The 72,089-nt window shown below is 43.0% G+C and overlaps 1 long non-coding RNA gene across 1 annotated transcript; it reads left to right on the top strand.

The window, feature by feature from the left end:
* The first annotated feature begins 28,977 nt into the window (after positions 1 to 28,977).
* Positions 28,978 to 55,678, top strand: LOC128352469 (uncharacterized). Its single transcript, XR_008320433.1, has 3 exons — positions 28,978 to 29,032; positions 38,962 to 39,037; positions 55,631 to 55,678. It is a non-coding gene; the product is annotated as an uncharacterized LOC128352469 (long non-coding RNA).
* The last annotated feature ends 16,411 nt before the right edge of the window (positions 55,679 to 72,089 follow it).

Genomic DNA, 72,089 nt, shown 5'->3' on the forward strand with positions numbered 1-72,089 from the left:
TTCAGGATAAATTTGGCTGATATATGAACACACATCTCCATTCCAGAGGAGATGCAAACTAAAAGCCAGGTGTGAAAAACCTCTTTGGAGATTCCAGGGGTTGATTCCAGGGACCTACAAGTCACATCCCTTAAGGGGAATATCTTACAGCAGACAGTGCTCACAAGTAGTCACTTGTCCATATGCAAACCAAGGTGAAATCTGCTTAGCAAAGGCAGGGGTGTAGAGCAAGGTTACAGTGGGCACTGGGACAAAAAATAAAGCTGGGCCCCACAGAGAAGCATATGGGGGAGAGCGAACCATAAGTTGTCAGCCAGCCTGCAGGCCCTCCTCCCTCAGAAGCCCGGGGACATTTGTACTCCCATGTTCAATTGTAGCTATTCCTCTGAGCAAAGGGGACAATTGATGTTCACTTCTGCAAGAATGGCTCTCCACACCTTCAGAAGAAAGCACAGATCAGTGAAAAGATCATCCCCTGCTTTACTCTGGGACTTAGCAGTTGCACATGTGCTGTGTTAGTCTGGATGTTGGTCATAATGTTTATTTACCTATACAGAGAGATAGGCCTTCACATGGTCCAAAAGGTCAGGTTCAGAACCCAGTCTGCCCTCTCTCTGTCTGTCTCTCATTTCTCCCCTTTACCTGGGACCTGGGTCGGGGCAGGAGACAGGCTCTGTGACATCCTCTTCATGTAGGGAGCACTCAACTGCTTTGCAATCCAGTGTGGCTTCTGTTAAAAAGTCATTTTTTGTCCTCTAAATTTCCTTCTTAGGTCCTTGAGATCCCTCAGATGGTTTTTCATCAGATGGCTCTCATTTGGCTCTTCATCATTTTTTCATACACAGCAGCCATGTGTATTTTTTGTGGTAGTTGACCCCAATGTTTCCCACTCAATGCAAGTGACCATTATCCCAACATGGGTTCCTAGTCATGGGTCTCATGATGATGTTGGCCTACAGCTCTCATAAACCCCAACCATTATGGTTGAGGATGATGTAAATTGTAGCTGAATAATATACAGGGTCCCGTTTGGGAACCCCTGCCCTATTATATCTATTCCCTTCTACGGTAAGTATAAGACAGTTTGTTGAGTCAATATTTCACCTATAAAGAGTGCTTCAGAGTGGGAATATTAGGTCATATCCTCTTCTCTCACAAAGCCAGGGAGATGAGGATTGGTTCTTTCCTTTAACCCTCCTCAGGGGAAAATTTCTGGGAAAGTTGCCAAGTCTGTTGCTATGTGTGCTTAGTAGTGGCTGTTCAGAAGCCTGTCTCAGGTAAGACACACCCCAGCTTGTCATAACATATCTTATCCCGGTCCATGTGCCAAATCACTGGCTGTTTCTCAACCACAAGGTGACTTTTGTTCAGGTATCTCATGACAGCAGTGAAAGGTTATGTATCCAGAAAGGTCTGGTGAGATGTGGAATTGATTCATTCTGCTCCATCAACATTCTGGAGTAGATTGTGGAATCTGGAACAATTCTGTGGGATCCCAGCCATGCTTTACCCTTTTTTTATACAGTGATTCATCTTGCCATGCTGAGACAAGGATAGTATATCCTAACCTTAAATTGTTGCCCAGTTGACCATCTCCTTGCATAAAGCCATCCCATCCCAGTTGGCCATCCCCTTGCATGACCTGAGCCTGCATGTATATGCCCATAAGTTCTACTCTCAAGATCCATCCATGCTGAAAGAAGTGGCAGATCACATGAGTGGGAATATATGGCCACACACTCATGAGGTTCACATCACAATATGCTTTATGTATGGTGAAAGCTAGGCATAAGCGAAACTTAAGCACACTCCATCTTTCCTTAACCTGTGAAGATAGGACAGATCCATGTATAATACAGTTCTTATTCCCTAAAAACTCACAAGGCTAACATGAGCGTCACACAGCTAATACCATCTCCTCGACCCATCTACCACGCATGAGGAGCAATAACATGCACATCCAGCTCCACCTTCCAGTGTGCCTCTGCTTTACATAATTGTGTAGGGAGATGGACTGTACAAACCACCCATGGATTTAAAGGGGCTTAGACAAATTCATGGAAGACAGGTCTTTCAAAGGCTACTAGTCTGGTGGCTATAGGCCACCTCCAGCCTCAGAGGCAAGATGCCTCTAAATACTACAAGTCGCAGGGGAGCAAGAACAGCAGAATACCAGTTGCAGGGGAGCAAGAACAGGAGAAAGGGCATGCCCTCAGCTCTTGCCTGTGGGCTTCCCAAAGGCATCTGGTGGGCTACTGTGTGAAACAGGATGCTGAACCAGATAAGCCTTGGGTCTGATCCAGCAGGGCTGTTCTTATGTTCACACAAAATTTAAAAATTACATTAAAGTAGTTTTTAATCACGCAATGGGTCCCTTACCAGGGTCCCTGTCAGGGTATCAAACCATATTGAATGTGTGTACTTGAGTTTGGAGACCAGGGATGGATTGGGACTTCTGTTGGTGTACCTACCGATTGCCCCGCTGACCAGTGGAATCCCTTACTGAGCTCACGGACTTGGTCGCGGAACTCGCGTTGGAGTCTCCCAGACTCTTGGTGCTGGGAAACTTCAATGTTCATTTAGGGACCATTCTGTCCAGGGTAGCTCAGGAGTTCATAGCAGCCATGACAACTATGGGCCTATCCCAAGTGGTCTCTGGACCAATGCATATTGCAGGTCACACACTTGATTTGGTATTTTACTCTGATTAGGGTGGTGTTCTATGGGTGGGGACTCCTGTGATTTCCCCATTGTCATGGACGGACCACCATCTGGTTAAGGTTGGACTTACAATCACTTCCCACCTCCGCAGGGGTGAGGGGCCCATTAGAATGGTCCGCCTGAAGAGGTTATTGGATCCTGAAGAGGTTAATGTTGGCTTTGCCGGTGATCCTGTTGATGTCCTGGTTGAGAATTAGAACAACTTGCTCACCAGGGCAGTAGACACAATTGCTCCCAAGTGTCCCCTCCAACCCGCTTCAAATTTGGCCCCTTGGTATACGGAAGATCTATGAGGGCTGAAGCGGCAAGGTGAGTGACTGGAGCACAAGTGGAGGAAGACTCGACTGGAATCTGACAGATTGTGACATAAAGCACATTTAAAGATCTATGCTCAGGGAATACGTGCGGCAAAGAGGTGGTTCTTTTCTGCCCATATTGCCTCTGCAAATTCACATTCAGCGGAGTTGTTCAGGGTTGTGAGGGGATTAGTATCTGCCCACACTCCCTTGAACCAGAATTTGGAGTCATCAGTTACCCGCTGAGATGTTTAAAGAGTTTTTTGCAGATAAAATTTCTCGGATTCGGGCCAACCTAGATGGAGACTCCACAATTAATTCAATGTCTGAGCTGGAGGTGCCCAACGACTCCTCTTATGTGATTTGACTGGATCAGTTTCAGTTTGTGGCTCCTGAGGATGTGGTCAAGCTGCTTGGATCGGTGAGGCCTGCCACTTGTTCTCTTGACCCTTGTCCAACATGGCTTGTTCAATCTAGCAGGGAAGTTGTTGTAAACAGCCTGGTGGAAATCATAAATGCTTCTCTGAGGGAGGGCATGATGCCTCCTTGTCTTAAGGAGGCAATAATTAGACCTTTTCTAAAGAAGCCTGCATTAGATCCCTCAGAGTTGAGCAATTATAGGCCTGTTTCCAACCTCCCATGGCCGGGCAAGGTAGTGGCCTCTGAGAGGTGGTGGCCTCTCAGCTCCAGGTGGTCTTGGAGGAAACTGATTCTCTAGACCCATTTCAAACTGGTTTCTGGGCGGGCTATGGGGTGGAGACTGCCTTGATCGGCCTGATGGATGATCTCCAATTGGCAATGGACAGAGGAAGTGTGACTCTGTTGGTCCTTTTGGATCTCTCAGCGGCTTTCAATACTATCAACCATAGTATCTTTCTGGAATGTCTGAGGGTGTTGGGGGTAGGAGGCACTGTTTTACAGTGGTTCCGCTCCTACCTCTTGGATAGATTCCAGATGGTGTCAATTGGAGACTGTTACTCTTTGAAATCTGAGCTTAAGTATGGTGTCCCTCAAGGCTCCGTACTTTCTCCAATGCTTTTTAACATCTACATGAAACCTCTGGGAGAGATCATCAGGGGATTTGGAGCTGGATGTTACCAGTACACTGATGACACCCAGATCTACTTCTCCATGTCAACCTCTTCAGGAGCTGGCATATCCTCCCTAAATGCCTGCCTGGAAGCAGTAATGGGCTTGATGAGGGAGAATAAACTGAAGCTGAATCCAGATAAGATGGAGGTACTTATTGTGCGGGGTCAGAACTCTAGAGACAATTTTGACCTGTTCTAGATAGGGGTCATGTCACACTTCCCCAAAAGGAACAGGTTCGCAGTCTGGAAGTACTTCTGGATTCACACCTCTCCCTGGTTTCTCAGGTTGAGGAGGTGGCCAGGAGTGCTTTCTATCAGCTTTGGCTGATACGCCAGCTGCGTCCGTTTCTCGAGATCAATGACCTCAAAACAGTGGTACATCTGTTGGTGACCTCCAGACTTGACTTTTGTAATGCGCTCTATGTGTGGTTGCCTTTGTACATAGTCCGGAAACTTCAGTTGGTTCAGAACATGGCAGCCAGGTTGGTCTCTGGGTCATCTCAGAGAGACCACGTTTCCAGGCAAAATACAAATTGCTAGTTATAACTTACAAAGCCCTAAATGGCTTAGGCCCTGGGTATCTAAGAGAGTGTCTTCTTCATTATGAGCCCCACCGCCCACTGAGGTCATCTGAGGAGGTCCGTCTCCAGTTACCACCAACTCATTTGGTGGCTACACAGAGATGGGCCTTCTCGGTTGCTGCCCCAAGATTGTGGAATGTGCTCCCTGCTGGGATACGATACTCCCCATCTCTGGAAATTTTCAAAAAAAACCACCTGAAAACCCATCTTTCACCCAAGCTTTCTCAGCTTCCTAAATTTTGGGGAGTTTAATAACTAGTTTATTTTAAAATTAAAAACCCAAATTTGGGATTTTAATCACTGTAATTGTTTAATTGTTGTTTTAAAATGTTTTTTAAATTGTTAATTGTTATGTTGTTGTTTTTAATTTGTTTTATCTCTTTACTGTTTTAGTTGTTTAGCTGTTTAGTAGTTAGTTGATTGTTTTAATTGTAAACCGGCCTGAGCCATTTTGGAAGGGCGGTATACAAATTAAATAAATAAATTTTAAAAAAACCTGGGGCTATTCAGAAGAACTGCCTCTATTCAATTATTTGGAGCAAAATGGCACCAGGAGCAGGAATGGGATGTGTTTCCCATGGGATGGGCAAGGCTGACATGCTATCATCCAAATTGGTCCTTATTCTTCATGCATTTGCCTAATTAGGTATTATTTACTCCATTCCTGGGTGGCCAATGCAACTAATGCACCCAGACAGAGCCATAATGGCACATTTACATAAGTAGACCATTGTTAATGTTTAATATTAATATGAATCCACCTTAAGGGTTTTCTTTTTTTGTAAACCTCAGTCATCACCCACTGATTAAAACAGATAACTAACATTTAATTGTTTTAATTAACCAAATAGTTTATTTTCAGTCTGGTAAAATGTTTTCTGGAATGTTTGGCATGAGAGGTCCAAGATAACTATTTTTTTTTAAACTGTCAGAGGGATCTTCTCAATAGTGCTGTGCTTAGAAGACTGGCTAGCTGAAAGTCCTTTTCCTTTCATGCTCTCAAGTTTTCATTGTATGTAGTTGTTTTCTGCTGAGAATTAGATCCCATGGACTCCTTGCCAAGACAGACCAGTTCAATACAAGCAGACTTTCATAGGCAGACACCACAAGGGAGACTCTGCCAGATCCAGGCTTTTCTCTTGCAACAGCATTTTGATGTTCTGCCAGGAAAGGTCACCTGAGTGAAGCTTCAGAGACCTGCAAAGGGAGATGAAATTTGTGGGCCAAATATTTTAAAAATGCACTCCCTGTGCCATTTTTATTATGAGCTCTCCATGAACAAAAATAGATACACATGTTTATTTCCAAACAGGCTGGCAACAGAAGCAACTGCAGTTGCTGAAGCAACCAGGTACTACAGTGAATGCTTAACAGGCATACTCAGAAGTTTCCTCCAAGAATGCTAGGGACAGAGCAAGGACTCCACCACTGGCATCTGTGCAAGAGCCAGGGCTTTGAGTGGGATGGAAACATTCCCAGAGCTGGCCCAAGACCTACTGTTTTTCAGAATGTTCCAGGCCTCTTCTTGAAATGCAAATACATCTCCAGTGCAAGAACAGAGATATATTTTGGCCATACAGAAGTTGCTGCTCTAGACCCTTCTACACATCCCAGTTGTCTCCAATCCAAACAGCATCATAGGGCTGTTCAGTGACTGTCTGAGAAATTAATCTCTCTTGCAGAATGTCATTCACCTTCTCTTGTTGGTTCTCAGTGTTGGGATATGCAACAGCTGCAGTCTAGCGTACTGTGTATAATTTGCATGTAATCTGCTATGAAGCCAGAGGGGGTACTGTAGCTTCCTCAGTACTGGTGGGCTAGCTAGGAGTTTCTATTTTCCTTCCTGCTCCTGTTCCTTTGTGCAAGTCAGTAAGTTCTGTACTGACCTCTAAGCATTCGTCTCACAAGTAAAGTTGTCTTAAACCTTCCACTGGTGTTTGTTCTGGAATACCACGCAGACAGCTCACATTTTGCAACACCCAGATGCTTCTCCTTGGGAGAAACTCTGAAATTAACATTAAACTTCACTTTGCATGACATTTTGGTGTCAGCTCTAATGAGGGAAAGGTTTATCTACCTCTTCTTCATTGAACTGGAAACTTACTGTCATTCTGCGGAGCACACTCTGGATACCAGGAGAGACTTCCCTGATCTACTTAGAGACCTTATCTATTTTCCAAGAAGTCATTCACACAATCAAAAACTGTTTTACCCAGGTTTGGGAGCTGTGTGTGCTACCCAGGTTTTCCTGCTGCCTTGCTTCCACACAATCACCAGGTTTTCCTCTTTCCTTGTTTCCAGAAAACCGAAATTGGGAGCACACACAGCCCCCAAACCTGGGTAGAACACAGTTTTTGATTGTGTGCATGACCTCACTATCTTCTATATCAGTTCCAGCAACAGACAAGGATAAGTGCTTGCACAGTTTTTTATTGATTGGTTGAGTTTTGCTTGGTGGGGTGGCAAGGCAGCTGGGGAAAGGTTAAGCTGTCTCCTCCTTGTTGGGATTTTCCCCCTCCCAACAATGGAGGGGGGGGGCTTTCTCTCCTGAGATTCCCAAGAGCTCACCTTCCTCCAACTTTCACAAGGGTTTACCTTCCTCATCTCACACTGCTTTAATAGCAAAAATAATCTCAGTGACCCTATTGCCATTGTAGTTGCTGGCTTGAAGGAGTAAGGTACTGGCTGGGAGGTTGTTTTGCTTGATGAAGGAGGTGATTGAAAAAAGGAAGGCATGTGCACACAAAAACATTGTGAAAGAAAGGGGGAGATCATAGTAGTGAATTGGGTATTGGGGTCATTAATTTGGTAGTGTGTTAGTTCTGAGATCACTGGGCTTCATTTTTGTTGAGAGGCCTTGATTGATTGATTGATTGAGTGAGTGAGTGAGTGAGTGAGTGAGTGAGTGCCATCAAGTCGGTGCCGACTCTTTGTGACCACATAGATAGATTATCTCAAAGATGATCTGTCTTCAACTTGGCCTTTAAGGTCTCTCAGTGGTGCATTCATTGCTGTCATAATCAAGCCCATCCACCTTGCTGCTGGTCGTCCTCTTCTTCTCTTTCCTTCAACTTTCCCCAGCATTATAGACTTCTCAAGGGAGCTGGGTCTTCGCATAATTTGTCTGAAGTATGATAGTTTCAGCCTGGTCATTTGTGCCTTGAGTGAAAATTCTGGATTGATTTGTTCTATGATCCATTTGTTTGTTTTCCTGGCTGTCCATGGTTTCCTCAAAAGTCTTCTCCAGCACCAAAGTTCAAGAGTGTAAATGCTTTTTCTATCTTGCTTCTTCAAAGTCCAGTTTTCACATCCATACAGTGTCACGGGAAAAACCATTGTCTGAACGATTCTAATCTTTGTAGGTGTGGACACGTCACGGCATCTAAATATCCTTTCCAAGGCCTTCATTGCAACCCTACTAAGTGCTTGTCTGCAGCATCTGGGAGTGTGCTTGTCTGCCTTGCCATAGACATATTAGAGGGTGCTCAGCAACCCCAGTGGTACATATGCTAATTGGTATAATATATGCATGCTTTGCTAAAAACAGGATGATTTGAGAATAAAATACAACTCATACACCCCCTTTTCCACACAGTTCAAATACCAGCCTTCCTCTGACAGGATCACAGAATCCCATGGGGCAAATGGGGCATTTTAATTTCAACATACCCTTCTCCAGTGTTTACTAGCCTCATAAGTTTCCTGACCTGGAGAGAACTTGCTTGCTGGCCCAAATCCCTCCTTGGGGCCACTGGGCCAGTCAGATTGAGTCACTGAGAAAATGAGGAGGCAGCTGCTGCAGAAACACACTTGGCTGGGGAAATGGGATGCACAGCAGCAGCATACAAATGAGCTCCTCCTGCCACCACACAGCAAATGTTACATATGAGTAATACCATTGTTTCCAATGGGAGTACTCTTATATTGGTGAGGATTTAATCAGGCCTGCCATATAATCTTAAAATTTTAGTTTTTGTTCTTGTTTCTATGATGAGTGGCTGCCATTCATGCTTTGGGCACTTTCTGAACTCACTTCTTTGTTCTAGTTTGATAACCTACAGTGGTTTATGAAATTAAAACGCAAACCTCTAAGTCAGTTTGCATGATGGTTTTATTCATTTATTTTATTCATGTAACATATTTTTATACGTCTCTGGGTGGTTTACAACAAGATTAAAAAAGTAAAACATTAATTAAAAACAAAAACAAAAATTTAAAAGCAAGAAATTTAAAACACAATTTAAAATTTTAAAACAATATTCTAAAAACAACGTTAAAACAATCAAAACAGTTGGTGCTTAGTCCTTAGCACAACATCCTGTTCTCTGTTGTGGAGCCCCTACCATTCATAGATAGACATTGTGGGTAACTAACACTTGGGACAGGACAATATCTATACAGGAGCCATAGTGACTATGTTGCTTTGCACCTAGAGGTGTTGGGGGCAATCTATTTATTAATCGAATCAGCCCTAAACACACCAATTTGATTCAGACTTGATGCAATTCAAATCGAATCTGAATCTATTTGAACTGTACTGTATGGGAGGAGGGGAAGGAGCACCTCTCCTTTCAGGCTTAAAAAAAAAAACCTAAACAAAGAGGCACCAGAGCACCCGCAAATTAACTGTATTGTGCAGAGCCTGCAGCGGGGGCGGAGGGGAAGGTGACAACCCGACGTGCCATCCCCATGAAGTCCACTGGCCACTGCTTTTGCAAACAAGAGGTGTGGAGGTGCCTTTGAACTGCTCCTGGTGGAATCAGTAACTGCAGAGCTGGCAGCAGTGAGGAGACGCCAAGTGTGGGGAGGCCACTGAAGGGAATAGCCTGGTGTTTTTTTCAGAAGAACATTGGTGTTTTTGCATAAACACACTGGTGTTCTCACTAAAAAAAACACTGGGCTATGCCTTTAATGGCCTCCCTGCATGTGCGCAGAGGCCATTTAAAGGCTTAGCCTGGTGTGAGTAGCTAGCCCAGCCAGCCGTGGGAAGGGATGACAGGTCAGGTCTCCACCTCTCCACCACTTCCAGCTCTGCAGTTACCTCTCCCGCCAGGACTGGTTCAAAGGTGACTATTTCTAAAAGCAGCAGTCACTAGGCCAAAAGGGGATGGCAGGTCGGGTCGCTGCCTCCCCCCCACCCTCCAACCCACACACATTGTGGTCTCTGCACAATAAAGGTAATTTCTGGGCACCCCAGAGCCTCTTCATTTTTTGTTTTCTGAAAGGAGAGGCTCTCCTTGCCCCCCCCCAATCCTCCCATACAGTACAAGTTGAATCCATTTGGATGGATTCAATTTGAATCAGGCTGATTTGATTTGACTTCGAATTGAATCACCCCTTTTAGGAGTGATTAGATTCTGAGTCGAATCACTTGAATTGATCAGATTTGAGTTGAATCGATTCAAATATGAATCAATTTGCACATTCCTAGTCCTTACCTCCAAGAAATCTTGCCTCCTATCTTTATTGATGTGGGGGCAAATAACTGGTTACCAATTAACTGGTTACTGTTTGTTAACCATGTTGGCAGTGGTTATCACACACAAAAAGAGGACAAATTTCAACACTCACCCAAAATTGGGATGAGTGTATAATGAAGGTTTGAGATATTGTTTAATGAAATTGTCAAATTGAGTGTGAATAAGAAAGGGTTGACAAGCAGTTCATTGGGGATTGGATTTATTTGGGATTTCCATATGGTACTAGAATGATACCATACAGGACAAAGTACAGCCAAATAAGTTACAGTGGTCAATTTGAGATTATGAAGACAGACTTTTAAAAAAAGTTATAAAGTTCATTGGATAGCCTTTATTTATAAGTGTTTTGTTTTGTATGTGGGTGTGTTTTGTTCTAATGCTAACATTACATTTTGAGTGTCTGAAGTTCTTCCATTTTAGTTTGGTCTAACACATATTAACATTGTAGCATCTCTCCATCTTGGTTCTTTCTGTTCTATTAATTGTGTGTTTGCGTGTGTGTGTGTGTGAGAGAGAATACTTGCTGAAATTATTTATACTATATTCTAGTCACTAACGTAACACTCTGTTTAATCCATATCTCTTTCTCTCAGTAATATTCTGCTATTGGTTTAGTCAACAAAACCCACTAAATCAAGAGTAAGACATTTGTTAAGAGCTCCCCATATGATATAATCATTATTACACAAAACTGTTCCCCAATGAGAGCCTGAAGAATGTGGGTTATGGTCTATCAGGAATAGGCTAGATAGCATTTCTTCTGTTAGGCCAGAGGCCCCAACTCTCACTGTTACAAGCCCTAAGCACTGTGTAAACAGGGGAAAATGTTCAAGCTGAAATCCCTGTACAATACAAGGATAAGAAATGCCATACCAATTCTTTTAGTTATATAAAAATAATAAAATGCAGAATTTGGTACTGTTCTAGAATGCCCTTCCAAGCGAAATGTGAGTTCTGGGAAGATCCAGTAAATTATGTAGAACAGAAATAAAACTTAATGTGGAAGGAATGCCCATGCCAGGATTAATGACTTCCAAATATATTTGCCATGTGTGTAATGTGGGAACAAAAATGCCACAACTTCAAATCAGTTCTGAATGGGGGGTGGGGGTGGGCGGTGAGGGGAATTAGTAATGATACAGGTTTATACTTTTCTTGATCCCTCTGAGTAACTTGGATTCATGTGCATGTTTCATGAGGAATTGAATCTCCGTTGCATCAGTAAAGACTATCACCACACTGCAGCCTTGTTCTGGGTGTGGTGGCTTTGCCTCACCCATGTTGGCAGAAGGCAAGATGCTGTAGCATTCCTAGAAGTAAAACTGCTGGGCTTAGGCTGGATGTCTGGTGTGGGACTAGGCTAGCTGAGCAGTTCAGGAAGCATCTCCCCAATGAAACCTCTGTCTTCATTTGTGTGGCTCTCTTGCATCCCACCCTGGCCACAGAATTGGCTTTGCTGCTTGTCCTTTGGGGGAAAGAGGAGGAATTTTGTTTGGTTCCTGACAGATTGGTCTGGAAGGGTTTTTCTACCTACACCATTCTTTCCCCTTTTTTTCGTAATTATAAGTAGTTAGGTACTTATAGAGTTGCCATGCCCCCCAGAATTCCAGGTTTCACCTGAATTTTAAGCATCTCACCCAGATTGCTTAGCCCACCCAGATTCACCCAGATTTCAGATTTCATTTCAAAAGAAAGAAAGAAAGAAAAGCTAAGCTCTAGCCCTTGTAGAAGCAGAGTTATGGAGCAAAACGTGCAGTCACTATTCTTCTCAAAAATTATTTAGGCACCCGGATTTGGAAAGCCATAATATGGCAACCCTAGGTACTTAGGACACAACTGGCAGGTTCAGTGGAGGCAGAGAGTAGGTGTGGGGTTGATTGTCTGGTGAGCACCTTTGGGCTGGTTTGAGAAAGCAAGATGGCGGGGGTGTTCAATTGGTCCTCAGAATATTCAATTGGTCCTCAGAGCCTTAGCAGTTCAAGGACTGTGATTGGAACTAATTCCTACTTTGGCGATCCACCAACCTCAAAGGCTTTATGGCTTGGGTCAAGGTGGAAAAGGGTGAAATCTTTGATGGAAGTATGACCCTTCTGGAGTTGGCGAAGAGGAACAGGATTCCACATTGGTCTGATCCTCTGCTTTGAGCCAGGGTGTGATCAGCCTTGCCCTTATATAGGTTTTGCAGAAAGAATGCTGCTGTCTGACCTTGGGCCTAACGTAGGCCCAAAGTAATGGGATCTGTCTGTCTGCGGGGAATTTTACCTGCTGCAGTCACATAAATTTTAATGTTTAACAAAGTTGTGGCCCTTTCTGTCATAATCCAGTTCAATGTCTTTATTGCCTCATGTTTTCTAGTATGGGGGCAAATACCCTTATATTAAGGCCATGTCAATTTGTCAGGCATTATAAGGAATTACAACTACTACCACTTTTTATATACTGCATTTTAACAAAAGTTCTCAAAGTGACTTACACAGGAAAATAAATAAATAAGATCGTTCCCTGTCCCCAAAGGGCTCACAGTCTAAAAAGAAACACTAGGTAGACACCAGCAAGAGCCATGGGAGGGATGTTATGCAGGAGCTGGATAATGAAGAAACTTACATGAAGGGTCTCAGTACAGTATTCAGTCCTAATATCCCTTCTCCCAAGTGGATGCAAAGTATATAGACTTCAATATCCACCAGTGAGAAAATGCCCTCTTCTCTGTTTTCCCAGCTATGCTAAATGCTTTATCATGTACTGAAAATTTTACTTCTGTAAATAAATTTTCAGAATGTCTTTTTCATTTATTTTCTAATCCTACTGTCTTCTTTGCCCCACATTTTACCCTATCAGCACTGTTTCCTCATCTGCTCTGTGGTGGGTCCCATATCATGTATCAAAACCAGGTGACATCTGATGGACATTGTGTGGTGGCAGTACTGTATGCAGCACCAGCCGTTATACTAGCATGACTTGGCAGGGAATGATTTAATTCTTTCCATCTGTGTATTCTCCTTCCCTTCATCCCTTTTGACTTAGAATGAAGTATTAGAGAGGGCAACTAAAGAAAAAGTGGCAACTCCCTTGATTTACAACCATGTCCACGACCCAGTTAAAGCAGAGTATTTGGATTAATGCAGATGTGTCCCTTCTGACTTCAATGGAACCAAATCAGCTTCAAAATCAAGATATTCTGGCTTGCTTTGCAAAATGAGCCATTACTTAGAAACGTGCACTGCTTCTTGATGCAATTCCCATTGTCTGATAATCTAGCCACAATACTTCAAGTGTGCGAGGATATATGGAAAGACTCCAAAATGTCATTAAGCCACCAAGCTGGTTTTAGTCAGTAACCAGCCATCTTCCCAGAAGAGGGGAAAGGGCTGGAAACCGCCACCATTAAGCTTTCATGTATCATTAGGCTTACGTTTATATTGCTTGAGTAAGTATGAAGAAAAATGTTGTGTTATTTTATTTTGCCATTCCACTACAGTCAGTGTTGGTAATAAATCTTCCAGTAGTTTGGATTTTTAAAATACTAATGTCCATAAGCTGTTTGCTTTGTTTTCACAAGCTATCTGATGCTTTGATATATTCCATTTTTTTGTTCTCAACTTCCTGATATGAATCGTATGGACAAAGTAAACAGAGTGCTCTGTTAGAGTTTCCCATTTTACAAATGAGCCATAAAATTGTCCATTAATCACCCTTGCCTCCCTAGGGGCTAGTCTGCATTGTTGAAGTTTCCTTTTCTATTTCTGATCCCTGCTTTTCTGAGAAGATTACAAAGAAAAATTCACAATGAAGTACAAACCAACAAATAGTTTTTAAAAGGGGAAAATAATAACAAAAAAAGCTTCCTTCAACCAAGCCTTTGGCTAAAATTGAGTTTTGATCTTTTTGCCTTTTGCTCACAAATTCTTTTTGCTCACAAATTCAGCTCTTTTACTTGCCTTAAGGTCTAGTGAAATCATTCCCTCTCCACTGCACATACTCCCATTCAGATGACATCTATTTAAACAAATACTACATGTGCATAAGAACAATGAAAAGGCCCTTCAGGTTCTCCTGAGGTACTTGTTCTCAGCCCTAGAATAGAAATAATGAATACTGAGAGAATTTAACTAGGAGACAGGTATTTTAAGTGCTTTGCCACTTGTTAATTCCTGAGGAAAGTGTCAGTTCTGACAGTACTTGAATTTTTCTGGAGGGCATATCTGAGAGGGAATGTGTCTACTGTAACCTATCACTCACTGCAGCCTGCTCTATGAACTCAGCTTGCAATTCCCCAATACATCCTATAGCCAAAAGCTACCTTTTAAAGACATGCATCTGTATTACCTATTATTTATTTGATTAGTAAGGTGTATAGACAAATACTTTCTGCGGTATGTTGTTAAGGAAGAGAAGCTCATGGCTGAGAAGACCTTCAGGAAGTGGGCTAACTGGATCAGTTTTTGACAAGGTATTTCAGGTTTAGGCCATCAGGAGTCTTGCTAGCCAGGCATCTAGAAAGGCTACTTTCTCAATGAAAGACAGAGAAGTGAAGAAAGGAAACATAGAGGGAGTGTTAAAAGGTTTTTTGTGAGCAGCACCACAGGGAGAGATTTGGGCAACACCCTTCAGTAATTGGCCTGAAGGAGCGTTTATGCCTCTGGAAAGTCTGCAGCAGTTTATATTATGGCAATTGCAGTCCTAGACTTTTGTAAGCAAATGTAAGCAATAAACCAGTTTTTCCCTTCTCTCTGGGCCCCTTGGCCTGTTTAAAGAGCCAGATGCTGAAGTAAAGCAAAGACAAGCCCGTGTTTGACAATAATCCATAGAATTAAATGTTTTACCTACAGGAAACATTCTGAATAGACATAATGTAGCAATGTTGCTGAAGCAAATAAACACTGGGCTCAGTGCTTGGATGGGTCAGTGCTCTGTCCACCATGAGCTCCACAAAAAGGCAGGTAGGATATAAGTATTATAAATAAATAACATTAAGGAAGTACTTAGATTGAACTCCTTAGAAATACAGTTTAAGGAAGCTGTGCTCCCTGCTTGTGATTTGCAAAGCTGTTGCCTACAGGGATACCATTTTACAGGGATGTCTGCTTTTCACTCCACAACAGATGCTGAACTTGCCACTGGGTTCATCATGCAGATTTTGTACAGTCTAAGTATGGTACAACCCCCTGTACAAGCTGGATCCATAACATAGTGACTTTCCCTGTTCATGATTACGTCAAAGCAGCTTTGTCCTGATGAACAGCCATTTTGCAGAACTAACATCTAGTGAGTTATCTGACTAATATGAGAGCCTGAAATTCTGCTTCCCCTTCCCCTCCAGAAACAACACTGAAAACCATGATATCTGACACAACCTCTCTCTTCCAGACCAGTTCCACAAATAACATATCTCAGTTAGCTAAAGTGGCTTCATTAAGTATGAAAAGATATCCTACTTTCCTCTAGCATTCCCTTCTCAACACTCACAGAATTTGGTACTGGGCACAGACTGCATCATATCCATTGGAATCTCCCCATCTTTTTATCCTCTCTAATAAAACGCTTGGTGTCCGTCCGTGGACGGACACCAAGCATGTGTCCGTGCCTCCCTCGGCTGTTCTGAGCATGTGCGGAGTGCATGCTCAGAACAGTCCGAGGGAAACATGACTGCCAGCACCTGGTGGCCATGTTGAGCGGCCAGAAGGTGCTGCCCCAAAAAAGCCAGGGAAGAGGCGGCGGGGGAGATTAGCCAAGGCGGCGGCAGAGCCGCCGCCTCGGCCAGAGGAGACAGAGACCGCAACGGGGAGACGGCCGCCGCCCGCTCTCCCGCCCTCCCAGCTGCCCAAATTCTCCTTCCCCGCTCCCCCCCCAAATGATTAAGGGCCAAAATGGCCCAGGAAAATGCCTCCGCGGCCGCCGCCATGGCCGCCAACCACCCTCCCAGCTGCCCGAGACCTTACCCGAAGCAGCCCGCAACAGTTGGGCAAACTGAAAGCAGTTTTTGCGCAGAAGAGAGGAGCTCCCAAACAGAGCTCCTCTCTGTGCTTAGGCAATGCCCAAACTGCTGCTATGGACGGAAAGGACGCAATAGGCGTCCTTTCCGTCCATAGCAGCAGTTTGTGCATTGGCTAAGCACAGAGAGGAGCTCTGTTCGGGAGCTCCTCTCTTCTGCGCAAAAACTGCTTTCAGTTCGCCCGACTGCTGCGGCCTGCTTCGGGTAAGGAGGTCTTGGGCAGCTGGGAGGGTGGGGGGGGGAGGCCAGAGGGAGTGGGGCGGGGGGGAAACTCTCCCCTACTAGCGCTTGTTATTACAACGGGCCAGAAAACACTAGTAATTAATAAATTTGTAGCTCTTATGGCTGTAAACACATTCTTGAAAGTGTTTCCAAAGCCAGAGAAGGCCATGTCACATTTCCAATGCTCAGGGGAATTACATTTGCTCAAAGGAATTACAGGGACTCCTGGTAACCCTGGATGTTGCCATTGCTTAGCACTGCTTCGCTGCCACTGCTTGATAAATTAGAGAAAGAGAGACTTGCAGAGGGGACTGTTGAGGGGCCTCACAATTGGGATTGTGAGGGTGGGGAAATCTCAGCCCCAGCCTGCTCCCATTGACATCATTAGGAGTATGACAGGTCTTGAACTTTAGAATTTTATTATTTTCTATACTGCTGCAAACTTGCGCCTCTGGGCGGTTTACAATTAAAATTTAAAACATAAAATCACTTAACAATTAAAATCTTTTAAAACATTAAAAAATTTAAATCTTCTAAAACCCAGTATTGACTAAAAAAAATGAAAACAATTCTTTTTCTTTTTCTTTTTAGAATCTAAATCTAATTAAAAGCCAGGGTGAATAAATGCATCTTCAGTGCCTTTTTAAAAGTTGCCAGAGATGGGGAGGTTCTTATCTCAACAGGGAGCGTATTCCAAAGTCCAGGGGCTGCAATGGAGAAGGCCTGTTCCCGAGTAGCCGCCAGGCATGTTGGCGGCACCTGGAGATGAACCTCTCCAGATGATCTTAGCAGGATCCTGGGGTCTCCTCATGTGTCGCCGTGGCGCAGAGCTGCACTGTGGCGGTACATGATCAGGAAACCCAGGTTAGCAGAGCACTTGCTCTGCTAACCTGGGCTAAGGGGAGGGCTACTTTGGCGGGCTAGCTGCCAGAGAACCACCAGACTCACCCGCAAGCCCACTGGTTCTCATGATGGGGAAAAACCAGGCTGGGCTTCTTTAGCCCGGTTTTTCCCCATCGTGAGAATAACCTCTCTGTGTTATATGGTAATTATTCAATAAAATTATTCATTTTATAATTACCATATATGGTAAATTTGAATCTGAGAAAGATCTTCTGCTTCTCTTGGGCATTATGTTGTTTTGGAATTATTGGTCTGATTATTGACTATTAGAAATCTGTACAGAACAATAGCAGTTAAAGTATAATATTTTAAATAATACCAAATAAAATTATTTAAACCTTTCTCCCAGCATACTTTGGTGTAAAAAGTACTGCTTTCAGCTAATCTAAATGGCAGGATTGTTCATGAAAAATTTGGTATATGTAGGTCATTGGGAAGTATGACTTAATTTTGTTCCAGCCAAACAACTTCAAAATATATAGCCAATGACTAGAACTTCAATTTATTTTAAAAATAAATAATTTTTCTTGTGTCCATTTGAAATAGAGCAGGGTGCAGGTCTCGCTCATCACTTAGGTGCATTTGGGGATACTCATGAAACAAATAGTTGAGCTGTTCAGCTGAAACATTAGAGAAAAGTTCAACTGTTTAACAGGGGAAAGTCATCTCAAGGTTGGCTTGAAAGCCAAACAGTTTTATCTCAGGAAAACCTCAGCTAAGTGGAGCTATAGTACACAGCCCTATGTGTAAGGCAAAACTATTCCTTCCACTGAGCCCGCTGTTGATCTATGATCTAATCTGGTCTCTTTAAATAAGCTTTAGTGTGTTTAACTAAGAACCCCTTTATCTGTTATTAATGTTTCTTTTTGTTATCACCACCAGTAACTTAAATGCCCTCATCATATTTTATGTATACCTCTATAAATCTCCTGGCCTTGACAAATATGTGAGGCTTCACAAGAATTTTTCAGTTACTGGTGATCTCAACATCACTTTTAACAGCATCAGCTTCTATGCGTCTAAAATCCTGAGATGCCTGGACTGGCATGAATCTGACTCATTCTCACCTAGTGAGTAATTCTGCCCATTCAAGGACAACAGAAGTGTGAGTTTCCTGAATTGTAGGTTTTATTCGTTCAGGCATGCCACATTATACTGACATGTTTTCTAGATTTATTCATTTGCTTCACTTCACGTGTCCTGTAGTCCTTGGCAGATTAAACACAAGCACTTAAAATGTGCTGGCATGCATATATATATTTTACCTCCTAATTTTACCTGATACTAACACTGATGCATTATGCTATGAAACATTTGGAACTAAAGATGTTCTCTCTCTCTCTCTCTCTCTCTCTCTCACACACACACACACACACACACACACACCATTAGCCTCCATCTAGTTGTCTGTCACCTCACAGCCAGCTGGGAGTAAAATTTTGACTGATTATCAATTTGCAAAAAACTGACCAATTATATAGCACGTTCAAATATCCAGAACACTTCACATGCATCATCTTGCAATCCTTACAACCTAAGGGGTGTTTATCAAAGTTCTCTCTTGCCAAAATTCACAATGGAATATATCATTCTGGACCCTTGTCAGTCCCCAGCAGGCTGGATTTTATAAGTTAGACATGTCTGGAGATGCTATGCATTTTGTATGTTTTGGCAAAAAACATTTAAATGCACACTTTGTGGCATATTATTACACTAGTTGGTTGGGTAGTAAATACATGAAAATACTTGTGGAAACATGTTTTAAATACATATTTAAATCTGGAGATCTTTAGCAGAAGACAATGCAACAGAATCAATGGAAATTGCACCAGGTTTGGATGGAACAGAATCAAAAGCCCTGTTCACATATTATTATTGACATTCATGCAATCTGTAATACAGCATACAAAGTGCACATGTGTACACAGGTACAGTTATTTTATTTTATTTATTGTTAAATTTATATATCGCCTTTCATTAAAAACAACCCCAAGGTGGTTCACACAGAAAAAATTAAACCTGGACCATAAAAATTACACAATTAAAATTATATGCTAAAATATTTTAAAAAATCTAATTAAATATTTTGTTAAATACATACATAAAAATAACCATACAATATACAAAGAAGCAGCAATGGAGACAATCACATAAAAACCTGAGTAAAAAGCCAAGGCTTCACATGCTTTCTAAAAGCCATGATGGAGATCAAGGAGCGAATAGCCACCGGGAGAGCATTCCAAAGTCTAGGGGCAGCAACAGAGAAGGCCCTGCCCCGCGTGCACAATGACTGAGCTTCCTTCATTGTAGGCACCTGGAGCAGAGCTCCCTCAGATGACCTCGACAAGTGGGCAGCAACCCTTGGGAACAGGTGATCCCTCAGGTATCCCAGGCCCAAACCATTAACGGCTTTGAAGGTCAAAACCAGCACCTTGAATTGGAACTGGAAACAAACTGGTAGCCAGTGCAGCTCTTTCAAAGGGGGAGTGATATGCCCCCACTGGGCAGCTCCAGACAAAACCCTGTCTGCCACATTTTGCATTAGCTGCAGTTTCTGGATATTCTCAAGGGCAGCCCCATGTAGAGCGTGTTACAGTAATCCAGCTGTGACGTGACTAAGGCATGGATAACTGTGGCCAGATCTGCCTTCTCGAGAAAGGGACACAGCTGGTGCACTAGCCAAAGCCGTGCAAAAGCACCCCTGGCCACCGCCTCCATCTGAGCCTCCAAAAACAGAGCCAGGTCCAGTAATAACCCCAAGCTGTGTACTTGCTCCTTCAAGGGGAGTGCAACCCCATCTAGAACCGGTAGAATCACCTCATCCTGATTGGCTCCCCTACTGAGCAACATTACCTCCTTCTTGTCCAGATTCAATCTCAGTTTATTATCCCACCTCCAGCCCCCGATTCAGGACATCCACCGCCTCCATAGGATCAGGTGACAAGGAGAGAGAGAGAGAGCTAAGTGTCATCTGCATATTGCTGACAGCTCAGTCCAAATCCCCGGATGAACTCTCCCAGCGCTTTCATGTAGATGTTAAACAGCATGGGGGACAATACCAAACCCTGTGGAACCCCACAGGCCAATGGCCATGTGGCCAAGCAGTAGTCCCTCAGTACCACCTTCTGGACCCGCCCCCAAGAAAGGACTGGAGCCACTTCAACACCATACCTCTGTTTCACATACTTGAGAGGCAGTCCAGAAGGATACCATGACTGAGAGGTCCAGCAGAACCAACAGGGACGTACTCCCCCTGTCTAGTTCCCGGCGTAGGTCATCCACTAGAGCGACCAAGGCAGTCTCAGTTCCATATCTGGGGTGGAAGCCAGATTGAAAAGGGTCCCAGATAATCCATATCATCCAAGACCCGCTGCAGCTGGGACGCCACCACACGCTCTATCACCTTACCCAAAAAGGGCAGGTTGGAGACAGGTCTATAGTTGTCCAGGTTTGAGGGATCAAGGGAGGGCTTTTTTTTAACATGGTCTTACCATTGCCTCCTTGAGGCACGATGGCATCCTGCCCTCCCTTAATGAGGCATTAATAATAACCTCCAATCATCTGCTTGTCCCCTCCCTGGCAGCTTTTATTAGCCATGAAGGGCAAGGATCAAGAGCACACGATGTCGCCTGCACACTGCCCAGGATCTTGTCCACATCCTCAGGCTGCACCAACTGAAAAGAATCCAACACAATAGGACCAGATGGTACCAGAGGCATGTCTGCCAGAACTGTCAAAACTCTGGAGTCCTGATCAGCACGGATGCGAGCGACTTTATCTGCAAAGTGACATGCAAACTGATCACAATGGGCTGTAGATGATTCCTCCCCCTTTACTGGGAGTATATGTGCAGCAATGTATTTGCTACACGAAACAGCTCCACTGGTTTGCACTGAGCAGATGCAATGGAGGTGGATAAAAAATGTTTCTTTGCCACCCCCGCCGCCACAGAGTAGTCCCTAAAATGGGCTCTAGTCCGTGTTCGGTCGGATTCGTCACAACTCTTCCTCCAGCGTCGTTCCAGCCGTCACCCAAGTTGTTTCATCACCCAACTCCCTGGGACCACAGGGTTGGGAGAAGAGCCTGAAAAAGGAACAGGCCTCAGCTGCCTGAACTGTTTTCCCTTGTAACACCTTGCCCAATTCCCACTGCCATATCTCCCTCTGCCTGCTGCTTGTGATACTGCTGCCCCCACACCAGTGCCACATTTCTTCCCCCCAGACACATCCCTCAGCCTAACCAACCACAGCTCCTCCGCTTGATGAAAACCAAATCCAAGACTCATGCAGTCTCTCATTCAGACTCTTGCTGGCTTCTTGATAGAAGAAAAGGAAGGTCTTCTAAGGCCCCAGGTAGCTCACCCCATGGCTGAGAGCCCTTGTGCTCATGCCAAGAGGCTCGTGCCCCTGGCTCAGCTTGTTCTATAGAGCAGCAGCCCCACAGCCCCAAAGATGTCACACTCCTGAGCCATAGCCCAAACAAATCAGCCTAATGTTCAGAATTGTTGAGATTTATCATCACTGCATTTAAGAAAGTGCAAAACCATGGATCATGGTTACAAGAAAGAGAGAAGCAACTAAGATTCCTGGGGATGTCAACAGATTGACAGGGGTATTCCCAAATCCCCACCCCCTCCTTTTATCTCCTGTAGTCCCATGTGGATGACCTGTCCCTGAAATGGCAAAAGTTGTGAACCACTGGCTTAGACATCATGTTCCACCAAATTACATTGTGGCCTAAATTACATTAGACTGCTCAACTTGGGCAACAAAACTTAGACACCACTATAACTCATAAAAATCAGAAGAAAAACAAAATAGCTCATCAAAAGAGCCCTGAACAAGTCAAGAGATTCTTTCTAAGCCTTTGGAAAGAAAAACCTGTGTAATTTCAGAACTTTCCTAACCAGCTTCTCAAAAAGCTTCTCCACACAATTTATACCATGGCTTGTAGCAAGAGCTTTGGAATTGCATTGAGCTCCCAAAGATATTTGGGTATTTCTGTCTCAAAATGCTGTCTTCCAAATTCCTTTGCAAGGTCAGTTTGCATTTCAATCACACTGAATACAACACATACTTAACTAAACCATTCATGCTCAACAGCTTTTTGCATATCTTATCTTCTACTAATCACTCAGTGCCTCAGCTGGAGTGGAGAGAGTCAGAGAAGTCAATTTGAATTTCAGTGCTTTTCCAAAGAACAAAGCATTCTGTCTGAAACACAGTCATTTCGATTTGGAAACAAAAATCTCTGTTTTTTAATTCTTGATTTTGTTTTGGTTACAAAACCTCTGAAATTGCCATTTTCAGGCACAAAATATTTTGTACCCGAATCGAAATGCACAAGCCTGCTGGTCTCTCCTTCCTTCCTCCAAGCCCCTGGCTCAGCCTGCTCTATATAGCAGCAGCACCACAGCCCCAGAGATATCACATGTTATATTGAATGCAGGTACAACAGTACACTTCCTATCTGTATCTTGCATTTCAAGAGATTTCTGTTTATGTTCACTTTTAAAATGAACACAGGTCCAGTCCTTCACACAAAAACATATACATGTGTACAGACAACTGAGCACAAATACAACATAGTGTCCAAATAGGGCCAAAGAGATCCATCAGTCTGCTCTTACAATTCTTCATCAATCTCAAAATGGCAGACTGAAGCTGAGAGTGACTCTAAGTCCACTTAGTGAGTTCATGGAGGGGAGTGAGATTCATGCTAATGAATTCCTGGCATAGGAGTCAACCCACACATTGCTGTGCAAAATTGGAATTCTGATATCAGAATTGCTTGGATTTTGGCAAAATTGGTAAAAATCAGAATAATTCTGATCTTATGTCAGGTTCTTGACATTATATTATATCTGAATTATCAAAATTCACACTGGAATGTCAGAAATAATATCAAAATCCAGGCAGAATTGTTAGAATTACAAAATTGCCTCCACAGCATGCTTGTGGAAAAAGCCATTTTCTGCCATCTGTCTGCCTGCCCATGCATTTCTTTATATATTTAGTCAATTTTAAATTTAATTTTATCTTACCGCTTTAAAAATCAAGTGGTTGCTTCTCAAATGATACATCACTTCCCTTGTGTTTCTTGAATGTGACATCACCTCTTGCCACGATTCTTAGATGTGAGTACAATTTCCAAGTTAAATTTAAAAATTAATTTAAATATCACTGGATGGCCCAGCTTATTAAAAATTCAATACACAGAGCCCTACCAAGTTCTGCCATGTGTGTGCCAAATTTCAGAGCTCTCCACCCAGCCATTTTTTGCCACTTTGGGGTATTTTTCAACCAATAATTGGTTATTTTTTTTTCTACTGCAATAAAGCTGCCAGAGTTATTCAATCTAATAACTAATCCTAGGGAAAGTGAAGATTTTGATGGTTTATTCAGATGTAACAAGTTCCACTTTCACTAGGTGTGAAGCACTCTATTGATAAAGACTGTCAGCTTTACTGCAGTAGGGAAAAATCATTACAAATTAGTGGATTGACTGAATTTCTTGAAATTTAATACACAGCTTCCTACCATCCTGTCCTACACATGTGCCCAATTTTTTGTGTGCCCAAATTCTTGTCCCAGCCATTCTGGAAATATAAAAGGAGGGGCAGAAAATGGGGTGGTGTTCCCCTTTTTCATGAAAACTAAGGGCAGATTCTTCCACAGGGGGGTTGGAATGATGGTCTAAGAGAGGAGGCTTCAGTTCCAGAGATTTTGGAAAATTTCTGCCATAAAACAATCAGGTTTTTACCATTGTTAGACATCCCCCACCAATAAAAAATATTAAAAATAAAAGGATTGAGCAATTCACTTCAAATTCAGTACACACAGCCCTGACTCCTGTCATCCTGTAATACATGTGTACACATTTTAAAATCCCTTGTCCCAGCCATTCCTAATTTTATTTTTATTTTCCATCTCCCCATTGGCATCTATGTTTTTAAAAAAATCTGATTTTTATTCTTCTTCCAATTATGTGCCAGGAAAGGATAGCAATAGCAATAGCAATAGCACTTATATTTATATACCGCTCTATAGCCAGAGCTCTCTAAGCGGTTTACAATGATTTAGCATATTGCCCCCAACATTCTGGGTACTCATTTTACCGACCTCGGAAGGATGGAAGGCTGAGTCAACCTTGAGCCCCTGGTCAGGATCAAACTTGTAACCTTCTGGTTACAGGGCGGCAGTTTTACCACTGCGCCACCAGGATGCAATGTCATTATGTTGCTTTGTTCCCCAGGGCAATATGAGCTAGCTGCCAATGGGGAAAATTTTTTAAAATGCCTATCCTACTGCCAGCAGAGTAGCCAGCAGTTTGTTTCAGACATCACACCGCTCAGAGTGAAGGGGGCTGCTCTTTCCTGCCATATCTCTTGCTTACTAACTTGCCAGCAATCATGTGAACCCACCATCAGTTAATCATGACCGGTATTCCCTATAACAGGGAATATCAGATGTTGTTGACTACAACTCCCATAATCCCCAGCCAGAGGCCATTGTAGCTGGGCATGCTGGGAATCGTAGGTAACAACATCCGGGAATCTGTTACTGGGAACACTGGTCATGACTCATTCCCATTGAAATTAATGGAACTGAAGTTTATCATGACTAACTTGTCTCATTGATTTCAGAGGTGTTTAGTCATGACTAACATGTTACCTGGCGTCTTTCCTTTCCCATTAGCCAAGCAGATCAGTAATTTGAAATGATTTTTTATAGAAACAACACTTTAGGTTAGCACAAGGAACAAAATTGCAACACAGATGCTGAGTACAAATATGAAAATGCAATCCCACACACAGCTTAACTGCACACAAATGATGAAAACTACATGTACAATACACAGGATAAATTCCTTCCATTTGACTAATTGCATGCATGGAAAAGGTCTTATATCAGCATGGTAGAGATTTTCATGTTTCCCTCATATAGCCCAAAACTCGATACATTGCTTTTTCTTAGAATGGCTGCTATTACAAAGCTTAATTATAAATTTTGTGCTGTATTTTATTAATAAATGGAATTAATCAGATGTTATTGCCAAACCCATATAATATACATAAAAATTAACATCCACTCTTTTCTCCCCCTCACATGATCTATTTGAAAATTGCATTTTATTGCAAGCCTTCTGGAACATTAAATGGGCAGATTAGCTTGCTGTTGGAAGCTGAAAGCATTCTGCTCACATCATGCTGTTCCAACAATCCCCAACTGAACATGATATTTAGCAAATGGAGGCAGCATAACAGGGCCTTTTTCTCTGTATTTTTCTCTACAAAAATACCTGTTTGCATTGGGATTGATTACTCTTTTGATTCACAACATTAAAAGATGCTTTTTATTCGATTTAAAATGTGTGTTTCATTATATTAAATACATTATAGGACAATATAAGTACTAATGCCTGTAAGCCTGTCCTCTGTCAGCTTGGTCAATAGACCACCCTTTACCTAAAACCTTTGCCCTTATGATGAATCCAGGGATTACAAAAGGACTTGCAACTAGCAATAAAAGTATTTTCCCTGTTCTGTTCCTTATCTTTGGCTGCATTCACACATAACATGGAACTGCAAGTCCAATGGACCCACGGTTCTGCTCCCTCCCCCACCCCCACTCTTCTGTCCACATTCAGACAAAATGGTCAGGAGACTTTCTGCAGTCAGGGGGATTGCAGAGAGGAGGAGGAACTGGCTGTGTGGACTTCTTTCTTGCATGAAGGACAGCCCACACAACCAATCACAGTGGGAGAGAGGGAGGAGCTTCCTCCCTCAACTCCGGTTTCAGTCAGCGCAGCCTGCAGTTCCACATTTGGATGCAGGTAGGTGGAAACCTTAGGTATGAGTGGCAAAACTCACTACAACCAGAGGTTTCAAACTGGAGTTTGGCAAGCAAAATCTTGGGTTGCTCTCCATACAGGACTGAAGTTTCACACATTCGGACATGCAGGTTTGGCAACCACTGGCCCCTTCAACTCTGGTTTCCCATTATGTGTGTTTGGGGCCATTCTGTTGGATCACTGTATCCTGTGTTCAACCCATTCTGAATTCTAGTTTAACTATGAAAATTCCTAAAGCTAATTCTGGGATTGGAACATGCAAGCATGCTCTCAGTCCCTTATGTTCACTTGCATATTTTGTCTCCATATTGCCATTGTTCTTAGATATGCTGTGTTTCCTTTCCTCCAGATAAGGGATGTGAAACCAAAATTCACACACACACCCCAAACACCAATTTACAGGCATCTGTTTGTTGTGCATCAGGTCCGAGCTTTGACATTTTTGGCCATAAACAGGCATAAAAAAATATTATCCTTCACATCCTTGGGTACAGGATCATAAAATAAGAGGGAGAAAGGACCCTATACTCCTCCTGCCAAATATTCTCCTTTCTTGACTGTTTAAAATGACACCCTAAGGAGGTAGAGACTTTGGAACCAAGTGCTTCACAAGTGACCCATTTCAGGACTCAACCTAGAAGCCACCCCCAAATCCTCAGCAGCAGAAGCTTCTACCCTAGAAATACAGACACTACAAGTGGGTTTCTCCAAGTCACGCCTTACCCTTTCCCTCTACTGTCAGTGACACTGACACTGCCCAAAGCCCCCTGTGATTCTGATGACATTGGAAACTTTGGTCTGAGAAAGCCAACTGGAACAGGACCTAACAGGATCCCAGCACCGGGGCTAGCCTGCCTATATTGCATTGATGACGCCCCCTCTCATGTCTGCTAAGACAGATCCACCCCACTAAGAACAGATGGGAATACCCATCCTGTTACACAGTGCCCACTGCCATCACCAGCTAAGGCTCCTGGGCCTCTCTGCACAATGGCATGTGAATCTGTTGGGTTAAGATGCCTGCCCCCACTCATGCACTAGTTGGATGGACCTTCACCCAGGCATGCAAGCAAAGAGGTTCTTCAGATGCCCATCTCACGACACCTCTCCAATGCTCCCATTCACCTCTTCAAGTACTGCACCAGACTCAGCACCTGAGTGTGTTGAACCTACCATGAGGTCTTCCCTCACTGGTGATGGCAGGCTTCTCTGATGGGACCCCAGCCCCACGACCACAGTTGTGGCAAGTGGTTTATTCATTGGGGCCATGACCACTCTCTCCTCATAACAGGAGATCCATTCACAGATAGTGGCTAGTGTTCCCTGAATCTGTTGATCTGAGTCTGGAGACCCAGATCCACTGCCTTCTGCTCTACTTGGAGCCCTACTCCATTGGCAGAGGAGGAGGGCTCCTTTACCCACAAAATCAATCTTCCCCTCTACAAAACCAATGCCAACTACCCATGCAAACTAAATATTTCCACTAGAAGCAAGAACAACAAGCTCTTCATATATTTAAGACTGCACCATAACTTCAATGGGAACTTCATCAACAAAATGGCCAACCCTATATATATACAACCTGTCTTCCTGTCTCCTGCCCTCTTTCATGAGATGGTATGTCTTTAGACAGACACACACCCCTAAACATATCTTTATTGTCTCACTCTAAAACTCCCCCTCCCAGCAATTGCTAAGGAGACAGCCCCATTTCCATTTATTCTGCATTTCATTTGTCTTGTCTGATATTTACATTCTCAGCACATGTTGAGATTTTTACCCTTAATCTTCCAGCTTCAAATATCATTCTTTTCTGGGTCTGTCTCCAAAGACAAATGTTACATAAATTAACTTTCTCTCTTTTTCCCAGTGCTCCTCAGTGCTTCATTTTCAAGCTTACTCTCTCAAGCCTTGATCTTTTTTGTATCTAAAGGATCTTAGAATTTTACTGTATCAACTCTTTGGTGTGTGTCAGGGACATGTCTGAAACTGGAAGTGAAGGACAGTTAGCCCAACATCAGATTTCTAGTTTTTAATCTCTTTTCTCCTCATTGTGATGTCTTTGAATCCAAGGCCAAAGAATAAAAGGAATATTGTATTATTATTCACCATATACAATATGTAGAATTGCACACTAAGGGATTATTATAAAATAAAAAATCGACATTTTAACTAACTATTCCTCATTAATATAAGATGTCCAGTTTGTCTTCTTCAGAGCACCTTTCTGACCTCCCTAACAGTGATATCCCCAGTTTTCAGAGCACTCTTGCCTATAGTTCTTCTTTGCCAGTAACTCCAGCTCCTTCTGCCTCAAATCTTGTGTGAGGCTTTCCCTTAGTCCCTCACTTCATTTCGCCTCATATGGGCCTCATTTTGTTCAGCTTATGGACACCATCCCTTTTTCCTTCAGGCTATTGCCATCACTACCCCATAGTTGCCAGTTTCCTGACTTCTTTCTCTGTCCAGTTTCTTTCAGCTATCTTAACTGTTCCCATGTGGCCCACTTCGTGTTCACCTTTTGAACTTTAAAAGGTGTATTTTACTCAGTCTTGCTTAGTGTTCTAGTCACAGTACCATGTCTCCTATACTGCTCTTTCCCTCAGTACTTTGCTTTCTCTGCTTATCCTTTCTTAGCTTCATGTCTCTTAGCCCACTACTCATTCTACCTCCTTCCTTTGATTACTTTACTTTTGGGGCCATATCCCTCAGGCTTCCCACCCCCTCCTAGTGTTTCTTCCCCTAAGCTTCATATTCTAGTGATTACAATCTGTTGAAGACCAGTTAGAATGTTCATGAACATTCCATCACATCACATCACATCATTCCATCATGAACATTTAGTCATCACATCACAAATGGTTGGTGTGGTGGCTCACAGACAGAGAGGCAGGTGACTAGCAGTGTTTTGTTTCTTGTTCTAATATTATAATATATATCTGTCATGCTGGGCGTAGCTAGGGGAGAGGGGGCCCGTGTTTGCCACTCTCCCCAGCAGCCCCCTGGAGTGAGGGAGATAATAAAGAAAATAAGGAAGGGTGGAACTGGGAGGCCTTCAGCAGCTGGGGGGCCCAGGTTTTTTGAACCCATCTGCTCAATTATAGCTACACCCCTGCGTGTCATGACTCCTACCAGAGCCAGAGGAGGAGGGGGGAATTCACTAGGTTTGAATCCTTGTCTGTAAGGGATTCACAGTAGGCTGCCACCATCTACTTTATTTTAATGTGGGACAAGCCACTATTTCCACATAAGATTCCTGGGGGAGGTTAAAGTGGCAAAACACTCCGCAAAAAAGGTTGAGCAGTCCTAGGTCTTCAAAGGCATGTGACTAAGGCAGACCCAAAATGAAGAGTAGCACATTTCACCAAAAAGGGTTTATTATTTCATTCAAATGAAATAGGTATTTATTATTTATTTTATTTATTTATTTGAGTTCTATACCACCCTTCCAAAAATGGCTCAGGGTGGTGTACATTAAAATAAAACTAAAATCAATTAAATGTTAAAACCAAAAACTGTAAAAATAACATAAAAACATTATTAAAACATTTAAAACAGTTTTTAAAAACCTGGAAAACCAGGCCAAACCGTTACATTTTAAAAACAGTTTTAAAACCCTGGAAGGCCAGGTCAAACAGATAGGTCTTAAGGACTCCCCTGAAGGTCAATAATGAACTCAGATTACAGATTTCTGCTGGGAGTGCATTCCACAGCCCAGGAGCAGCTACAGAGAAGGCCTGCCTCTGAGTCACCACCAGACGTGTTGGTGGCAACTGAAGATGGACCTCCTCAGATGATCTTAACGTGCAGTGGGGATCATGCAGAAGAAGGTACTATCTGAGATAACTCGGACCTAAGCCGTTCAGGGCTTTAAAGGTAATAATCAGCACTTTGTATTTTGCCTGGAAACATATTGGCAACCAGTGCAACTGTTTCAAAACAGGCATAATATGGTCTCTCCAGGTTGCCGGAGGCAGACAATAAGAACAATTGCCTTTTCACAGAGCAGATTATAAGAAAGTGTATTCACTAAATTAGGCAACTCGGATTCCAAACAATACAGAAAAGAAAAACAACTTTCCTCATGCATCTAACTGAACTGGTCCTTATTACTCACAGGCTGTGAGTTATTACTTCCCATGTACACAGCAGCTCAGCCTGCTGCTTCCTCAGACCCCTCCTGGGACAGACTAACCAACAAGCAAAAGCTTCTGCTGGTGGCTGAGCCAGAAATCGCTGCCCAGTCCTCTGGACTGGTGCCTTTGATTTGAACTGCCTGCCGGGGTTATTTTTCCTTTTTAGGAAAGGCCCAGCTTCCCAGCAGTTGCTCTAAATGAGGCCTTGTCCTCCCTCCAATCCTTAATATTACTACAATATCATAGTGTTTTTCCCCTAAGTCATAATTCATGTATATCGCAGGCAGTATTTTAAACTCAACGCTGAAAATTTCACCATACATTAGCCCACATTTCAGCTTCAAGGAGTTATGGCAGATGTACTCCATGGGACTGTTCTCACATTCAGCCTTGCCCAGGCTAGTGATGCCCAGCCTGGGTTAGGTTGTGTGTGAGAACCACCGGGATTGTTATTATTATTATTATTAGGCCCAATCCCAGTGGGCCAGTGCTGCCTAGCCCAGGTTTTTAGCCCAACTGCTAGCCAAGGTTAAGGGAGCAAGCACTCCTTTCACCCGGGCTACTTGCTCATGTGCGAGCTAGGCTGCTTCCAGCCTAGCCACACTTAGGGATGGGCACCTAGAGTGCCCATCTCTTGGGGGTATCCCCCAATGCATTGCACATATCGTGCGGTGTACTGTGGGCTCTCCTGAGGCTGGGACAACTAGTCCCGCCCTCTGTTTACCTGTGCAGCCAGGAGCAGCACAGAGATTCATCCACACTGCTCCTGGCAGTGCTGGTCATGTGCGTGCGCAGTTTGAACATGTTCAGAGCTGTGAACAGTTGTCTGGGGAAGTTAGGATGAACCCTGCCTTCCCCCATGACAGCCTGCGTGTGATCAAGTAAACAACCCCTATATACTGGTGGTGCTCATGCCTAGTTTTATAGGCTGATTATCAGAACGGAAATAGTATTAGACTTCTCTTCCTAAAATAAAAGCTAATCTTAGGGGGAGGTGAAGTGGATTTTCGACTTGGCTCTGTCAAGTCCCTGAATGCCTTATTATTGAAAACTTCTTCCTATATTACTTTTATGAGACACCAAAGTCCTATTTTTGTCATGTCTGAGGCTTAGATCCTCTTTAAGCTTTGCAAGATTAACAAACATTTCTGTCTTGACAAAGATACCTTCACTTGCTTCCAGAACTTTAGCAAATCCATATCTTCCTTAGCAATAGGCATGTATGTATTATTATATACTCTCATGTTTTGTTTCTCAAGGATTTTAAACATAGGCATAACATGCAGAACTTTAGGAAGGAAAGCTGGTCTTGTGGTAGCAAGCATGACTTGTCCCTTTAGCTAAGCAGGGTCCACCCTGCTTGCATATGAATGGGAGACTAGAAGTGTGAGCACTGTAAGATATTCCCCTTAGGGGATGAAGCCGCTCTGGGAAGAGCAGAAGGTTTCAATTCCCCCCCCCCCCCCCCGGCTTCTCCAAGATAGGGCTGAGAGAGATTCCTGCCTGCAACCTTGGAGAAGCCAGGCTGTGAAGGCAATACTGAGCTAGATAGACCAATGGTCTGAATCAGTGGGGCAATTCTCACGATCAACAAAAATAAGGCTAGCAGAGGCTAGCCCGATTTTTGTTGACCATAAGAACCACCGGGCTCACAGCCGAGCCCGGTGGTTCTTGAGCAGGTAACCCGCTCCAGAACCCCTGCTAAAAAGCAGGTTTGCGGAGCAAGCGCTCCAGCAAACCTGCTTTTTAGGATTGTGAGTAGCCGAGGCGAGCCGCGCCTTTGCGCCGCGCCTACTCATGAGTAGACTCCCGGCTCCGGGGGTCTCCCCAGTAAGCCCTGCGTCCTCGCGCAGGGCATACTGGGGCTTGTGGGGGCTGCACGGCCCCCACTCCCCCCACCCCTGCCGGCTCCGCCATGGAGCTGGCCATCGTGTGGGCAGCTGATCCGGCTGCCCAGGGCTCCCTTCCCGCTGACTGCCCAAAACCAGATCTCACTGATTGTGAGACCCGGTCCAGTATGTGGCAGCTTCCTATGTTCCTATTCCCATATTACATAAATTAATATGGAACTACTGTTACATTTACTCCCATAAATATAACATGGAACTACAGTTGTAGTGATGTGCACAGACATTTTAGTCTAAAACTCTTTAGAAATTTGAGTATGAAATGTTAATGCACAATCAGAAAAGTAGCATAGTTTCTTGCTGGTGTCAATCCACTTCAAGCAAGGTCAAGTAGTAAACATTAAAATGAGGAGAAAATTCAGCTTTAGTGTTGGACTTCTGATATTTAATGCTCATCATATGAAGGAGCAATATGTGTAATATGTGTCCTTTCACAGTGATGGTACATGCATGGTTGTCAGATAATCTGGCCATCACATGCACATTGTTGGCATGGTCAGTGGGTGTGAACTTTCTCTCCCTCTAGTACATTCCCTCGATGCATGGTAGGATGTGATATGCTTGCAAAGACTTAGGTAATTTAGTCTATCAAAATTTGGACTTATTGCACTTCCAATGATGTTGTTTGAAATCCAACTGAATTTAAATGGGGCCAGGAATTGAGTTTGGCATTAAGCAAGGTATTTTCTGATTTGGAATGGGGTGGGGGGAATACTTGGGCAGTTTGCTGACCCAAGTTCTGAATGGAGACAGTTTTGCCCATCACTCTCAGAAATTGTGCATCCTTGATGGCTTTCTGAAATGTGGCTTAGGCAAACAATTATACATTGGAAACTCCATTACTAATATACATACATATTCGTGCATAAGGATGTCTCTCAGAAAAATGTTGTGTGGTGCTGGCAATGCCAAAGGTAAAATGCAGCCAAAGGAATTTGATCAAAGGAATTTGGACATGACTCAATTCTATAGGCAAGAAAAATTACGGGGATTAAGAATTTCAGTCTGCTCATTGAAAAGCTTGCATGGTGGGATATCTCTTTTATGAAAGAAGAAAAAGCATTTTTTCAAGTCCTAGATATTTACTTAACCATGCAAAATCATAAATGGGATAAGGATCTAGACCGCCCACCCCACCCCCCACCACACCACAAGATGAATCCAAATTCCACAGGCAAAGAAGAAATACATTTATGAAGAGAATCGGTTTCCTTGATCCAAAAAAACCCACCCCAAACCAGGAGGTGTTAATTCAGAAGTGCATTTCACAACAGACTTGATGGAGTACTCAACCTTTGCCTATTTGAATTTTCAACAGAAAAAGAAATGAGTCTTTCATGAGAAACAATCTCAGACTACTTCACCCTCTCAGAATTCATAGTTATGCTTTATCTGCTCCTTCTTTGGCTCATTTACAGGCAGTGTTGGCACGTCGTGAATGCAAAATCATTTTAATAGGGGATCCCCTGGGAACAGGAGCAAAAGTTTTGAGCATTTACAATTTTACAATGAAGTATGGCCAGCTGTTAGGAAGCCTGCGCTCTACTGTGGCAGCATTCAACAATGAAACCATTGGTATGGATGTTTTCAGGTCAGCAATCTGTAAAGGAAGAAACTAGACAGCCAATGAATAAAGGACAGGATGAGTTCAAACATGGAAACAGCAGCGAGGCATAAAGTACCTGCCAAACCCACCCTAGGCAGAGCTGCCAAATGTTCCTCAGTTTAAAAGGCACACTGTGTTTTTTTAAAAAAAAGATTGTGCCATTATTTTAGAATATTACCGCACCGTAGGACATTCTATCTATGGGGTTTCTGTTCCCATTTTTGACCTAGCACAAAGCATGGGTAAAATAGCAGCAGAAACTTTAAGTCTACTGCAGATCACAACTGAAATGAAATGGCTACAGCTTACTCTCATTATTCACAGAAAAGTGAAGTTTACCATGACAAAAAATACAATTGTGCTTAACTCTCCATGGAGCAAGAGTGGGGTTTTTTTTTAACTTTAGGTTTCTGGAAAGTCAGAGGAAGAAGGCAAGAGGAGGAAGAGAAAGTGAGATGAATAGAAGTTGATTTGGTTTAGCCGGTAACCATCACACACTCTGGACTTGTCGTTTGAGAGCTATAGCTGGCTGCAGGAGAGGAAATCACCAAAACCCATCCCTTCCCCGCCTTGCACAAAGGAAAATTCTGGCACATCAGCAGATGACTAGTCTGGATATTGGCTGTTGTTATTCTTTGCCCTTACTATCCTGGTTTGCCTGCACTGCCACTGAATCCTATTGGCTGGGGCAACGCATTTGATTTTGTCAATGTCACAACACTAAGTCTGATGTCATGAGCAAAATCACTTGAGTTACTGCAGTGAATAAAATTCCCACAGCAGTGTCAGAAAATAAGGCCAGAGAGATGGTGAGCAAAGAAAATAGAAAATGGCTCCAAAAAGAAGCAGCAATCAGGGGGGAGAATACAAACCAGCCTCAATACAGTGTGAAGGCTCCACAAGGAACCTTGTAATTTTCCTACAACAAATATTCTTTTTTCAAAGGAAATATTAAATTAGAGACTATATGGTGCAACCCTATCTTTGAGGTATGTGAAAAATCAATAGTCAGGTTCAAGAGCAAGTGAAGACCAAATTAAAATGCCACATCAGAATGAAATGAGGACTAACCTGCAATGTTACCATGCCCTTGTAAAGGATACTTTTTCTGTGAAAGAGGGAAATTGCATGCCCTGTTATATTCATAAATCTATTTTTGGGCAGATAAGCACTTGTCATTCTGAGCCCATATACTGTGTGTCTTATAATGTCTCAGCAATAAAATTATTTAATGCCCCCCTACCAGTTCTCATCATACTGAATAGTCTATTACGGAAACTTTTTTGTTTAATTACTTAATTATCACACTTAGATAATGTAAATACTATACTTTGCTGCTCTAAAAAAAAAAATCTAATTTTGAATGTTGGCACCAGTGCTGAGTGCAAAGCAATTTGGAGTGAGGAAAATGCTGTCTTCTTCTGAATGGAGCCAGAAATCTCGATAATGTTCTGTTTTATGTGAGAGCGTGCAGTCTTGAGGGGCTGCCAAAGCATTCAGTCCTTGTTCTGATTTTACAGTCTTCTTACTGAGGCATTTTGAGATTCAAGGAAAATGCCAAGAAAAAGCACCCAACAGGTGGAGTGAAAAGTAATCTGCCTTAGAGAATTATTTGTTATTACCAATTTTGCAAATATGGGATACTGCACTTGACACACTTAAAAATTCAAACCAATTAGCTTGGTAATCAAAACTCCTTTCAATACCACATCCTAGTGCAGAAAAGTAGCTATTGCTTCCACACCAATGAAGACATGAGACAAGATCTTTGGAAGTAAAGGGGCCACAATTTGATGAGGTCATCTGAGGCGGCTCTGCTCTGGGGGCGGACAATGAAGGAAGCTTGGTGGTTGTGAATGTGGGGCAGGGCCTTCTCTGTTACTGCCCCCAGACTTTGGAATGCTCTCCCGGTGGCTATTCACTCCTCAGTCTCCATTATGGCTTTTAGAAAACATGTGAAGACTTGGCTTTTTACTCAGGCTTTTTTATGTGATTGTCTCCATTGCTGCTTCTTTGTATAGTGTATGCTATTTTTATGTATTATTTAAAAAAAAATTAGATCTGTTTTTATATTTTAATTGTGTAATTTTTATAGTCTTGTTTTAACTATTTCTATGTGAACCACCTTGTGATTATTTTAATGAAAGGTGTTATATAAATTTAACAATAAATAAATAATTTCAAGCAAATGGGGATGGGCACTCCACTCTCCTACAGTGCATTAGCTAGAGACTCATGATGCCACCAATGGTGTGAGTCCTGCTTTAATGTACTGGGTGACACACCTTGGTTAGACAGCATCACTGATGCCACCTTTGTTAACTGACCTAAAGTCAAGGTATCTGCTCATTATCACCCATCCCAAACCATGAAATATTTTGGATAGGAAGCATACGCAGACTGGAGGAAGCCGCTAGTCAGCACTCCCTGAGCCATGAAGCATCTAGGGACTGACAGTAAGTTACTCCTCACAAAGCCAAAAAAAACCATACCTTAAGGTGCTCACTAGCTGTATATGAAAAATGTTCCTATCCACACTGTACCTGTTGTTGTGACTGGGAAAAAACCTGACTGACTAAGAGAACATAGTATGTGAGGTAGGCAAAAAAGACTCAGTACTTGGCCAGTCAATATGGAGCCCCCAAAAATCCCTGCCTGGCCCCCAAGAGGATGGTCAGCAAGATCCCACACTATATCTCAGGGAGGGAGGGAGGGGGGTTACTCTCCAAACATGGACTTCTGGCTGAAGAAGGAGGGAGCCGCAATGACTGTCAGGCTTTGCCCCCTCTTTGCCAGTAGCCATTTAACACAGCCCCTGAATTGAGAAAACAAGCCATGCCCAAGATGAGCTGGGCAAGTGACTCAATTAAAAGATAAAAACCTTTGTTTTAAGATAAGCATTCAGGGGCTTATAATTTTCACTTGTGCTCTGAAAAGCAATTTTACTTCCATGCCAAGTAAAGAGTTTGTACGGTCTCGTATATTATGCTGGCTTTACACATTAGGCTCCATACTCCCACATTTTCAATTGGACTTTCAGTTTGATGTTGGGCTGGGGAGACATGTGTCCATGTGCTGTGATGTACACATTCAGTTGATTACTCTGATACAATGAGGACGTCAAAGTGAATGGCTGAGAAGATTAGGAAAATTACTCAAAGCAGTCCCACTGAAATCAAAAGGACAAGTTAGATAATGCTTTTGTTAATTAAAATAGTAATAATTGGTAATTGGTTATTCAGTACAATGGGAACTGGTAGGGGGCATTAATTTCAAGGGGACTACTTTGTAGGCGAGTAGGTTGAGCTGGTCATGTGAAGTGCCCGGATCGCTCCCAATCATAGGAACATAGGAAACTCCCATACACTGAGTCAGACCATTGGTCTATCTAGCTCAGTATTGTCTTCACAGACTGGCAGCAGCTTCTCCAAGGTTGAAGGCAGGAATCTCTCTCATCCCTCTCTTGGAGAAGCCAGGGAGGGAACTTGAAACCTTCTGCTCTTCCCAGAGCGGCTTCATCCCCTGAGGGGAATATGTGCTCACACATCAAGTCTCCCATTCATATGCAACCAGGGCAGACCCTGCTTAGCTATGGGGACAAGTCATGCTTGCTATCACAAGACCAGCTCTCCTCTCCATAAATCCTGCTGCTCCTCCCACAGGTGGCACTGCTTTTAAACCCAGGCTAAAAATGAGGAAAAGAACAAGCGTGCACCTCCTACCTCACTGCCTGGTTGTGTGGGTTGTCACACTGCCAGCAGCTGCTCCTGGGCTGCTAGCAGCCATCTTGGCCATAGAGCTTGGGGAAGCTTACAGTAAGCTTTCCCAATGCACTGAGCTGCTCATATGGTGTTTTGTGGGATACCTGGTGGCCCAACGTTCTTCCCCTGACTCCTGATCGCTGCACCTATTGCCATCCTGCCACTTGTGTGGGCACACAGTTGGCAGAGCCCTGATTTGGTTCTGGTTACGTGGGGAAAGGCAGATAGGCTCCTGCCTTCCCCCAAGCTTCCATCAGTTTGGTCTTGTGAATGACCATAGGATGTTCTGGTTCAATTTTTACTTGGACTTTCATTTCACTAGCTCATATTAGACAACACAAGTGTGGTGAGGAACATGCATATGGGGAACCTACACATTTCTGCTAAATAGAAATTCAGAAAGCCTTCATACATGCATGATGTGTGTAAACTTGTTTTTCCAAGGTTCCAGATCACATAGAGACATCCCTATGCATCTACAATTATGTATGTCAGAAGTTTGACATTTGCCTGCAGAGGTCTAACTAAAACATATAGCAGTGAAGGTTAGATACCAATGATGAGCCAGGAGCTGGTAACATTTGGCTGCACAGTTTTGCATTCAAGCCACTAGAAGAAGTAGTAAGCAGTGCTGTCTGTCTTTTTATGGAGTTTTAGAAGCTAAAATGAACTGAGGAAAGTTCTTGTTGCTTATGCCTTTAGAATCCCTGAATTTCAACAAGTAACTGAGAATACTTAACCATAAAAGCCAGTTCTTATTTCTCTGTAAACGCAAGTGTGCTGTCATCATTCTGTTCATTAACTTTTCATTCTGCACCATGTTCTTCATTATCAATTCCGTTCAGCTAGCACAGTTCTGCAATTAATTTTGTAATGTTTTTGTTCATGCCATTTTCTTTTCTATGCCAAAATCATACAAAGTGTCTTTCCATAAGAGAAAATGAACATAACAAGGTTGATTGATGCCAGTAATATGCAAGATTGTCATGGAATAGGAGCATTATAAAATTGCAAAGAGTGTTTTTATTTTTTCCTTTCTACCATTGCTTTCTATAATTATATAATCAGGTAAGATGTATCTGTATCTATAATAGTGTGCTCATTTCAGGATTGTATTTATGCAGAATAGTCCTTGTTTTCAGAAATCAAAGCATTATTTATAGTGAGGAGGTCTGCCCCAAGTTGTCATGACATAAAAGACTAAAATTTTAGTAGATATAAATCAGTGTAGCTCCATTGATTTTAATGAAGCTATTCTAATTTACATGATAAGAGTCTGCCCACTTTTCTGACTGGATTTATAATAACATTGGAAGGACCATACTGAATGTTTATGGATATGAAATAAGAAGGATAGTTTTATAGTGCAATAAGGCTCAATTCAAGTTCAATTCTCTGTTCTTCTATTACAGTTTTACTGCATGACCTCATGAATGTTAGAAAGGGTGCTTTCAAGCATCACTTTTACCCCTAAGAACAGCAGCAAAGGTATCCCACAGAAGTTGCTCATTTTATTAATGACAGTGGCTGACATGCAGAGCAAGGGTGCATGAGGCATCAAGAGAGCAGCCAAACAGAGCTTCTCAACTAATAGCAATGGTGCAGCAGGGAAGTGGTAGCATTTTAACCCCCCCTTCTTCAGAAAGCCCTCTGTGCCACCTGAAAATGTGTCCCCAAAGGCTGCACAACCTTTAGTGACATATTTTTGGGTGACATGGAGGGCTTCCTGGGAAAGGGGGGGGGCATCAAAAATTGCTGCTTCTCTGCTGCGCCAATGCAGTTAGTTGGGGAGTTCTGTTAGGCTGCTCTCTAGATGCACCAGTGCATCCTTGCTCTGCATGACAGTCACTGATTTAGATATCCTGTGTTATGCTAGTGGTAGACTAGCAGAATACTAGTAGTTATTCAGTGGCAGAGCCTAACCGCCTGGGGCCCATGTGCGGCCGCGGTGGCAGCCCCACTCACCCCGCCCCCTGCATCTGATGTCGGATGTGGGGGATAGCCACACCCCCGCATCTGATGTCAGACTGAGGGGCATGGTCTGGCTCCTGAACGGAGCCCCGCATCTCCGTTCAGGAGTCAGGAGGGAGCGAGTCAGGCCGTCGCTGGCCATTTAACTCCTGAAGGGGCCGCGTGACCCCTTCAGGAGCTAGACTCAGGCTGGCGCTGTGTTTGCGGTGCGGCCCGGAGCAGCTCTTCCTAGGGAAGATCCGCTTTGGGCCGCGCTGCAAATGCAGCTCCAGCCTGAGTCTTGCTCCTGAAGGGGCTGCACAGCCCCTTTGGGAGTTAGACTTCTGCTGGCACTGTGTTCGCAGCGCAGCCAGGAACGGCTCTTCCCTGCCTTAAAGGCAGGGAAGAGCCACTCCTGGCCACGCCGTGAAGGCAGCGGCCCTTTAACTCCCAAACGAGGGCTGCATGACCATCTCTCGGGAGCTAAACCAGCACCCCCATGTCTGAAGTCAGATGGGGGAGTGTGTCAGGGCCGTGAAGCGCGGCCCGTGATTGGGTGCAGCCCGGGTTCTTTGAACCTATCCGCCCAAGGGTGGCTCTGCCCCTGTAATTATGCTAGTATGTTATGGATAACGTTTCCCTCTGTGTTCGATCTGGGCTCTGCTTATTTGCTGGCTCTCGTCTTCTTTTTAAAGTATAGGAAATATTGTATGTATCATACATAATACTATGTTATGCTAGTAGAATAATGCTGTAGGAAAGCTTTGAGTGACCTGTTTCCCAGCAGTCCTTGAGACAGGATATGTCTGGGCCAGCTTGTTGACATAGTACAGCCACTTCCTCATTAGGTGTATATGAAAATTACTACTGCTGCTGCTGCTACTACTACTATGGATATTTATATACCACCCTTCATCCAAAGTTCTCAAAGCAGTTTACATAGAAAAATAAATAATACATAAATAAGATGGATCCCTGTCCCAAAAGGGCTCACAGTCTAAAAAGAAACATAAGGTTGACAGCAGCAACAGCCACTGGAGGGATGCTGTGCTGGGGTTGTATAGGGCCAGTTGCTCTCCTCCTGCTAAATAAAGAGAATCACTACTTTAAAAAGATGCCTCTTTGCTCAGCAGGGGTTGGATTGGGATTGTTGCTAAATAGCAGATTTGAGAATAGTCAGGGATATATCCAGCTGAAAAGCAAGAGTGAAGAATGGCTCACTGGAAGCCTCCGAGAATACCATCAGTCTGTGCTGACCCATTCATGCAAATAGGTGAAGACTCATGCCACATACATAGAATGTGGCTGCACACACTAAGCCTTGAAAAAACTGTGAGCTAAAAAGTCAAATAAAATTTAGCTGGATAACACTTCCCTCTGCATTCTTGGGTCAAATCTCAGCTGAATTCTTGTCATCTCTTACCTTCTTTTTAAAGTATAGGAAATATTCTACATAAGCTGTTGATTGTTTATTTACAGTACCATAGTTTACTACCAGTGGTAGCTGACAAAAGTGAACACATCCATGAATCTACATCCTGAGAAATCTCTTTGGAGCAACCATCTTAAGTCTCATTAGTCCAACATTCCATTAAAAGATAGTGCCAGCTATCTCCTGACACCACCAAATGTACTATTTCCTGTGAATTCTCATTGCCCACTAGCTCTAGCAGCAAACTAAATTATTGCATGGTGTAAAGTAATTAGACTAGCAGAGTGATTCATAGTTACCTCAGTAACCTTCTGCTAATCTGCAGGGTCTTAAAAAAAATCAAGCTGAGATCTTGCTATAGGCCCAATGCAAATAGAGAGAATATTTAAAGACTACAGTGATTAGATATAACAGAGGATGAAAACTGTGCAGCACAGTTCTGAGCCAGTTTCAAGATGTCAAATAACCTTTGTGACATATCAAAGGTCTACAGGACACAAAGCAAGCAAAAGCTTTTCTAATTCCATATAATAGCATTAAATCTGAAATGAAAGCTATTTCCGGGCTGTAAAGTAATATTTCAGTAATGTTATTATATTATCCTCAAAGGATGAATACAGATTAGAAAGGACCCTACGATTTGTAATAGAAGGTGAAATTGGATCAAATGAGACAGAGGAAAGTCAGAGCCATAAGATCAGAATTCCTTATGTTTTATCCCAAATCTTTTTCTGAAAATACAGTGTTTCTGCCATGAATCTGCACTAATGCAGAAATGAGTTCAGACTCAAAATGTATAGTTCAGTTGTCTCACTGCCTATTTTTTTTAAAAGAAGTATCCTTTCATGCATCATTCATGCTTTCTTAGAGCAAGGTAATTTAACTTGAAGTGAACTGTTACTAATGCATTTTATTTTATCTAAAACCCAGAGTTAAAGCAAGATTCACACATTACCAGTGAAATATGATACTGTAAAATCACTTCAGAATAATGAGAACATGCTACAGTCATAATATCTGTATGTGGAAACTGTACTTCTAAAACCTGAGCCTGTGGTATATCACAGTGTTGTGTTATATCATGAGATGCAAGAGACTGTGGCTGGATTTGGACATAATGGGGAACCGGAGGCAGAGCAGCAAGAGGTACCCAAACCTGAATGTCTGAACACAGGAAACCGCAGTTTGGACCCTAACTCAACCAAGGGTTCACTCACCGAACTCCAATTTGAATCCTTGGTTTGATGTGAGGTTTGCTGCTCGGGCCTCCACTTTGCGGCTGCCTCCATTATGTCAGAATTCAGTAATGGAGGAAGCCTTTCCTGGGACCAGAGTTGAGGGAAGGAAGCTTCTCCTTCTTTACATCTTGATTGGCTGTTGTGGCTGTCCATCAATCAAAGAAGGAAGCTTGGCAGCAAGTTCCCCCTCCTCTCTTTAGTCTCGCAGACTGCAGAGAGGAGGCCAGCGCTTATGTTCAAATTTGGACAAGTAAGAGCAGGGACAGGGCAGCAGAACCATGGGTTCATTGTGTATGGGAAGAATGGCAGTTCAGTCCCCAAACAGCAGAGCAGAACCAGTTTTGTGAGAAAACAATTGATACATATAGACAGCAGCACGAGTTGATGAGAAGGAGTATTGGAGCTAGGACCCTGGCAGCATCAGCTCTCAGCAATGTTTCATAGTGACCACAGGTGTGTGTGTGTGTGTGTGTGTGTGTGTGTGTGTGTGTGTGTGTGTGTGAGAGAGAGAGAGAGAGAGAGAGAGAGAGAGAGAGAGAGAGTGTGTGTGTGTTAGGGTCATGGATAAAAGTGCTGGACTCCTCCCCTTTTCATTCTTCCAGTGTTAGTCTACATTTTGTCTCTCCAGAAATGGCTGTTTGTTTTGGTCTCTGTCTTCAGCCATGAGCTACAGCTGAAATAGGCTGCAGGATCTTTCACATTTGCTTGTAACCTTTTAAAAAAACAAATCCTCATAGTTCTTCAATACTAAAGAACTGTCTCAAGACCTCTTGCTTTGTAGCTTTCTCACAAGACTAGTTCTTGCTTTGTTATTTGGGGACTGAACTGCCAATCTTCCCCTATACATTGGATCCTTGGCTCTGTGTTCTGTCTGAATTCAGCCTTCAAGAGAATCTAGAACTCAAGTGTTCTTTAGACACACTGGCTGACATTCTGACTATTGACTGCTAGGGGTGTGCACAAAACTGGCTTGGCCTGTTTGGTTTCAATTCAAACCCAATTTGAACCTGGGTGGATAGGTTCAGTTTTGGTTTTCCTTGAACCCCCCACCCACCCACCCTTGGTTCAGTTCAAATTCAAACCCAACTTGAACTGGTTCTAATATGTTCTACATAGGGTATAATGGGGACTCAAACCAGCCCATTATTCCCTATGCAGACCACCTAGGGGCACAAATCCTTAGTGTGTGGTGGGCACCCATGGGTGCCTGCTACCACAGAAAACCAAAAGCAATCAGACACTCTTGTGATTTTTAATGATTTTTTTTTGAAGATCCCCCGCCCCATTTTTGATTTTTTTTCCCATAGGGAATAATAGGGATTTGAGGATGCCCCATGCCCCCTTAGGGGGTGCCTCGGCACCAAAGTGGGTTTGGGGGCAAGGCACATTGTACCACAACTCCCCCATGAAGCCTCAAGCTGGTGAGGTTCATAGATATAGATATAGATATAGATATAGATATAGATGAATGATATAGATGAAAGATTTCATATAGTAATCATATTTTCATATGTAATCATATAAAGATTACATATATATGAAAGATTTTAGTCTGTTTCAATGCAATGAATATGAATTCCTCCCCCATTCAGAAAAAGAACAGTGTGTGACCTTAATGGCTGTCCCCTAGGTGCTCTGCATAGGGAATAATGGGCCAATTCGAGTCCCCATTATACCCTATGTAGAACCTTTTAGAACCGGTTTGAGTTGCCATGCAGTTCCTGTGGTAGTTGTCACCCATGGGTGCCTACCACACACCCAGGTTTGTGCCCCTAGCAGGCTGCAGTCCAACTAACAAGACACCAAGCTGCAAACCAAAAAGCCAACAAACAAAGCACAACAAGCACAGAGTCAGGCACAGCACAACTGCAAAACCAAGGAAACCAAACCATACATCAACTACTACTGCTACTGCCACAAACAAACACCTAGCAAGACACAAACAAACAAGAAAATTAAAAGACAAACAGTGAATAAAATAAAAAGCTGGTGGAAATCATGTGCGGGGGAAATAGGTCCAAAAAAAGGAAAGGAAGCAAAAGCTGTCAGAGTGGAGGCAGGCAGTGTCCTAAGTACAGTAGGAAAAGGGTTAAAAAAAGAAAAGCACCTGCTCCAGAGAAAATGACACGCCCCCCCCCCGCAAGAAAAAAATCAAAAATGAAATAAAGCAACTGAGGCCACTGAGCTGAGGACTATTCAATGCAGCCCAGAATTAAAAGCAGCAGCCAGTCAGTATAAAGGCAAGGGGATGGGGGGGGGGCAGTGGGTGAAGCAGGGAAATGGGCCAGAGAGGCCTCTTCGGCCAAAGGACCTCTGGCCCCCTGGCAGTGGGCACAGAGCAAGAGAGAGACACTCACTCACTCACTCACTCAGGACCAGCAGTGTGCACGCGTGCACAGACACTCAGACAGGGAAAATTACTTTGAAGAAGGGGGAGTGGCGGGGAAGGCAAAAAAAGAAAAACTAATCAGAGGGGACTGGGGACACTTCACTACCACCAGCACAGAGTCACGCAGGCACCACAAGGCCAGACTTTCTCACCACCAGCAACCAAGCAGCAAGTGATTTTTGCAAGGCAAGGGCTTGCCTTTAAATAGAACTTAAATTGCCTTCCTTTTGGAACCTTTGCCCTCTCCCCTGGCCAATAGGGTGCCAGTGCTCAAGGACTGACAGCACTGGAAAGCCTACCAGAGAGCCTGACTAATCTGGCCAATCAGGGAAGTAGGAGCTTGGCAAATGAAATCAAGACAAGTGACACAAAATGGCCACTAGCACAAAAAATGGAGGCTAGAGCCTTTGAGACTCTTCAAACTGGTTTGAACTGAACCAGGCTCATTTGGTTCAAATTTGGACCAGCATTTCCTTTTTGAACCGAGTTCAATCCTTTGAACCAAACCGGTTCAAATTTGAACATGTTGGCACATCCCTATTGACTGGTGCACCAGACTAATCACCAGTTCAATGGGAAGGGCACATTTCAACAACCTGCCTTTTCTCCAGGAAGCATTTTGTGCCACCCAATATATATTCCTGAGGGTCAGTGATTATTTCCAGAAAGGCTAGGTAGATTGAATTGGAGACACATGTTGATTTATCAGCAGAAGCGGCCCCTTACACAAAATACATTGTGATCTTGACACCTTGTACCTAATGATTTGGCAATAAATATTAAACTAACATTCAGCAGATGTGCTTAGAATAATAGGTTGAAATAGAATATTATTTTTAAGAAAGAACATCTAAGAAGTACTCTTTTCAGTAGGAAAATAAGTCCTTTAATTATAAAAGGGTAATAGGGTGAATGCATAAAAATAAGATTGGAGCATGAGAGTAGAGTGAAAGGTTTGGTAAAGTGTTTAAACAAAAATACCAGGCTTTTTGTTTCATTTTTTACAAGGGTTTATTAACCAATCTATTAGCTTTTTATGTTTCGATTAGGAATATCCTAAAATAGAATTTAAGATGTAATATGATCTGGTGACAAGAAGCTGCAATTTTTCTATAAAGTGGAAATTAATAAGAATCTAATTGAGATTTAATTAAAAATACTGCATTGTGGGATGCCAAATTATTGTTCTTTAGTTGTGTTAAAATCAGGAGGCTAACACTATCATTTGCCATAGCTGCATGCTACCATAAAAAGAATTACGGGCAAATCAAAGAGAGGTTTTTCTGGGTAGGCGCTATTGAAATGAATAGGGTCAGTGCAAAAATGTGGCAATTCCATTTAAAATTTTATTTCAACCACAAACTCATTAGGTAGCCTCAGGGAAGCTGCTATTCTCTGAGCCATACACATTGCAATACTGCGACAGTGATATTGGCCTATTTTACTTACCTATTCTATTAGTCATGTAATCAGTAATGAGATACTGCACATAATGTGCTATTTATAGCTGAATTGCTTAGTAATTATGCCACTTGTAAACTAGGACATAAATAAAAATTCTCAGGAACCCATAGAAGAGTTCCCAAATATTATTTTTTTGTGGGGGTGGGGAGGAATCCACCATTCCATTTGTTGCAGCCCTTAAAACTAGGGATGTGCAAATCTATTCAAATTTGAATAGATTCAAATCAAACCTGGGTGATTTGAGTGATTTGGATTTGAATCGAATCACTCCTTTAAAAAGCAATTTGATTCAAATTGAATTTTTGAAATTTGATTCATATTCTACTTGAGTGCCATTTGGCACCTTTAAAGAACCATTCAGATCCCCTGATGGTTAAAAAGTTGCCAAGCAGGGTCAAATTGATTCGAATTCAATTTGAAACGAATTTTCAGACCAGATTTGAATTTGATTCTTATTCAAAAGGAATTTTCAGAATTTGATTTGAATTCAGCACTTCATTGATGTAATGACAGCTGGATCCAGTAGTTAGTTATATGAACTTCTTTTAAAATAGGGTCAAGCATCAGTGTAAAGCTCTGTTTAATTAAGATACAGCTCAGGATGTTCCTAGCCATTAAACACAGAAGTCAAATTTCTGAATGCAGAATATTCATTTAGGGATTGGCACCCACAAAGAGGCATCAACTCTTTATTGTTTATGGCCTACATCCAGACTACTGTTGCACTAATGTAATGTTGTGCTAATGCAAGAACATAGTGCAAGAATATTGCTCAAAGAAAGGAACATTTTAGAGTAGGACTTGCTCTAGCAGTAGATATTGATAACAATTTGCACAGGGGGTTGTATAGTTTCACAACAAGTTCTGCAAATTCTCTCATTGTGCTAGCACAACACTAGTCTGAAAGTCATTCATTAAAATATTTATATACTGCTTCTCAACAAAGTTCTCGAAATGGCTCACACAGCAACATTTCTTTAAAAAAATATGTTTTCTGTCCCAAAAGGGCTCACAATCTAAAACACATAAACACACATGCAAGGGATATGCAGCAATAGCCATTGGAGATATGCTATGCTGCTTTAATAGGCTCAGTTGTTCTCCTTCGGCTACCATATCTATCTGAATCCAAGACTAGAAGGCTGTTCTCATGATGGGAAAAACCAGGCTAAAGAAGCCCAGCCCGGTTTTTCTCCATCGTGAGAACCAGCGGGAAAGCCTGGTAGTTCTCTGGGGGCTAGCCCGCCAAAATAGCCCTCCCCTTAGCCCAGGTTAGCAGAGTGAGCACTTAGCTAACCTGGGGTTTCGGGTTGTGTGCTGCCATGGAGTGGCTCCGTGCCATGGCAACACATGCGTGCTTGCGCACAGCATCCTGGAACTTCCGGGGACCATGCAGCCCCCGATCCCTGCCACTCCTGCCAGCTCAATGACAGAGTCAGCAGTCATGTGGGCAGCCAATCTGGCCATCCAGCTGCGAGCTGCTACAAGCTGCTGCTCATCTGTGGGGAGAGCGAGTTAAGCCCGTTCTCCCTGCAGAAACCTCTCAGGCGCTTCACACCGATCGTGTCAAGTGCCTCTAGGTTTTTTTCAAGTTCTTTGATGTTAGAAATTGTGGGGTCATCTTAAATTCAGAGTGAATCCTCTTCCTTTGAGTAAATACAGATATAACCTGTATTTAACCTGTACTTTTAAAGGAGGTTGTCTTAAAATCAGCATCAACTTCAATTCGGGTAAATATGGTAAATATAAGAAAGGAACCACTTGAAAGGTGCCTTTTTACCCAATTAGCAGAGGTTATACTTCATAAGTATAGTTGTTCTGTATAGCTCCTGAATTACACAAATGTTACACAAATCAGCATTCATAGAAAGTTCATCAAATCTAGTTTTAATTTTAATTTTAATCTGATTTAAATGTTTTTAACTTATTTTAAATGTTTTATTATGTATTTTTTATTTTAATGTAAACCACCCTGATCCACTTCAGGAAGGATGGTATATAAACTGAATAAATAATTATATTAATAAATACCACAAGGTGATTCACAAGGGGGGAAACCAAAATAGTTTCCACACATGTGTAATTTAGCTAGATGACAAGGGGTATATTTTATTTATTTATTTATTTATTTATTTATTTATTTATTTATTTATTTATTTGATTTCTATACTGCTTTTCATTAAAATAGTCCCAAAGTGGTTTACATTATAATCAAAACAATGCACAATTAAAATAAAAAAGATATTAAATATAAAAATAATATATCTCTATTTAAAAATTTAAAAACCAATATAAAACAATAACATGCACCAAAAAAGCAGAAGCAGCAGGAAAGCACTATATACCACATATACCATATACTACTTTCAAAGGAGAGGATGCAGAAGAGCATCACAGACATATCACCTTTTTCTTCCATATCTAGATTATGTTTTATTGATTGTTTCAACAATAGCAACATATTTCAGTTCAAAAATATGCCTATAATTTGGTTGCTAACCTGTAAGGTCTTTCTTTCATAATGAGGTCATTTTCACGACTTAAATCCCTGGTGGCTAGGGAGGGCTAGACGTAAGATGGGAATATACCTGCCTTCCCCATATGAGCAGATGGTCCTCAGAGCTCCGCCACGTGGCGCACCCACACAATCGGTGCAACAGAGATTACTGCATTGAGGATCTGGAGGATGAAGTCCTTCAGTATCTCATAATGCATTGTGCGGGCAGCAGAGCAGCTGCCCGTAGCAATGCTGCAGCTCCTGGCTTCCTGGCCATTCTTTAAACAACACTCCATGGTTTTAAGGAAGCTAGGATGCCGGGAGCTGCAGCACACAGCCCTAAACCACACACGATTGGGGCTGCCAAGGTAAGATGGAGCTTTGCCCCTTTAACCTAGGTAAAAGGTTAGGATAGATAACCGAGTAGCTGTGCTCTGGAGCAGGAGGGTAGGAGCTGGTCCTGAGGCTCCACACGAGCCTCACTATCTAGGTATTCCCACTCCTACCTTGCTACAGCTGCTCATGTGAACAACCTTAATGAAGCTATTCCCATGATCACTGGAAAGCTGGCTAAGGGAGCTTAGGCCACTTTCCAGTGGCCATAGGAATCACCGGGCTCACAGGTGAGCCCAGTGCTCCCAAGGTGGCTAGCCCGCCTAATTCCCCCTCCCCTTCAATGAGGTTAATGGAGTGAGCGCTCCGTTAACCTCATTTTGTTGCTCATGTGTTGCTGCAGTGCACAGCATCATACAAGTAGACCCCCTGCTAGGAGGCTGCTCAGGAGTCTCTTAAGGATGCCCCGCATGCTCACAAGGGGCATTGTGGCACTTCCGGGGGCCTCACGTCCCCCAATCCCCACAGCCCCTGTTGGCTCCAATCCGGCTGCCCAGCTACGATCTGCTGCTCGTCTGCGGGAAGAGTGTGCTAAGTCCGCTTTCCCCGCAGAACCTTCTCAGGTGCTTCACATGTGTCATGTGAAATGCCTCGATCTCTCCTTTGATTGTGGATAAACATTTGCAAACTTATTAGCTGAGCTAACAGAATCCAATGTTCTGTGGTCACCAGAGTAAAACCAGTAGATCTTTGCAAACTTCTATGACCTGAGTTTTAAATGAAAGACATAATATACCAGAAAAGGACAGAGCTATAACTGAATATGTTGGGGTGGGGACAAATGTCCCTGTTGTCAAAACATAGGAAATCAAACATAGGTGGGGGCACTGGCCAGGCAACAGTTCACTCTTCATTCTGCCCCCACCCCCACACCTATCCCTTTCACTGGCATGCTGTTAACTCCTGATTGGAGGACTCATCTCGGCTTCAAAAAAGATGAGCCCTCTCCAGGAAGTATCTATGTAGGACTGGGCCTGGGGATTATGGGAGCTGAAGTCCAAGAACATCTGGGGGCCCAACGTTGAGGATCCCTGATGTAGGTGGTATATATGTTAAGATGTTGTTCCTCATGGGTAGCTCCTAGGGACACCAATGGGATTTGGTGGTAGGGCATGATGGGTGCTACCTACCACCCAACCCAAAAAAGAAATGGACCAGTAGGCAATATTTAGCATATTTTAACAATAGGTAGCACCCATCATGCCTACCGCACAACACACTTTGGTGTCCCTAGGAGCTATCTATGGGGAACAATGGGGTGTTTCAGTTTTTTGTTCCCTATGGCCAAAATACTCAAAAGGTTTCGAGGTTTCTTCCGTCCAAACAATCAGGTTTATCACTGTTTCAATGAAAAATTTCAGCTGTCTGCATTTTCTTTCCAGCTTGAAGCAAAACACAAAATCCATTTCATGCACATCCTGTGTATGTTTGTTGCGTGTGTGGAGAGAGAGGGATATGGATATGGATATGGATATTATCCATAGTAATGCCCTTTCCAAGGCACTAACCCTATCCCTCTTTGTTTCAGTTCTTGTGTAATGTGTAGACCACCAGGTCTACGTCACCACTCACTTTTGGGCCTGTAAATACTACAAGCAGCACTTTGGGTTATGTTATCCCTGCATCAATGTAGTGTTATGGTACTTTGTCCCTTCTCTCTTGAAATGCAGAAGGGACTCTGGGACTTCAGAAAGCATGCCACATAGGGAAGCATAAACCCCTCTATCTCTCAAACGACATGTCTGAGGATTACCGGCATAAGCACTCTCTTTCAGAAGGGCCCTTGACTGGCCTGCAACTCATTGTTCAGGATTATTCTGCTTCTCTTTGGCTACAGCAGATCTCACAGTGGAGACCCCATAGGTAGTGCATAGCTTTCCATAAATATCCTCAAGCATGACCTAAATTTAGTCTTTTTTTTCTTAAATAGGGTTGCAGCTTAGGCTGGGCTCTCCTGGATCTCTGGACCCTGGTAAAGTTTAATCTCTCCCTACCCACACACCCTGCTTGGCCCCTGCTTGAAAAACACGTGTCAGGGGAAATTTAGTAGTAGTAGTAGTAGTAGTAGTAGTAGTAGTATTTCTATACCACCTAAAACTTGCATCTCTGGGTGATTTACAATTAAAATCATTAAAACAAACATTAAAATAATTTAAAACCCAACATTAAAAATATTAAAACTGCTCTGAGCCATTTTTGGAGGGGCGGTATATAAATAAAATAAATAAATAAATATAAATATAAATATGATTAAAAGCCTGGGTGAATAAATGTGTCTTCAGTTCCTTTTTAAAAGTTGCTAGAGTTGGGGCAGCTCTTTTTGCAGCAGGGAGCGCATTCCAAAGTCCAGGGGCAGCAAGAGAGAAGGCCCATCCCCGAGAAGCCACCAGACAGGTTGGCAGCAACTGCAGATGAACCTCTCCATATGATCTTAACAGGCGGTGGGGCTCATGGTGAAAAAGATGTTATCTTAAAAACCTAGGGCCTGGAATAATGTAATCCTGGAAAAATACAATCAGAAGTGGAAAGAAAAGTTTTCAGCAAGTGAAAGAGAAATGGGATTTAAAAATAAGATTCTTGAATTTGTAGGCGGGCATGCAAGTTCTGTTACACTGATGTTCTGTCACCTGAATACAACTAATATGTGAGGGGAAAATGAAAGACATCAACAAACTACCTATCAGCAAGCTCCTCCCAGCCTCCTCCCGATATGGATATGCTTGCATACCATGAGCATAACAATTCTGCATTTGGCATTTGTTTCTACAAGGCAGAGCCAAATGCATGGAGGAACTGTGCATGGAGGAGCCTGTATGGTTGGCACTGCCTCATGAAGATATTTGCAGAACACACGGTTGTCAAAGGTGTGGCAGTTGTCTCAGCAGACATGTTGGCATCTCTGGCAAGGTTATCCCTCACACTCCCATTTCCCCCTCACACATTGGCTGCATGTGGGTGAACAGAGGGGAGAATGTCTGGATAAGACTTAAAGTAAAAAAATGGTACTTCTAGGGAATGAAGGAGAAATGCTAGCTGGAACAGAAAAAGACATGAGAAACCAAGATGGTCAGAGAGGTGGGTGGAATGATACTCCAGCCTCAGAAGGAGGCAAATTTCTGCTGATAAAAGAAAGTAGAAGATTGCACAACCAGAGACTCAGCCAGAAGAAATGTGCAGTATGCATGCTGCCAATTTCTTTTCTGACCAGGCTCCTGTGCTTTTTATATCACAAAGAGAAATTCATCAAGTAAAGCTTTTACCATCACTGCCTCTTCATACGGGGGAAAAAAGGCTCAACAAGTAGCATTCAACTAGATATATATCGAGTTGGCAATTCTAGCAAGTTCCCTGGATCCTGATGTTAGGAGAACCTAAAGCTCATTAAGCCCACTGTCACTGCAAGAAAAGGAAGTGAAAGTACTAAACAAGAAGTGTGAAGCTTTGTGTGCACAGCCAAAGGATATATGACCCCAGGTGTTGTTTTCAGCAAATCACCCAGTGGAAAGAAAAGACTAGGGGGAAAACCAGACACATCCAGGCAATGAATGGATGCGTACACAGGTGGATTAAACAGATGGGTTCCTGCATATTGCAGGTGCCAGTTGTAGATTGAATTAGATTCAGCAGCACTCAATACGAATGCTCCTTGAATTCAGCAGAAACATGCATTACATATTCGGAATTCTGGATTCACTGCAGTATAAGCAAATAGTACATACATGAAATTAAAAATGTGCAAGGAATTGTGAAGGTGTAACCTATTGTTTATAAACTTTGAACAGTTGTGCATAGAATACATTTTAAAATGTTTTAATTTTCAAAATAAAAAGACAGTGCCAAATGTACAGCTGGATACTACTGTTATTAGCTGAATTCACTTTTTAAAAATTAATTGATTAATTAATTAATTATGTATTTATTTATTCAATTTTTATACCGCCCTTCTGAAATGGCTCAGGGCAGTTTTTAAGTGTAACTTGCCTTAATTCCAGAGTTATCCTTGTAGAAATATATATAATTAATGATGGGTAAACAACCTTAAGTGGCGCAGTGGGGAAATGTTTGACTAACAAGCAGAAGGTTGCCAGTTTGAATCCCCGCTGGTACTATATGGGGCAGCAGCAATATAGGAAGATGCTGAAAGGTATAATCTCATACTGTGTGGGAAGAAGCCATTGTAAACCCCAGCCCTCTTCTCTCCAGCCCTCCCCTACCTACCAATTCACTTGGCTTCCTCCCAGGCATCTTTCCCCTTTATCTTTGTTGCAGCAGCAGTAGCAGCAAGGAAACACCTGATGTGCTGATACCACCAGCTGTGCAGCTAAGAGAGGATGCCAGATTCAAAGAATGGTGGGAAAACTACATTTCCCAGTGCTCCATGCATCTTAAGGAGAAGGAAGGAAGAGAAAGTTTTCTCCTTCCTTCAGAGTGGCAAAAATAGGATGTAGAAGGAAGCTTCTTTCAAAAAGGGGATGTATAAAGAAGTTCCCATCCCAGCACAGGATTCCTCCAGTGACTGTGCCTGGGGTCTACCTTGTGTTCATTTTAAACTGTGAGCTCTTTGGGGACAGGGAACTAGAGTTGTGCACGAACTGAGATTCACGCATAGGTTTGGCACTGAACGGGTTTGGTGCTCCTAGGTGCTGCCAGGGGGAGCAGTGTGTGGGACCTTTAAAGGGATGTACAACAGGTACTTTCCTGCTTTCCGCTGCCCCATGCAGCTTCCTGCTGTGATGGTGCTTCCCCAACAATCCAAGCATGGTGCCAGCATGCACATGGCATCCGCGCATGTGCGGATTCCATTTGCATGATCAGCAACACCATGCTAACCATGCAATTGGCATCCACACATGCAAGGAGGCCTTGTGTGTGCTGCTGCCACACATGGGCTTTTGGGGGGAGTGCTGTTGCAGCAGGAAGCTGCATGGGGCAGTGGAAAGCAGGTCAGGACCTGCTATACTCCCTTTTAAAGGTCCCACCTGCCACTTCCCCCCGGCTGCACCTAGGAGCGCCAAACCGGTTCAGCCCGCACCCGAACCGGTTCGGCACCAAACCTGTGCATGAACTAAGGTTCATGCACATCCCAAAAGGGAATGACTTTTTCCTTATATTTTCCCTATGTAAACTGCTTTGAGAACATTTTTTTCTTGAAAAGTGGTATATAAATGTAAATAGTAATGGTATAGCATTGCAGCAGTGGCGGATGGAGGCAAAGAAGACCATCAGGCTGAAGTCCCTCTCTATCATGTGTTTCAGTACAAACCAGAGAAGAACACCTGAAGTCGCAAATGCTGGACTTGTATTGATTGTCAGCTGACCTGGTTTCATATTACAAGCTGTACTCAGATAGTGTTTGGATGTATCACTATCATAACATTTATGCATGTATAGCTTTTAATGTCCATGTGAGTCCTCAGAGGCAGCATTCCTGGCAAATAGCAAGCTGGAGCAGTTGGTCTGATGCTAAACGCTGTGTGTAAAATTTCAAGTTAAATCCTTGTATGCTCAATTATAATGAATCTCCAGTGTTAAGGAACAGGGAAGACTTTCTGATAAACTGGCAGAGGTAAATTCGCTGGTAACCTTCCACTTACCTTCCCCTTCAAGCCTGTTGTTACTTCCTCTCTTATAGGCATTCTGAATGATATATTCCCCCCTCCCAGCTCTAACAAAAAGGCTTGTGTCAGTTATATGTGTATAACATATAGCGCGAAATATAAGTTGCTCCATTTTTACATTTCACATTGTAGCCAACTTTCCTTTAGTGAAAATATGCCAAGTAAAATAAAAAGAAATGATACCGTCTCAGCATACCAGTTCTTCAAGCACGCCTCTGGACCTGCTCCCAGTAAACATTGTTTGACAGCATCTAGAGATTGACACTTCTAGTGCCCAAACTCTCACTCAAGAGCAATATTTTGGGGCATGCAGGAGGGTGTCAATGAAAAAAGAACCGCTCTCCTTTCCCACACCCTTAGACAAGCATTGTAAGGACAGGTCATATTCTAGAAGACAGAATCTGCAGCTACTACCTCATGCTGCTGTTTTCCGAGCCCAGAGACTGTTTCTTTATTCCTCCCCTGAGGCTTCAATGGATTTGATTCAAGCACCATTGAATGTGATGCTGTATTAATTGCCCTGGAGGGTAGCAGGCCCTTTGAACTGTGGCTGTGAGTGATATTTTGCTGTAAGACATGTGTCAGCACTTGGCTGGTTAACTCTGGGGCTGGGTTGTATGGCATGCTGAGACCAAGTATCTGGAAAACTACTTTGCATCCTAATCTTACATCTGTTTTCCATCATGCTGTGAGATTGACTGCCCATTCTATCTGAGAAGTGTCATTCCGGAATCATAAGAGTTTATGTTAAAAAAAAGAGGGGAAATACACACGCACATATATACACATTCTCTCTCTACATTGCACTGTCAAGTAATATTAAGGATTTGCTATCATCTCTTACAGCTCCCTGAAGCAAGTGGAATGCACAAGTGATGAAGTGATGCGATGGGTTGAGGTGTTGGCCTTCAACCTTTGGAGGAGAAGCCTGACCCTGAGTAACATTTCAGCATCTATGATGCCATATGTAGAATTCAGTCTGTGTGCAATCTGTATACCATTCGGGGGTGCTGACTTCCTCTCTCCCCCTTCCTTTGTCCCACCATTCTAGCACTCAACAATCATGTGAGTGCGCCATGTTTTACTTCTTTTTCCTTTAGTGCTGCAACAGACATTGGCTGACATCCAGACTAAGTTACTCAATAGTACTACTCAGGAGTTAATTTAAAGGACTCCAGGGCTTCCATCAAGTGATTTAGTAAGGACATTATGATTTGGATTGTGAAGAAACAGTTTGGATTGTGAAGATTTGGATTGTGAAGAAACAGTCTTCTATTCATGTTCACAAATGACATTTTTATTGTGTTGTATGCAGGCACAATGAATAAATTGTGCATTATTCCCTTAATAACAACCTAGCCTACAGACTTCCCGCTCCTTCTTTTCTCTTTGATGAGGAGAAGTCCTGATGTAGGCTTGTGTTAAGAACCCAGCCAGAGAACTGGATGTGTTAATGAAGCTTTTATATTGTAAATACAAGTGTGGGGTCTGAATTCAATAGAGCTCCTGACTATTAAATGGCAATAATTTTTAAACATGTTTTAGACACTAGATTTTCAAAAGATGTTCAGACAGACTGCAAAACAAGTAACCCTATCCCTTCAGACATATTCTAGCACAATTTTTAACAATTGTACCCCTTCTGTTGCAAACCAGCTCAGATACCTCAAAAAGAGTCTGTGTGTGTGTGTGTGTGTGTGTGTGTGTGTGTGTGTGTGTGTGTGAAGCACACACAAATTTAAATGTTGCTGTTAGAGAAGCAGGCTACTACATTCACTGGCTCATAAAGTTACTTATGAACAGTCTTACTGAAATTAATAGAACAAGTTTACTTGTCCTATTAATTTCAGCGGGAGTGCTCAGTGCTGAAGCTCAATGCTGAATCAGAAGAGGAGAGCTGGTCTTATGGTAGCAAGCATGACTTGTCCCCTTAGCTAAGCAGGGTCCACCCTGGTTGCATACGAATGGGAGACTAGAAGTGTGAGCACTGTAAGATATTCCCCTCGGGGGATGAAGCCACTCTGGGAAGAGCAGAATATTTCAAGTTCCGTCCCTGGCTTCTCCAAGATAGGGCTGAGAGAGATTCCTGCCTTCAACCTTGGAGAAGCCGCTGCCAGTCTGTGAAGATAATACTGAGCTAGATAGACCAATAGTCTGTCTCAGAATATGGCAGCTTCCTATGTTCCTATATCAGTCAGGCTGAGGGGTGGCATATGCTGAGCTTCAGCATGCAGCCAGCCAATCAGGAGCAGAGAACAAGGGTCTTCACCCTCCCCTTCTGTAGTGTACACATTGCTGAGGTTGTGTTGGCTCCAAGCCAGTGATCCCCAGATGGGGAACAAATAGCATGGCTGCAATGCAAGGAAACAGGAAGGCTCTGAGTACCCCCTGAGAGCCCTAGTACCCCCTGTTGGAAACCCTGTTCTAGCACTTAGTTTTGCTTGAACTGAGAACTCCAGTTGGACCTGTCAAGCTGCATTTGCCCATATGAATCTGCCAGGGTCTTCCTCAGAGACCCTGCTCTCAGCCTGCCACTGACACAGATCTGGTTGGTGGGGACCAGGGCCAGGACCTTTTAGTATTGCCCCCGTCTTTGGAATGCCCTCCCAAAGGGGTTTTGCCAATCTCCCTCTCTGATGTGTTCTTAAAAGAGCTTGAAAACCATCTTCTTCCCAGAGGCATTTTAAATGGCATTATAATCTATTTAATCTATTTAATCTATATCTATTTTTATCTTTTGCTAAGTGACTTTTTTGGTCACTTTTTGTTTTAATCATGTTTCTTACTGCATTTCATTCTGTTGTAAGCTTCCTTGAGAAGCAGTGTGTTGGAGGGTAGAAATATTGAAAATAAATACATAAAATGTATATTTCTGTTCACACATTATTACACCACTTTGTCCCCTTTACTCTTTACACTTTGTTCCCTTTACATTGGTGCTATAAAGATCCATGAGAATTTTACACACAAAGCACACACACAAATTTATTTCTGAAGCTGAGCAATTCAAAGAAGCTGAATTTGAGAGTTACAGAATACAAAGTGACTATTAGTTTCAGCTTTTTAAAGCTTCATTGTGGAATTTGACAACATTCAATAAAGTATTGAAAATATGGAGGCCTTATCAGCTAAGCCTTGCCTCTTTACCATTGTTTAATAAGAATCAAGCTGTTGCTAATCTTTATAGTATGAGACTAGACTGATTTGGAAGTAATATATAATGGGATGAACATAAGGCCACCATAGATTAGGTAAGAAACAATCTATTCACAGGGCCATAAACAGTTCTGTTGCAATGCTTACCTGCAGCTCCCAGGGAACTGAGCACAAACTAGTCATATCTGACCTACCATTCTTATCATTGGAATTGCAGGTCAGATAAGAAACTACTTCTAAGAACTCAATTTTGAATTCTAAAATATCAAGTAAACCTGATATACCCTCAAATCCTGTATTCCAGACTAATTCTGACCCTCTGATTATTGTCCCAAATTTCTGAGATTTACAAAATATACCCATAGAGGAAGAGCAAACAATGTGTCTGGAGTATCATCCAACCCTTAACCAACATGTTGATCAGAATAAATACCATCCTCAATAAGACTGAACACTCAATAAATTGTGATAAATCAGCTTGGCCTCAATTTAATGTTTTGAAAGTGAGAATGATTTCCAGAAGAAGCAGAAAAACAAAGAACAGCAGATCAGAAGAGGATTGTTGTCAACTGGCAAGAACTGAAGCCTCAGGGTCCGTTGACTGAACTGGAGTATGCAAAGGATGCAAAGCCCCAAAAAATATGCAGCTGAGCCATAGTTGTTGTAGCATGTGTGATCTATGAATGTGAGTGCACTGCCATATGGAAACCAGCCCTTATGAGGTGCATGAAGGTGGCTAGCACTTTCTCAGAAAGGACTCAGCAAGAATGAATCATTTTGACTTTCTGTCCAAGGAAGGGGAGTCTGTACCAGAGTCAGTCTGCCCCATCATCATGCTCACAGAGGCAAGAGTGGCTGAGGCATGGAGAACAAAATACAGACTATCAGAATACACAGAATGTTGCTCTTTGCACACATGAAGGAGCTTTCCGTTCAAAAAGAAATGGCAATCTGCACATTTCAAGGGCACATTTGACCTTTGCACCCCAGCAAACTTCATTGTGCTTGGGAAGGAATGATCTGTGTGCATACTCAAAAGAACGTAGTCCAAGGTCCAAGCCCCCTGAGAGTTTTCCCATGAGAGATACCCTAGTTGTGCAACATACTTACCAGGAAATGTTGAAGTTCTTGCAAGAAATGTGTGAACATCAGCAGTTGGCTCGGGAATATACCTTCACCTCATCCCCTTCTGAAATCTCCTTGCTGTAGTCTGTGGTTCTGTGAGGGAAGAGCTGGTCTTGTGGTAACAAGCATGAACTGTCCCCTTTGCTAAGTAGGGTCTGCCCTGCTTTGCATTTGAATGGGAGACTACGTGTGTGAGCATGATAAGATATTCCCCTTAGGGGATGGAGCCACTGAAGAGCATCTGCATCCTTGCATGTAGAAGGTTCCAAGTTCCCTCCCTGGTATCTCCAAGATAGGGCTGAGAGAGACTCCTGCCTGCAACCTTGGAGAAGCTGCTGGTGGTCTGTGTAGACAAAGCTGAGCTAGATGGTCCAATGGTCTGACTCGGTATAAGACAGCTTCCTATGTTTCCTAATATATAGACAAGACCCCAGGTCAAGAACTCCATTTGGTCAAAGGAACCAGTGTCAAAGAGAGCTGGCTAAAATAAAATGGAGCCAAGATCATAACTGGGTTGTTTAGCTAAAGAAGAAGAGATTTGGAACTAGGGAGTAACACATGACTAGAAATCACAACAGGCAGAACTGCCCTGGGTGCAGCCACTGGTAATATTGCTGGAAGGATGAGCTGACAGGCCAGGCCAAGGCCTCTGCTTGTGCTACAGTCTACTTGCTAGACTAATACTCTGATTCTTGCCAAGTGTTATCCTCAGGGCCTGTTGTGAGTAGCCTACAAACCATGATCATACTGACAATTCTAGGACAGTGGCCATTGTCAGAAGGTAAGCTTTCTTAAATACAATGTATTTTGTGATGGACCACATCCAGAACTTTCAAGTCAGTGATGGGAGAAGAGCATACTCTTAAGGACTACTAGTGAGTTTGTCTTAAACAGTTTCTTAACTAGTAATGGGGTGGGGGGAGAACAGACTAGATCTGCAATGTCAAACAGGATTTACCCCCTTCTTAGTAAGGAGCAATGTAGGTTATCAAGCATTTATCCAGAGAGCCTATCAAAGTGACACTTGACATGTAAATTGAACAGTAAATCTGACAGCTAAAATATTAATGCATCCACCTGGTTCAGTCTTCTGCAGTTTCTTCTGCAATAAGTTCAGGAAATATCTTCAGTATCCATTGAAATTAATTTCTTTTTTTTAGGCTGACATGATCCAATTCTAATCTTTGGAATTATTCAGTTTTTTATTCTATTAAAGGATAATTATTTTACTTAATGCTATTTTCTTAATCTTATGCTTGTCTCACAAAATGTCACAGTTCTGCAACTGTGATTGTACTGTGTGGAGTGCTGCTGGGGTTAAAGAAAAGCTCAGTTGCATGCTTTAAGCTGAAACCTAACAACTGTATTGCATACAAAGAATGGATCTTATCCTGACTCCCTTCTAGCAAACATCCAAGAAGCACAAAATTTTGCTAATCCAGTTTGCTTAAAATTTCATTTGAAAGGGTGCTCATTAACATGTTTAATGTCCCATGAAAAGCCATCTTATATTCTGATTAATTCTAATAATGAAGTTTTTAAAAATACAGAAACTAAAAGTTATATTAACTAAAATCTTGTGTGAAGGCTACATTTTAGAGGCAGTTATTCTCAGCAGTTGGAAATTTCTCTTGCCTGCTGGGTTGGCAAATACCTTAAATTGTACAAAATATTCTATACAAAATATTCTATATGGGATTGTTCTTTTGCAGAATGGTTGCTATACTCAAACATTTTCAAAGTATCAGAGACTCCGAGCAAATCAGAAACTATAGATATATGGTTACTACTATACTATACAAATCCAAGTGTATTCAGTTTGTATCTTGCACTTTTCTTCTTCCAAAAACAGGGCTATATCTTGATAGCCCTCATCAACAGCCAACTCCATGCGCCTACTGTCTTCATTTCCCCCCACAGAATCATGCCTATGTTTTTATCTATCTATCTGTCTATCTATCTGATTTATACACCACCCCAAACTTCTGTCTCTGGGCGGTTAACAATAACATAAAAACTAGTTTAAAATATACACAAAAACGTAAAACAATTTAAAATCAAACACAAATTAAAACCTAAACAATTTTAAAAGCTGAAAAAGCTTGGGTGAAGAGGTGGGTTTTCAAATGCTTTTTAAAAATAGTCAGAGATGGGGAGGATCGTATCTCAGTGGGGAGCACATTCCACAATCTTGGGGCAGCAGCCAAGAAGGCATGCCCCCATGCGGCAAGCTGGCGGCAACTGGAGACGGACCTCTCCAGATGACCTCAATGGGCGGTGGGGCTCAAAATGAAGAAGACATTCTCTTAAATACCCAGGGCCCAAGCCATTTAGGGCTTTATAGATTATAACCAGCACCTTGTATTTTGCCTGGAAACCTATTGGTAGCCAGTGTAACTCCTGTAATATAGGAGTAATATGGTCTCTTTGAGATGACCCAGAGACCAACCTGGCCACCGCATTCTGTACCAACTGTACCAAGTTTCTGGACTACATACAAAGGCAGCCCCACATAGATCATATTGCAGAAGTCAAGTCTGGAGGTACCAGCATATGTCCTACTGTTTTGAGGTAATTCATCTCAAGAAACGGACACAGCTGGCGTATCAGCCAAAGCTGACAGAAAGCCCCTCTAGCCACTGCCTCAACCTGAGATACCAGGGAGAGATGTGGATCCAGAAGTACTCCCAGACTGTATACCTGTTCCTTTTGGGGAAGTGTGACCCCATCTAGAACAGGTAGATTGAAATTGTCGACACTTCCTCTGTCAAGTACCAACTGAAGATCATCCATCAGGGCACCCAAGGCAGTCTCTGCCCCATAGCCCTCCCAAAAGCCAGTTTGAAATGTGTCAAGATAATCAGTTTCCTCCAAGACCACCTGGAACTGGGAGACCACCACCCTCTAACTGAGGGTGCTTGCCCAGCCATGAGAGGTTGGAGACAGGCCTATAATTGCTCAACTCAGAGGGATCTAGTGCAGGCTTCTTTATAATAGGTCTAATTAATTGCCTCCTTAAGACAAGGAGGCATCCTGCCCTCCCTCAAAGAAGCATTTATGATTTCTACCAGGCCTCCTACAACAGCCTCTATTCTAGCCATGTTGGACAAGCCATGTTGGACAAGGGTCAAGAGAGCAAGTGGTAGGCCTCAGCACTCCAAGCAGCTTGTCCACATCCTCAGGAGTCACAAACTGAAACCGATCCAGTTGAACTACATAAGAGGAGTATCCTTATAGACCACAGCCACTCCACCTTCCCACCCATGTCCCCTCACCTGCTCCTCTACAGAATACCCTGGTGGTAGAAGCCATGACCAGACTGGGCCACTAGCCTCCCCCAACCAAGTCTCGGTGATACACACCAGGTCAGCCCCTTCATCAAGAATTAAATCATGGATGATTTTGGGTTTATTCCAGACTGACCTGGCATTGCAAAGGAGCAAGCTGAAGTTACATGGGTTGTTGGCAGTGCTCCCCAAGGTCAAAGAGCTGGCAGGACAACTGGAGGGGAAGACAGATATTAAATGTCTGACTGCCCTTCCCTTGGAATGGCCTACTGACCTGCCAACATTACTTCTTCTATTCCCCACCACCACTGGTATAGCTGCCCCACAGTCAACGAAGGCACCCCCTGTCTCTCCATCTCCAGACAAACCCAGACACATTACAAATTAACTTCAACCAAGTCTCAATAACAAGTGGGCAAACCAGCTGTTGCGGCTCCTAAAATAACCAATAGGAATATAGTATGCCCCAGCCCTCAGTCCCACACTGAAGGCCAGGCACCAAAGGCTGGCCCCCTTTGGTGGCCAGCTTTAGTGGCCGCCTACAGGTCGGCCACCGGCTGCGCCGCTAGTGCTCCCTCCATCTTTATAGGCTCCCAAAAACTCAGAGTCACCTCTCTCACAGGTGACTCCAAGCTGGGGCAGATGAAAATTAGTGCTCACCATTGGAAATAGTTTTCAGCACTCAAGAAGACGAAAGGGCAAAACACAGCTACACAGACTGACCTCTGAGCTGTCCACGCCGAGTTGGGGGGAGGTGGATGGCTAAGGAGGCTATGAAATATCTCCAGACTAAGGTCAAGGAGACAACCTGACATAGTCCAAGCCCCCAAATCTTCTTCGCCTCCCTTACACTCCCTCCCTCTCTTACACTCCTTCCAAAAGTTTTGCACTTTTCCTTCAGTTGTCTACAATTTTTCTGCCCTGATGATGGCTTACAACCTGGTCATCTTCTGTGGACTTGTTTCATCACTCTTTTGTATCACCAGAGTTTGGAGAAGATATGAGTGTGTTGATGTTTCCTCTCTGGGTCCAAAAATTCCTATTTACACTAACCCTTCTTAAAACAGAGGTGCATGAAGCATCTTTCAGTTCCATTTTAAAGTGTTTGGCAGCTAGCAAAATTGGGCTCTAAGGGAGCTGCATGATGGCTCGCAGAAATACATTATTGGATTTTTCACATGTCCTACAAAAAAGTTGGTGACTGAATTCTGTTTATGCTAGCAGGAGTCCTTTGTAATAGGCAGTTTTAATGTTCCCTAGGAAGAATGGGAAAAACATTATTCTTAAATACACACTGTAAATAGCAAATTGTAGGCTTCAACAAAATTGAAGGCATTGCTATTATACTGAATAGGAATTACTTCAGTCTTCCTTAAGAGTAGTATTTGTATTTATCCTCAGATTGAAGGAAGAAAATAACAACTACTTCGATACCTATAATATATCTTTAGCGTTTTCCTCAGAACACTCTTTTCTACCCCTACATGATTCATTCCACCATTTAGAATTACAAAAATGTATTACTTTGTGATAACATGATACATACAACAATAAATTATGTGAGATTTTGCTTTCATAAATCTCAGTAACTGTGTTACCTCTATCTTCAACTGTCTATTGAATCAATAAACAAGTTGTTCTGGCAAGAAGTACTTTCTTTTTACTATGATCTTAATAGATAATTACCATTCTCACAAGTTAACTCACTTCAGTCTTAAATGGTCATGTATCAACCATCTTGAATTGGGGTGGATGACATCATCACAAACTATGCCCTTGAGCCATCCCTATGTGTCCCTATACCTGTACCAAATTTGGTTCAAACTGGTTAGGTGGTTAACAAGTTAGCCCAGTTGTGCCTCAGACATTCATGTGTCCACCATCTTGAACTGGGGTGGATGACATCATTACAAACTATGCCACTGCGGCATTCTGTGTGTCCCTACAACTGTACCAGATTTGGTCCAAATTGGTTCCCACCTGCACCTCAAATGCTCATGTCTCTGCCATCTTGAAATAGGGTGGATGACATCATTGCAAATGATGCATTGATCACAATGTGTCCCTACAGCTGTAGCAATTAGCAAATTTGATTCAAATTGGTTAGGTGGTTCACAAGTTAGCCTACTTGTGCCTCAAAGGTTTATGTGTCCACCATCTTGAATTGGCTTGGATTACATCATCACAAACTACACCATTGAGGTATTTCTATGTGGTGTCCCTACAGCTGAAGCAAAATTGGTTCAAATTGGTTAGTGGTTCATAAGTTAGCCCAGTTATGCCTCAAACATTCATGTGTCTGCCAACTTGAATGGGGTGGATGACATTATTACAAATTATACCATTGAGGTGTCCCTATGTCTCACTCACTACAGCTATACCAACTTTAGTTCAAATCAGTCAGACGATCCACTAGTTACCATCTTGTGCCTCAGTTGTTCACATCTTGAATCGGGGTGGATGACATCATCACAAAGTATGCTGTTGAGGTGTCCCTATGTGTCCTTACAACTGTACCCAATTTGGTTCCTTTTGGTCCAGGCATTGCAATGTGGATAGTGGGGGCACAGAGAGAGGGAGGGAGGGAGGGAGGAGGAGGAGGAGGAGAGAGAATGAAACTCATAATCTCATAAGTTTACTTTCCTTAAGGAAAGTAGGCTGAAAACACACGGTATGTGTTGTAACCCCTGATCTCAGGTCCTAAACTAGTTCACATTGGATAATAAAATGTTCTTAGCAATGGAGCAACTGCATGGGGCAAGACTTCTGATTCCATTTCCTATAGAAAACCTCCTGAGGTGCTTGTCAGGGGACTTCATCAGTCTCCCAGAATCACATCAGGAATTCTTGTCAATGACATCAGCAACAACGGGAACAACAACATTATTCTCATTACTCATCTATCTCAACACTTCAGTCTCAAAAGAAGAGGCACTCATCCAATCCGTGAAGTGAGAACCTCTTCGGTGCACACACTGTTCTATGGCCATATCTGATCCATCTGCTGAGATCACAGAGCACTTCTCACAGCCTCCAAAACAAGCACAGAGCCTGCAGACATGCATCATAAAGGAGTTCATATTAAATTGATCCAGAGATGCTAAAGTGCTCAGCTGCTTGAGTTTTGTCACTTTGAAAGGTCACAGTAGCTCAGAGGAAAGGCCAAGGCCAAGAAAGTCTTCCTGTCTGACTAGTACTTAAGGCAAGGAAGGCTTACATCTGTCTCTATTTGGACCACTCTTTTCCAGACAGTGGTCTAAAGTGAAATGTGCATTTTGCCACACAACCCAAACTCCTTACAGGTGGGCACTTTTTATTACACAAATTTTATGCAACATAATAGCCGTAAGGATTATAATGCAGTCGGCATGCAGTTGTATTCCACTCTGAGTTCCCTGGAAGATGAACACAACTGCAACAGATAATAATGTACTATAATAATCTCCCAGATATCTGCAACTCTGCTTTGCTGATGTGTGCAAAAGAGGGAATGCTCAAAAACTGGGGAGCAGGACAGATAATAACCTATGGGTCAGAACCAATGCTTTATTGCAGTCTTTGACCCAACAACACAGGAATAACACAAGACATCATATAAATAGTACAGATACATAATAGCAGGATCTTCATAGTCCCATTAAGTATACCTTAAACCATCTCAGATCTAACCTTACATGCAGCTGCACAAAATTTGTTTACACACGGAGGCTGTTCTCATGAACAGCCAAGCCCAGGCTTCACTAGCTCATGAGAAGCAACTGGAAATCAATAGAGGACTCTGCAAGTTTATTCCACAAACGCTTCCTAGGGATGGAATCAAATGCTGCCTTGAAATCAATAAAGGCCAAATATAAAGGTGAATAAAAGCTACTAGGGTACTCTTCAGCCGGATGCTGTAGTGCCAGATCCTGATCAAGAGTTGATTGACCAGTCCTAAACCCTGCCTGTACCTATTTAAGTATGTTCTCATGTTCCAACCAATCCATGTACCAGTGCACCATTATCTAATCAGGCACAGAGACACTCATTCAAAATTAGTATTTGAACCCCACACAGAGGGTGCAATTAGGCACTGACACACCTTCTCTATGTGATTAGAGGGGGTCCGTCAGAGCCCCTGGTGTGTCAGAAACCTAAAAATGTTAACCCAGAAGAGAGTCCCCCCACCCCAAAACTTTTTCCAAGGAGATGCACAGGGAAATAGCTGTCTCCTTATCATCAATGCCTTAGTGGTATCAACAGCCATTCATCAGGTCACATGTTCCCCTCAGACCTAGTTGGCCTAGCAACTCATACATCTCAAACCTTAGAAAGGGACAGGTAGAGACATTCTTAGAAAGCCTGAAAACAAAGCATAATGACTGAATATGATCGTGCACAAGAACTAAGTTACTGTTTGTTATCACAACTGAACAAAAATTCAGGACTTGAGGCAGCAATGAGAGTTCCCTCCAAATAACAATAATAGAAAGAAGGAGGAAGCAGGGACCAAAGCAAAAAGTAAAATAAAATGGTGAGGCAAAACTTTCCTTCCAATCTGGCTTCTGGCCCAGATATAGGACAGAAACTGCCTTGGTTGCTCTGGAGGATGATCTATGCTGGGAGATAGGGGAAATGTGACTCTCTTAATTCTTCTGGATGTCTCAGCAGCTTTCAGTACCATTAGCCATGGTTTCCTTCTTGGTTGTCTCTCTGGGATGGGGCTTGGGGATATCATGATACGGTAGCTGTGGTCCTAGAACTGTCCTGTGGGGGCTGCAGGGATCTATTTTATCCCCCCATGCTGTTTAATATAGACATGCAACTGCTGGGAGAGGTCATTCGAAGTCATGGATTGGGGTGTCATTTGTATGTGGATGACACCCAGCTCTATTATTCAAGTCAGCAGAAACCAGAGAGGAAATGGATGTCCTGAGTTGGTGTTTGGGGACTTTTCTGGGTTGGATGAGGGCAAATAAGCTGAAACTTAGTCCAGATAAGATGGAAGTGCTCTGGGTTGGTAAAACTGATTATCCAAGTGGTAAGTTAAATCTGGGTTTAGATGGAGTCACACTCCCTCAGAGAGACCATGCTCATAGCTTGGGAGCACTCCTGGACCCAATATTGTCCATCCAGACCTAGGTGGCAGTATTGTGCAAAAGTGCCATTTTCCAGCTACAGCTGGCCTGCCAGCTGCAACACTACTTGGAAAAGTCAGATCTGACCTCTTGCACTGGAGACATCCACTGGATTACTGCAACAGGATCTATGTAAGGCTGCCCTTGAAGACAGTTTAGAAGCTTCAGCTGGTCCAGAATGCTGCCTCAGGGATGCTTGTGGGCACTAGTCACTTCACGAGTATTACAAGTCCATTGGTTACCAGATCACTTCTGAACTTCTGAGCTTCACTTCTAAAGCACAGGTCTTGACCTTTAAAGCTCTATATGGCTTGGGGCTGGAATACCTGTCAGACTTCATTCACCCATCTGCCTTTGCCCATCTGCCAGGGCCCTCTGCTCTGCATCTCAAGCCCTGCTTGCAGCTCTGTTGTGGCCCCTCAACTCTGAAATGCCTTCCCAGATTAATTTCATCACATTCCCTCCCTCAGCTTTTTAAAGAAATATTTAAACATGCCACTTTGCAGATAAAGTCACTTGCATCCATGCTGATTTCGACACCAGGATTGTAGCAGTTCCAGCAGATGTGCCTCGGGTACCGTCCTATTGTCTTGGATTCTTTTCAGTTGGTAAAGCCTGAGGATGTGGACAAGATCCTGGGCAGTGTGTGGACAACATTGTATGCTCTAGACCCTTGCCCTTCAAGACTAATACAATCTGCAACGGAAGGTACAGAAAGGTGGTTGGAGTCTATAATCAATGCTTCATTAAGGGAGGGCAAGATGCCATTGTGCCTCGAGGTGGTGGTGAGATAACTATTTAAAAAGCCCTCCCCTCCAACCTGAACAATTACAGACCCGTTTCTAACCTCCCATTTTTGGGCAAGGTGATAGAGTATGTGGTGGCATCTCAGTGCAGAGGGTCTTGGATGATACAGATAATCTAGATCCCTTTCAATCTGGCTTCTGTCCAGATTTGGGACTGAAACTGCCTTGGTTGCCCTAGTGGACGACCTATGCCAGCAACTAGACAGGGTGAGTGCATCCCTGCTAGTTCTGCTGGACCTCTCAGTGGCATTCAACACCATCAACAATGGTATCCTTCTGGACTGCCTCTCGAGTATGGGGATTGGAGGCCCTGCTTTCAAGTGGCTTCGGTCCATTCTTGGGGGGAGGGTCCAGAAAGGTGGTATTGGAGGACTACTGCTCAACTACTTGGCCATTGGCTTGTGGGATCCCGCAGGGTTCAGACTTGTCCCCCATGCTGTTCAACATCTTCATGAAATTGCTGGAAGAGATCATCTAGAGACTTGGACTGCATTGTCAGCAATATGCAGATGACACTCAGTTCTATCTCTCCTTATCACCTGATCCTAGGTAGGCAGTAGATGATGTGAATCAGGGCTTGGAGGCTGTGATGGGCTGGGTGTGGGCTAGAAGAGCCAATCGGGGGTTAGTAGAAGAGCCAATCAGGATGAAGGGATCCAACTGGTTCTGGATGGAGTTGCACTCCCCTTGAAAGAGCAAGTGTGCAGCTTGGGAGTACTGCTGTACCCAGGTCTGCTTATGGAAGCTCAGGTGGAGGCAGTTGTTGAGCACGCAGGAGAGGGCCATCTCAGTCATTGCCCCAGGCTTTGGAATGCTCTCCTGGCTGTCATCTGCTCCTCAGTCTCTTTGACTGTTCTTAGGAAAAAAGTAAAGATGTGGCTCTTCACCCAGGCTTTTAAATGAGAGTATTGTTTTTACTACTGCTGCTTCTTATTTTATGTATTATTGTTTTTAATGGGTTATTAAATTTTTAAATAGAGATATTATTTTTATATTTATATTATCTGTACTTTTGTATTTTAATTATGTATTGTTTTAATTATATTGTAAACCTCTTTGAGATTATTTTAATGAAAAGCAGTATATAAACTGAACAATCAATCAATTAATATAAAGACCTCTTTTTTTAGAGAGACTTTTAGGGGTTTTTTTCTTATCTGTTCTAGTGGTTTTTTAATTTGTAAATTTGGTTTTAATTTGGTCTAGTTTCAACTGAGTTTTATTTGTTCTATATTATTTTATTTGTTTTATTGTTGTGAGCCATCTCAAGCAGTCTTCTGTGGACCACATTTCCATAAACATTCCCACCATTAGGTGTATATCTCACTTGTTTTAGAATAATACTACCATTCAGAATAATACTACCATTCAGGGCTAAGGGTGCAATTCTAGGCATATTTAATTGAAGGTAAATACTATTTAAATCAGTGATAATAATTTTCAAGTAAGCATAATTAGAATGAGATGAAACGAAATTGCTTTTAACATTAGGTAAAAACTGGTGAGTTCTTCTTTTTGTACTTGCATCAGAATAGAAAAGACACTCACCTCCAAAAACACATTGCGAGATCAAACAGAACTAAAAGCATCCTATAATCAACATGATAATTAAACTGGAATACTTGGATTTCAGTCAATGTAATTACATGGTTTAGATGTTTTTCAGAGACAGCTGTTAGACTTTTTCTTTTAAGTTAAACATAAGATTAGAGAATGGTCAGCAAACTCAAAGTAAAACTGGAAGGAAAGTGTTAAAGTTGACTTGGGCCACATTCACACATAATGCCAAACCAGAGTTAAATATGGTCAAGATTTCAGTTTGTAACTCCAAATTGCGCTGCAGATGTTTGCCAAATTGTGGCCCACCAAACTCCAGTTGCAGGAGAGGAGAGACCCTCCCTTCTGCTTGGCTTCCAAGTCAGCTCCCAGCAACCTTCACGGCCCGGCTGTGGGCAAAGTGTCACCATGTCTGCCACCCAAACATGACTGGTTGTGACCTTGAGGGGAGAGATGCTCCCAGACATGTCTAGTGAGGGCCACTTTCACAGCCCGTGACACCCTCTTACCACCAGCAATACTCAGGGGCTGTGCTGCCACTGGCCTGGAATAACCATCTCTTCTACCTCCCTCTGGATGTACGGCCGGGTCCACAGGCTCCTCCAGCAGGACATTTCCCATTGTCTTGCAGATATTTTGGAGGATGCAGCAGGCCTTGAGTGTGTTGGGCACCAGATCCTTCTCCACATCCAGCAAGCCATAAAGTGCAAGCAAGTGGGCCTTCAGCCTCCCAAATGCCCACACCACCACCATGCAGATGCTGCTGTGCTTGTGATTAAAGTGCCTGTCCACAGCATTTCTGGGTGTGTGGTAGGGGGTGACCATCCACTCCTGCAGGTTGTACCTTTGGTCCCCGAATATCACCGGCTTCACCATACTCGCACCCACCTCTACGGGTGTGATGTTAACCCAGATGTCAGTACAGAGCACGGAGGTGAGAGGGGAGGTCCAGAAAATGGCTCTGTTGTGGCTCCTGCCCAACACAACGGCTTAGACATTCATGAAACACCCCATGGAGTACACCACACTGCACAGGGTCATGTTGTAGTAGTGCTTCCTCCCAAAGTAGTCATCAGACCATCCGGGACACACACACCCCGCCCCCAATTTCAGTGCAAGACCTGTTACAGCCTAGGACGCCTGGGAAACCCTTCTCTGCAAAAGCGACCATCACCTCCTTCAGGCTGCCCATGTGAATCATGTTGTCCATGAACAGTTCCACCAGCAGTTTCGTCACTTACCTGACTATTTCACAGATGGTGGATCTACTGACAGCAAACAGGTTGCTGAGGGTCAGATAGCTGCAGTTGGAGGCCAGCTTGTAAATGGTTATGGCAACCCTCCTCCTCACAGAGAGTGTAGGGTGCATCACTTTGTCCTGCCAGCAAAGACAGAGCTCCATCTCGCTTGCCAGCACCCCCTCCCCAATGGCTGAGCAGTAATATGGCAACAGGGGGTGCAAACCTTATGGCCACCTTCTGTTGAACTGACCCTGATTGTTTTCAGGACTTTGCAGACGCAGATTCCCTGCCGTTGCTACAGACCCCACCCCCACTTATCTTATTAACAGACTTTGTGACTCCTCCCCAAGAACAAGCCCTTTTGGAAAGTGAAAGGTTAGAGGGGCAAGGTTTCCCCCTCCATTCACAGCTTTCCTCCCACTTCTTTTACTCCTTTATGGGTGTCCCCTAATACCTTGAATGGAGATAAGAGGATATGCAACCTCCACTAATGGAGTGCTGACCACCCACTTCCCACCACCCTCTCTCTTTGGATGGTGCAGATGTGTCATAGGATTATAATATATGGAAAGAAGAACAGAAGTGAATAACAAGCAGAACAGATTTATTAGAAGAAAGGCAAAAGAATTAGGGATGTGCAAAAAATTTCGGGCACAGATCGATCTGTGCCCGAAATGAGCAATTTTGGGTGATTCGGGGCCAAACCGAATCACCCTCGATGTCCCCCGATATTTTTCGGGGCCGAGCCGAATCACCCGAATTTCGGGGCCAAAAAATTCAGGTGATTCAGCTCATGACCGATTTTGGGGGATTTTTTGAAGTTTTAGTGACTTTGGGGCAGTTCGGGGGCATAGAATGGGATATGGGCAAAAAGAGTGGGGTGGGGTGGTATTGCCTAATGGGTGCAGGCTACCACCCCAATTTCAGGGGGATTGGGCAAAGGGCTGATTTTTGGGGAATTTCTGAATTTTTTGTGTCTTTGGGGCAGATTGGGGCAGAAAGTGGGGCCTGGGGCAGAATAGTGGGGTGGGGTGGTAGTGCCTAATGGGTGCAGGCTACCACCCCAATTTCAGGGGGATTGGGCAAAGGGCTGATTTTTGGGGAATTTCTGAATTTTTTGTGTCTTTGGGGCAGATTGGGGCAGAAAGTGGGGCCTGTGGCAGAATAGTGGGGTGGGGTGGTAGTGCCTAATGGGTGGAGGCTACCACCCCAAATTAAGGGGGATTGGACAAAGGGCTGATTTTTTGGGAATTTTTGAAGTTTTGGTGTC

This window comes from Hemicordylus capensis, chromosome 3 (assembly GCF_027244095.1).
Source record: "Hemicordylus capensis ecotype Gifberg chromosome 3, rHemCap1.1.pri, whole genome shotgun sequence".
Taxonomy (NCBI): Eukaryota; Metazoa; Chordata; class Lepidosauria; order Squamata; family Cordylidae; genus Hemicordylus; species Hemicordylus capensis.